We start from the raw sequence: 72,089 nt of genomic DNA, 5'->3' as shown, positions 1-72,089 counted from the left end.
CCCCGGAATGAATATCATTTAGGATCGCGCATCCTTCTTCGGGGGAGACGCATCGCTGAAAAACCCCAGAAGCGCTCCGTTTATACAACTCGCCATTAATGATGTCCATGGATTTGCTGCGCCGAACGATCTGGCGAGCCAAAACTTCGTCGGAGGGTAACCCGCCACGAGTGAGATAAGCCAGATAAGGGAGAACCCAATCCGGAATGACATGGAGAGCTGCCACGAGCTGAGACTCGGGATCGGGTATCGCCAATTCCTCCTCCGAGGGTAAGACCACGGATGGTTTATGCAAGATATCCAAAAAAACATTAGGGGGAACCGGTTTTCTCTGTGAGCCGAGTCGCGAGAGGGCGTCAGCTGCCTCGTTGAGTCGCCGGTCAATATGGTCCACCTGATAGCCATGAAAATAACCCGCCATGTCAGCCACAGCTCGTTTGTAAGCCGCCATCATGGGATCCCGAGAGTCCCAGGTCCCCGAAACTTGTTGCGCCACCAAATCAGAATCGCCAAAACACCTGACTCGTGTTAGGTTCATCTCTTTCGCGAGTCGCAAGCCATGAAGCAAAGCTTCATATTCCGCCGCATTATTAGTGCAGGGAAACATGAGTCGGAGAACGTAACAGAACTTATCTCCTTGAGGGGATACTAACACCACGCCAGCCCCCGAGCCTTCCAGCTGCCTATATCCATCAAAGTAAATAGTCCAGTAGGTAAGGTTAGGCCGGTATTCCGGAACCTGTAGCTCGGTCCAGTCGTTAACGAAATCAACCAGTGCCTGGGATTTGATAGCTGTGCGGGGAGTCTACTGTATGTGATGAGACCCAAGCCCTATCGCCCATTTGGCGATTCGCCCTGTTGCCTCCCGATTCTGGATAATGTCACCAAGGGGAGCAAAACTTACTACTGTGATCGGGTGCTCCTGGAAGTAATGCTTAAGTTTTCGACTCGCCATAAACACCCCATAGACCAGTTTTTGCCAATGCGGGTTTCGTTGTCTGGAAAGGGTTAACACCTCGCTGATAAAATATACTGGGCGTTGTACTGGGTATTCCTTCCCTTCTTCCTTTATTTCAACGACCACGGCCACACTTACTGCCTTGGAATTCGCCGCGATATACAGAAGCATAGGCTCCTTTTCAGTTGGGGCTGCCAGGACCGGCGGGTTAACCAATTGGCGTTTTAGGGCCTCAAGCGCCTGGTCTGCCTCATTTGTCCACACGAATCGATCAGACTTTCTTAATAATTGATAAAGAGGAATCGCCTTTTCCCCTAGGCGACTCACAAAACGACTTAAAGCCGCAATGCGACCTGCCAGTCATTGAACTTGATTAACATTCGTGGGCTTTCCAAGAGAGGTAACTGCTTCAATCTTGTCCGGGTTAGCCTCGATACCGCGCTCCGATACCAAGAAACCCAGCAATTTTCCTACAGGTACACCAAAAACGCATTTGGTAGGATTTAACTTCATCTGATATACCCGTAAATTATCAAAAGTCTCCTTAAGGTCTTCCAATAGTGTCTCCCCCTGGCGGGTCTTGATCACAATATCATCGACATAGGCATGGACGTTGCGACCAATTTGGTTACGAAGACAATTCTGGATATAGCGTTGATAAGTCGCCCCCGCGCTTTTGAGCCCGAAAGGCATGGACACATAGCAAAAGGCCCCGAAGGGGGTTATGAAGGCCGTCTTCTCCTGATCTTCCACGACCATCTTGATCTGGTGATATCCTGAATAGGCGTCCAGAAATCACAATCGTTCGCATCCCGCCACCGAGTCAATGATTTGATCGATGCGGGGAAGAGCGAAAGGATCTTTGGGACAAGCCCTGTTGAGATCTGTATAGTCAATGCACATACGGAAAGTGCCATTCTTCTTGAGTACCAACACCGGGTTAGCCAGCCATTTGGGGTGAAAAACTTCCACGATGAACCCGGCGGCTAAAAGACGGGCGACTTCTTCTCCAATCGCCTTGCGTCGCTCCTCGTTGAATCTGCGAAGGTATTGCTGGATAGGTTTGCATTTTGGGTCAACATTAAGATGGTGCTCAGCGAATTCTCTCGGTACACCAGGCATGTCAGAAGGTTTCCATGCGAAGATGTCCCGATTCTCACGGATGAATTCGATGAGCGCGCTTTCCTATTTGGGGTCCAGACCCGTCCCAATGGTGAACTGTTTGGATGAATCGCCAGGCACGAAATCGATTGTCTTGGTGTCATCCATCGGTTTGAACTTGAGGGGCGACTCAGAATCTGTAGTCGGCTTCTTGAGTGGTGACATGTCAGCCGGGTCGACATTGGCCCGATGGTGCTTGAGCTCTTCGGCCGCGCAGGCGACTTCCGCATAAGTCGCGTCCCCTTCTTCACATTCCTTTGCGATCCTTCTATCTCCATCAACCGTGATGGGTCCTTTAGGACCAGGCATTTTGAGCTTGAGGTAGACGTAGCACGGGCGGGCCATGAAGCGGGCGTAAGCCGGTCGTCCGAACAGCGCATGGTATGGGCTTTTCAGCTTGACCACCTCGAAGATTAGAGACTCCGACCTGTAATTCTGCGCAGTTCCAAACGCTACTGAGAGCCTGACCCGGCCTATGGGATAAGCCAACTTGCCCGGGACAATTCCGTGGAAAACCGTGGTCGAAGGCATCAAGTCTTTCTCCAATAGATTCATCCTCTGGAAGGTGTCGAAGTATAGGATATTGATACTGCTGCCACCATCCATTAATACCTTTGATAGGGTGTAACCCCCCCACTTGGGGAGCCATGACTAATGCCAGGTCGCCCGGGTTATCTATTCTTGGCGGGTGATCCTCCCTGCTCCATGTTATGGTCTGCTCGGACCAGTGGAGATATCTGGGAATCGTTGGCTCAATTACACTGCACGCCCGGTGACTTACCTTTTTATCATGCCTGCAAGCATTAGTGGTGAAAACGTGGTACTGCCCATTACTTAGCTGTTTAGGATTGCTGCGGAAGCCCCCATTGTCATCCTAGTCTTGTGGATCCCCCTGTGGGGGCAGCTGCTGGAAAACTCCTGGCAGGTTGTACCACCGCTGGTGGTGCACCGGGTATTGGCCGCCGCCTGGTTGCGGGCCTCCCTGAGCCGCCGAAGGGGTTCTGCCTTTGGTTGGACGCGGCCAGTTGGTCCTGGCGCCGGTTTGGATCTTCGTTTTGGCTCTTCTTGATTGCCTCCGCCCGAAATTCTCGCATCACGAAATAGTTTTCCCAAGAATGACTCGCCGGGCCGTCAGCCGTGGCGTGGTGCGGGCAAGGGCCCTTGAGTAACTCTTCATAGTTACGCATCCTTTTCCCACTGAAGCCTCAGTTCTTCTTTTTGCCATCATTAGCATTAGTGTTGGCGACCAAGTCCGAGGGCTCGTCCTGCGGTCTACGCTTGCCATTGGTCCCCTGATTGTGACGGTTGCGCCCCTGGAAACGGGCATGATTTTTGGACGACTCGGCCTTTTTGGGCGAGTTAACCTTGCCATCCTCGCCGGGATCCTTAGTATCATCGGCCTCGGCATACCTAGTGAGGGTGTCCATTAGCTCGCCCATGTCTTGGACCTTCCGTTTGAGTCGCCCCAACTTCTGTACTAAGGGCTCGTAATGACAATTGTGCTCGAGGATGTGCACAGCTTGAGCCGCCGTAATACCATCTGACGAATGAATAATCTCTGCCACCCGCCGCGACCAATGGTGGGCCGATTCGTCCGGGCGCTGAACACAGTGTTGTAGATCGACAATCGTCATTGGACGTTTGCAGGTTCCCCGGAAGTTTTTGATGAAAAGCTCTTTTAACTCGGCCCAGGACTGGATGGAATTGGGAGGCAAATTTTTCAACCAGGTGCGTGCCGACCCCTCGAGCATCATCGTGAAGTATCGGGCGCAAACTGCCTTGTTTACGTCGAGCATGTCCATGGCAATCTCGTAACCCTTGATCCATGACGTTGGTTCGAGGTCTGGTGTATAATTAGGCACTTTCCTTGGTCCTTTAAAGTCTTTGGGCATCCTTTCGTTCCGAAGGGCCGGGGATAAGCATGGTACCCCAACTCGCCCTCCGCTCCCTACGAGGGGGGCCGGGGCGTCTTGGACATTCGGGAGATATCGGCCCGGCGGGTTCCGCACGGGCGGGTTGTCCTGCGGGAAGTGCCGCGGCCCGCAGTTTACGGTAGGCTGGTCCTCCGGCCTGCTCCTGGTATAGCTTGCCTGAGGGGTGGAGTGCAACCTCTCGAGGCTATGCGAGAACTGGGTGTTTTGAACCACCGCTGTTTTCAACATCTCGATGGCGTTCCTTGCCTCAATCTCAGCTGGGGTGTTACCGTGAATCGGAAGGGACTCCAGGTGGCGAGTTGCGGCAAGCACGTTATCCACCGGGTTGGAGAAGTGGCCTTGAGGGGTCCGGAAACGAGCAATTTGACCCTCAGTCGGCTGAACCGGCGGGTTTGGTGGGCGGCCCGGTCCTCCTGCCGGGGCGGCTCCCATCCCGGGGGTTCGGGGAGTGTCGAACAGACGAGTCGTATTGAGGTCATGGGGCAGGCGACCCTGGTGCCTTCGCTGATGGACGGCGTCGGACGCGCGTTGCTGTCTCTCAAGCCGCCAGTTGTCAGTGTTTAAGCGCATCCTTTCGGCCGCAATTTGGGCTTGTCGAGTCTCGATCCTGGCGGATTCCATCTCAGCATCCTAGTGAGCCTTCGCCACTGCTTCCCTGAGCTTCGCTAATTCTGGGTTTACCTCCTCTTGGTTCTCTGGCGTGAGGGGGGTCGCCATTAGTCTCGTGATTTCTGCCACTAAATCCACGAGGACCGCGGCTGGACTCCTGGACGTCTCGCCGGTCCCACCGCCTCCAGTAGGGTTTTGCGCTGGCTGAGTCGCCCCCGCCATGTAGATGGCGATCTGGCGGCGGGTTCGGTCAAGGACCTCCGGATCCATGGCTAGTGACAAGCCTCCGAGTCCGTCCCCGTGAACGTACCTGGCCGGCTCGACGATGTCGGTGGAGATGTCCGGCTCAGGGACGGGTGATCCGATCATGCCGATGAAGATGTTGATCTTGCCGAAGGGAACCCTGTAGACAGATTCAATCGAATTCGCTTCAGGGCCCCATCGCTGGTTGTCGATGCAGTTGATCCCACGGCGGCTCTGAGTCATGAGCGTCGTCGCGTAGCTCCCAAACCCAGGTAGGGCTCCCTTTGAAAACTCAACTCCACCGTGCGCAGGCCCCACGGTGGGCGCCAACTGTCGTGGTTTTTTCACGGCAAATGTCCTCGTGAAAGGACTTGTTACTGGAGCCATCGCACCTTGGTGGCGACTCAAAGGGGTTAAGCAGGAGAGACGCGGCGATTTACCCAGGTTCGGCCCCTCGAGAAGAGGTAACAGCCTACGTCCTGCTTTTGTGTGTATTAATGTGGACTCGATTACAAGGAAGGCGTAACTCGCCGAAACCTAGCACTCGATGATTTCTCACCCCCCCCCCTCTGTCTCCCGGGACTCGCCTTTATATACAGGTCGATTCCCTAGGGTTTACAAGGATTCTTTTCTCTTTACAACTCGTGACCCTAGTGGTTTCTAAGTCGCCATCTTCCGAAGCTTGGAGACCTTCCAAGAGCCACAACCGTCGTACGACCTTGATCCGGCCACAACGAGGCCCACCTAAATGTTTGGGTGAATCGCCCAATGGATGACCCGACCCAACTAGGGCGGGTTATCCACAGGTAATATCCCCAACAACAAGCAAGGCTTTAAGCCTGGGGAGTTGATATGTCTCCATCGTATCTACTTTGCCAAACTCTTTTGCCCTTGTTTTGGACTCTATTTTGCATGATTTGAATGGAACTAACCCGGACTAATGTTGTTTTCAGCACAATTGCCATGGTGTTGTTTTTGCGCAGAAATAAAAGTTCTCGGAATGACCTGGAAATTTACGAGGATTTTTTGTGGAATATATAAAAAATATTGGCGCAAGAATCACCTGGAGACACGGAGCCAGGAGCCCACAAGCCCAAGAGGCCCACCCCTGGCCGGGCCTGGCAGGCTTGTGAGGCCCTCGTGGCTCCGGAGCCTCCAACTCCAACTCTATATATTCTCTCTCGTCCGGGAAAAAAATAGGAGAGAAGAGTTCAGCGCGTTTCACGACACGGAGCCACCGCCACCACCTGTTCTTCCTGTGGAGGGCAGATCTGGAGTCTGTTCTGGGCTCCCGAGAGGGGAAATCGACGTCGTCGTCATCACCAACCATCCTTCATCGCCAATTCCATGATGCTTTTCATCGTTCGTGAAAAATCTCATCATAGGCTTGCTGGACGGTGATGGGTTGGATGAGATCTATCATGCAACCGAGTTAGTTTTTATGGGGTTTGATCCCTAGTATCCACTATGTTCTAAGATTGATGTTGCTACTACTTTGCTATGCTTAATGCTTGTCACTAGGGCCCGAGTGCCATGATTTCAGATCTGGACCTATTATGTTTTCATCAATATATGTGTATTCTTGATCCTATCTTGCAAGTTGTAGTCACCTACCATGTGTTATGACTCGGCAACCCCGAAGTGACAATAACCGGAACCACTCCCGGAAATGACCATAGTGTGAGGAGTTCATGTATTCACTATGTGCTAATGCTTTGTTCCGGTTCTCTATTAAAAGGATACCTTAATATCCCTTAGTTTCCATTAGGACCCCGCTGCCACGGGAGGGATGGACAATAGATGTCATGCAAGTTCTTTTCCATAAGCACGTATGACTAAATACGGAATACATACCTGCATTACATTGATGAACTGGAGCTAGTTACATATCTCCCCATGTTATAATTGTTACATGATGAATGTCATCCGACATAATTATCCATCACCGATCCAATGCCTACGAGTTTTTCCTACTGGTCCTGGCTAAGTTACTTTACCGATATTGTTGTCACTACTGCTACTGTTACCGCTGCTACCGTTACTATCACACTACTTTGCTACTGAAACTTTGCTACAGATACTAAGTCTTTCAGGTGTGGTTGAATTGACAACTCAACTGCTAATACTCGAGAATATTCTTTGGCTTCCCCGTGTGTCGAATCAATAAATTTGGGTTGAATACTCTACCCTCGAAAACTGTTGCGATCCCCTATACTTGTGGGTTATGCTACGTCGACAGAAACCTTATGTCGTCTCTTGAGCTTGCATTGGTTTTCCCTTGAAGAGGAAAGGGTGATGCAGCACAGGAGTAGTAAGTATTTCCCTCAATTTGAGAACCAAGGTATCAATCTAGTAGGAGAATCTCGTCAAGTCCAGAGTACATGCACAAACACAAAGAGCTTGCACCCAACGCTATAAAGGGGTTGTCAATCCCTTCAAGATTGATTACAAAGTGAGATCTGAAGGCGGAAAGTGAAATGAAGAAAAAGTGTAAGGCTGAAAATATGGTGTGGAGTAGACCCGGGGGCCATAGTGTTCACTAGAGGCTTCTCTCAAAATAGCAAATATTATGGTGGGTGAACAAATTACTGTCGAGCAATTGATAGAACCGCGCAAAGTCATGACGATATCTAAGGCAATGATCATACATATAGGCATCACGTCCGAGACAAGTAGACCGATACTTTCTGCATCTTCTACTATTACTCCACACATCGACCACTATCCAACAAGCATCTAGTGTATTGAGTTCATGACGAACAGAGTAACGCCTTAAGCAAGATGACATGATGTAGAGGGATAAACTCAAACCAATGATGAAAACCCCATCTTTTTACCCTTGATGGCAACAACACGATGCGTGCCTTGCTACCCCTTCTGTCACTGGGTGAGGTCACTGCACGGTATGAACCCAAAACCAAGCACTTCTCCCATTGCAAGAATCATAGATCTAGTTCGCCAAACAAAACCCACAACTCGAAGAGAATTACAAGGATATGAAATCATGCATAAGAGAGATCAGAAGAAACTCAAATAAGATTCATAGACAATCTGATCATAAATCCACAATTCATCAGGTCTCGACAAACACACCGCAAAAGAAGATTACATCAGATAGATCTCCATGAAGATCATGGAGAACTTTGTATTGAAGAACCAAGAGAGAGAAGAAGCCATCTAGCTACTAGCTATGGACCCATAGGTCTATGGTGAACTACTCCCGCATCATCGGAGAGGTCATGGCGTTGATGAATAAGCCCTCCGTATCTGAATCCCCCTCTGGCAGGGCACCAGAACGTGCCCTAGATGGGATCTTGCGGAGACAGAAGCTTGCGGCGGCGGAAAAGTACTTTCGATGATCTCCTGATTTTTCTAGGATTTTAGGGAATTTATAGGTGAAAGACCTAGGGCAGAGGAGGCCCAGGGAGCCCACAAGCCTGGGAGGTGCGGCCCCCCTGACCGCGGCTAGGGGGCTTGTGGGGTCCCTGGTGGCCCCTGCCCTGATTCTCAGGCTTCCCGGTCTTTTTCTGTTTCGGAAAAAATCTTTTTGGCAGTTTCGTTCCGTTTGGACTCCGTTAAAATCCTCCTGTGAAAGGGGTCAAAACATGGAAAAAACAGGAACTGGCACTTGGCACTGAGTTAATAAGTTAGTCCCAAAAAATATATGAAAGGCATACAAAACATCCAAAGTTTGACAAGATAATAGCATGAAACCATCAAAAATTATAGATACATTGGAGACGTATCAAGCATCCCCAAGCTTAACTCCTGCTCGTCCTCGAGTAGGGAAGTGATAAAGACTGAATTTTTGATGTGGAATGCTACCTAGCATAGTTGTCCTTTGCAACTTCTTTCGTGTGACATGAATATTCAGATCCGTAAGATTCAACACAATAGTTTGCTATTGACATGAAAACAATAATACTTCAAGCAAACTAGCAAGGTAATCATGAACTTTCAAAATAACAAGGCCAAGGAAAGTTATCCCTATAAAATCATATAGTCCGGCTATGCTCCATCATCCTCACACAACTAATCTAAATCATGCACAACCCCGGTATTGGCCAAGTAATTGTTTTCACACTCTTACTTTCTCAAAAAATTTATAACTGTCACGCAATACATGAGCGTGAGCCATGGATATAGCACTATAGGTGGAATAGAGTGTGGAGGTGGTTGTGAGACAAAAAGGAGGAGATGGTCACATTGACTTGGCGTATCAAAGGGCTATGGAGACGCCCATTAATAGATATCAATGTGAATGAGTAGGGATTGCCATACAAAGGATGCACTAGAGCTATAAGTATGTGAAAGCTCAAAAGGAGAACTAGTGGGTGTGCATCCAACTTTCTTGCTCACGAAGACCTAGGGCAATTTTGAGGAAGCCCATCACTGGAATATACAAGCCAAGTTACATAATGAAGATTCCCACTAGCATATGGTCATGACGAAACGAGAGGCTCTCAATCATGAAGAACATGGTGCTATTATGAAGCACAAGTGTGGAAAAAGATAGTAGCATTGTCCCTTCTCTCTCTTTCTCTCTTTTTTATGGGCTCTTGGGCCTCTTTTTTCTTCTTTTTTTTATTTGGGATCTTTGGCCTCTTTTTTTCCTCACATGGGACAATGCTCTAATGATGATCGTCACACTTTTATTTACTCACAGCTCAAAGCTTAGAACAATGACGACTCTATAGGAAATGCCTTCGGCAGTGTACCAGGATGTGCAACGATCTAGCTTGGTGTATGATGTTGAAACATCTCGCTAGCTACCTTACGATCGTGCAATGGCAATGTGAGAGTGACGGCACAAGTCATGAGACAGAACGGTGGGAGTTGCATGGAAATATATCTTGGAATGGCTATGAAAATGCCATAGTAGGTAGGTATGGTGGCTCTTTTGAGGAAGGCATATGGTGGGTTTGTGCACCGGCAAGAATTGCGCGGCACTAGAGAGGCTAGCAATGGTGGAAGGTGAAAGTGCATCTATACCATGGACTCACATTATTCATGAAGAACTCACATACTTGTTGCGAAAGTTTTTATTAGTAATCGAAACAAAGTGCTAAACGCATACTCCGAGGGGAAGGGTTGGTAGGTGTTAACCATCGCGCGATCCCGACCTCAACACAAAGGATGACAATCAATAAATCAATTATGCTCTGACTTCCTAACATAGCGGTTCACCATACGTGCATGCTACAGGAATCACTAACTTCAACACAAGTATTTCTAGATTCACAACACCCTACTAACATAACTCTTAATATTACCAAATCCACGTCTCAAAACTAATTGAGAGGAATCAAAACTTCTCTTTCTACTTAATGCACATGAAGGTGGAGGTTTTTGTATCCTCTTTGGGTACCTATTACCTTTGGGACTACTTTCATAGTATAAGCCAACTACCAAGTCACGCACCGCCCTGCTCTAAAAGATCTAAGTGAAGCACAAAGAGCAAAATTATCTAGCTCAAAAGATATAAGTGAAGCACTATGAGCATTCTAGCAAAATCACGATGAGTGCATGTCTCTATCTAAAGGTGTGCAGCAAGGATGATTGTGACACAACAAAAAGAAAAGAATCCTAAGATATAAGACGCTCCAAGCAAAACACATATCATGTGGTGAATAAAAATATAGCTCAAAGTAACGTTACCTATGGATTGGAGACGAAAGAGGGGATGCCTTCCCGGGGCATCCCCAAGCTTAGGCTTTTGGTGTCCTTGAATTTGGCTTGGTATGCCTTCGGGATCCCCAAGCTTGATCTCTTTCCACTCCTTATCTCTTTGTCCATGAGAACATCACCCAAAACTTGAAAACTTCACAACACAAAACTTAAACACAAACTCATGATAACATTAGCACAAGAAAACAAACTACCACCTCTTTAGGTACTGTAGCAATCTTGATTTCTATTTATATTGGTGTTGGGCTACTGTATTCTCACTTTTCCATGGCTAGTACCCCCCGATACTAACCATAGTTTCATCAAAACAAGCAACCAACTCAACAAAAACAGAATCTGTCAAAAACAGACCAGTCTGTAGCAATTTGTATACTTTGTATAGTTCTGGTATCTCAAAATTCTGAAAAATTACAACTGCCTGGGAAAAAGGCATATCAACTAGAAGCAAAAATAATCAACTCAAAAGCTCTTTCTGAATAAAAATTAAAAATCATCTCGTGAGCAAAACTTTTCTGTCCTTTTCCAGCAGGATCAAACAACCATCACCAAGACTAGTCATAAAGGATTTACTTGGCTCAAACACAAAAAGAAACACAAAAGACACAATCATAACATAATTATGATGGTGTGGATGCAAAAAACAGAAATAAAAAGAAATAATTCATTGGGTTGCCTCCCAACAAGCGCTATTGTTTAACGCCCTTAGTTAGGCATAAGGCGATAGAATCACGTATCGTCGTCTTTGGTGCTCAAAACCATAAGTGGCCCTCATCATGGATTCATAAGGCAATCTTATTTTCTTTCTAGGAAAGTGCTCCAGGCCCTTCTTTAAAGGAAATTGAAATCTAATATTCCCTTCCTTCATATCGATGATGGCACCGATAGTCCTTAGGAAAGGTCTACCAAGAATAATAGGGCATGTAGGATTCCAATCAATGTCAAGTACAATGAAATCCACGGGTACATAGTTCCTATTTGCAATAATAAGAACAGCATTGATCCTTACCATGGGTTTCTTGACAGTAGAATCCGCAAGATGCAAATTAAGAGAACACTCTTCAATCTCATTAAAACCCAGAACATCACATAAAGACTTTGGAATCGCGGAAGCACTAGCACCCAAATCACACAAAGCGTTACATTCATAGTTTTTGATTTTGATTTTGATAGTCGGTTCCCACTCATCATGAAGCTTTCTAGGGATAGAGACATCCAATTCAAGTTTCTCTTCAAGAGATTTTATCATAGCTTCGACGATATGATCGGTAAAGGCCTTGTTTTGGCTATAAGCGTGAGGAGAGTTTAGCATGGATTGCATCAAGGAAATGCATTCAATCAAGGAGCAACTATCATAATTGAATTCCTTGAAATCCAAAGTAGTAATTTCATTACTACTCAAAGTTTTAATATCTTCAACTCCACTTTCAATGCTTTTAGCGTCAAGATAGATGGACTCCGAATCATTGGGGCGTTTTTCAACCAAAGTGGATTCATATCCAGCCCCATCATCATTGGGTTTGACACAAGAAAACAAAGATTCAATGGGAGTCACACCAAGCACTTTAAGATCTTCGTGATTCTTATCACGAGAACACGCCTTTTTAAGCCATTCATGTCTAGCACGAACTTGGGCGGTTCTTTCTTTGCTCTCAATCATGGAAACACGCATAGCTTTCAAAGTTTCATCCATATTGATATTGGGAGGAGCACATCTAACTTTCAAAGCATCAATATCACTAGACATTCTATCCACGCTCTTAGCCAAATCATCAATTTTGAGTAGTTTTTCCTCTATGGACGCATTGAAGAGTTTTTGCGAGTTGATAAACTCTTTGATATTACTATCTAGATCAGAGGGTAATCTATTGTAATTTCCATGAGTATTGTTGTAGGAGTTGCCAAAGTTATTAGAGGAGTTACTAGGAAAAGGCCTAGGAACATAGTTTCCTCTAAAAGCATTGTTGTTGTAAAAATTATTCCTACCAACAAAATTAACGTCCAAGCTAGATTTGCTACTCTCAATCAAGGAAGACAAGGGCATATCATTAGGATCTAAAGGAGCACTACTACTAGCAACCAAATTCATTAACTCGTCCATCTTAGCACTCAACGAGTTAATTTCTTCTATAGCGTGTACTTTCTTACTAGTAGGTGACCTTTCAGTGTGCCACTGAGAGTAGTTCGTCATGATATTGTCTAGGAGTTTCGTGGCTTTTCCTAACGTGATTTCCATGAACGTTCCACCTGAGGCGGAGTCCAAGATATTTCTAGAAGCGAAATTCAAGCCAGCGTAGAAGATTTGTATAATCATCCAAAGACTTAAGCCATGAGCAGGACAATTTCTAATCATCAATTTCATTCTCTCCCAAGATTGTGCAACATGTTCATGATCAAGTTGCTTAAAATTCATGATATCATTATGGATAGAGATAATCTTAGCCGGCGGAAAATACTTGGATATATAAGCATCTTTGCACTTATCCCAAGAATCGATACTATTTTTGGGCAAAGACGAAAACCAAGTTTTTGCTCGATCTCGCAACGAGAAAGGAAAAAAGCTTCAACTTAATCACATCATTATCCACATCTTTCTTCCTTTGCATATCGTAAAGCTCTATGAAGGTATTAATATGGGATGCGGCATCTTCACTAGGAAGGCCGGAAAATTGCTCTTTCATAACAAGATTCAGCAAAGCGGCATTGATTTCGTATGACTCCACACTAATGGCGGGAGCAATCGGAGTACTAATAAAATCATTATTATTAGTATTCGAGAAGTCACAAAGTTTGGTGTTTTCAGTCATGGTGACTTCGGAAAGCAAGCAAGCACACAAGCAAACAAAGAGCAATCGAGAAAAACGGCGAACGAAAAGGAAAACAAAAAAGGCAAATTGGTGAAGTGGGGGAGAGGAAAACGAGAGGCAACTAGCAAACAAAGTAAATGCAAGAGATGAGTTTGCGACACTTACTTGGATGAGTTCTTGACTTGATCCTCCCCGGCAACGACGCCAGAAATCCTTCTGCTATGTCGACTGAAACCTTCTGTCGTCTCTTGAGCTTGCGTTGGTTTTCCCTTCAAGAGGAAAGGGTGATGGAGCACAGGATTAGTAAGTATTTCCCTCAGTTTGAGAACCAAGGTATCAATCCAGTAGGAGAATCTCGTCAAGTCCAGAGTACCTGCACAAACACAAAGAGCTTGCACCCAACGCTATAAAGGGGTTGTCAATCCCTTCAAGATTGATTGCAAAGTGAGATCTGAAGGCGGAAAGTGAAATGAAGAAAAAGTGTAAGGCTGGAAATATGGTGTGGAGTAGACCCGGGGGGCCATAGTGTTCACTAGTGGCTTCTCTCAAAATAGAAAATATTACAGTGGGTGAACAAATTATTGTCGAGCAATTGATAGAACCGTGCAAAGTCATGATGATATCTAAGGCAATGATCATACATATAGGCATCACGTCCGAGACAAGTAGACCGATACTTTCTGCATCTTCTACTATTACTCCACACATCGACCGCTATCCAACATGCATCTAGTGTATTGAGTTCATGACGAACAGAGTAACGCCTTAAGCAAGATGACATGATGTAGAGGGATAAACTCAAACCAATGATGAAAACCCCATCTTTTTACCCTTGATGGTAACAACACGATGCATGCCTCGCTACCCCTTCTGTCACTGGGTGAGGTCACCACACGGTATGAACCCAAAACCAAGCACTTCTCCCATTGCAAGAATCATAGATCTAGTTGGCCAAACAAAACCCACAACTCGAAGAGAATTACAAGAATATGAAATCATGCATAAGAGAGATCAGAAGAAACTCAAATAAGATTCAAGGATAATCTGATCATAAATCCACAATTCATCGGATCTCGACAAACACACCGCAAAAGAAGATTACATCGGATAGATCTCCATGAAGATCATGGAGAACTTTGTATTGAAGATCCAAGAGAGAGAAGAAGCCATCTAGCTACTAGCTATGCACCCGTAGGTCTATGGTGAACTACTCACGCATCATCGGAGAGGTCATGGTGTTGATGACGAAGCCCTCTGTATCTGAATCTCCCCTTCGGCAGGGCACCAGGACGTGCCCCAGATGGGATCTTGCGGAGACAGAAGCTTGCGGCGGCGGAAAAGTACTTTCGATGATCTCCTGATTTTTTATGGGATTTAAGGGAATTTATAGGCAAAAGACCTAGGGCAGAGGAGGCCCAGGGAGCCCACAAGCCTGGTAGGCGCGGGCCCCCCTAATCGCGTCTAGGGGGCTTGTGGGGTCCCTGGTGGCCCCGTGCCCTGATTCTGAGGCTTCCAGTTCTTTCTCTATTTCGGAAAAAATCTTTTTGGCAGTTTCGTTCCGTTTGGACTCCATTTAAAATCCTCCTCTGAAAGGGGTCAAAAACATGGAAAAAACAGGAACTGGCACTTGGCACTCGGTTAATAAGTTAGTCCCAAAAAATATATAAAAGGCATACAAAACATCGAAAGTTTGACAAGATAATAGCATGAAACCATCAAAAATTATAGATATGTTGGAGACGTATTAGGTTATCACACGCAAAAAACAACAACTAGCACTAGGCAATGGGTAAATAGGTTATTGCTTGAAAATAATATAAATGGTAAATAAATACCCCAAAATTATTCTAGAATGATAACATATCAGCATGGAACAATAAAATATTATAGATACGTTGGAGACGTATCACACGCTTCTATCTAGATGGAAGAATTGTGGATGACTCTTGGAGTTAGATACCATTCTTCTATTGCTGAGTGGGATGAGCTGTTTGGTGCTCCAAAGGCTGATGAGAATGACATTGATGTGTTTGCCAAGCCTAATAAGGAACACGACTCCATGAGCAACATATACACTGCCATTCCCTTGACTATGTGAAGACCCACAAGCTTGGATCTGGGTACTACCTCTTGCCAGGACTTGCCACAATGAACACTATTCGGAGGCATACCTTGATGCCTAAGTCTGGAGATGAGAAGACGATTCGTGACTACTCCATCAACTTGATGCATCTTGTGGATACCATCACCAAGTTCAAGGTCATGGAAATTATTGTTCACACTATGAAAAGGACTATAGCTGATCAGAAACAATCTTGTGGATATGCACCACACATTCAAATGCTCATAAACTCCCAAGTTGATAGCAAAGTTTACCTACTTGATCGTTATCACTTTCCACTACAGTCGGAGCTAGATGATTGCACTGTTATGATGAATTGCTCTCACCCCACCTCTGTGACAGCACACGCACATGCTGAGATGACAGCTGCTCCTAGACCTCAACTACTCTTGTTCTTAAGACTAAGCCAGATCCGTATAACTATCTTCTTCGTGCTACTCAGCGGATCGAGCGGAGTCTCGGCAACCTCGTGAAAAACCAACATTACATCAAGAGGCTAATGGAATGCAAGTTCCAGGCTTTAGATTTCAAGGTAACTAAGCTTATGACCACACTATACAGTCTTGATAAGGAGGTTGATGAAGCTAAGCTAAGTTTCGATGATGATGATGGCACCAATCTTCGAGTGACCACTAGGTTCAGGACTGTGCTGATGACGAGTTGATGGATATACTTCTCGCCCCTCGTTGGTTACCCCAAGTGGAAGGTGGAGATATAGTCAGCAACAGATTTCCCTTACACGGGGACTATAAGGTTTATCGAACCAGGAGGACTCCGAGGATCAACAAGTAGGTGTCCGCTGCTCTGGCGCTAGTAGAAGACGTGTACCTGCATACACAACAAATAACTTTGCTCCCAACGATTTCAGAGAGGTTGCCAATCTCTCCGGCCTTGTAGTTTGCAAAGGATCAAAACACAAGCGGGAATAGCGATAGTGATTGCAACGGAAAAGGAAATAAAAACAGTAAATGGTGGAGGTGTAAACGATGGTGGTAATATGGACCAGGGTCCCATGATGTTCACTAGTGATGTCTCTCTCCCAAAAGACGATAAACAACTATGCTGGGTAAACAAACTACAGCTAGGTAATTGACAGAATTATAAACGCACCGCAATGCTAATCATGCTACAACAAAGTTAGAGGCTCAAAAGTAATGGGCAGTACGCGAAGACAAGTAGACCGTTTATCCATCAGCATCTACTCTCTAATCATCCACCTTGAGATATCTATCCGGAACATCTCGCTGGTATTAAGTTGTGAGCCCCACCCAAAGTGTAAACTCAAAGCAACGGACAACTGCATTAACGAACTTTGCATAAGGTAAACAATCCTTGCAACCGTGGTCACAAGCACCATTGTTTTCTCCTTGGTGGCAATAGCACATCCCCTAGTCTCATGTTTCTGTCACTCAAGCTAGACATCAGGGGGCATGAACCCACAATCATGCATAACACTCCCTCTTGGAGTTACAATCTACTACTCGGCCAAAGCAACGGCCAAAGCAATAAAAAGCAACGGAGAACATGCATGAATTACTCAAGAACATAATATAAAAGGAGAACCAAATATATAACTCATCACAATCTGAACATAATCCCATAATCCATCGGATCCCAGCAAACTCAGCGTAGCAACAACAGGTAAATTACATAGATGCCTTCATCATGTAGGGCAGCTCACAAGGGCTAAGTATTGAAGCGCAAGATTGGAGAGAAGACATCACATAGCTACTGGTCATGGACTAATGGTCCAAGGAGGACTACTCACGGCACGTCTGGGATGCATCCATGGTTGTGGAGAAGCTCCCGGAGGTCAATCCTCCCTCCGGCAGGGTGCCGGGAAGAGGTCTTCTGGCGCTCCCGATCTTGGAAGCGCTGCGACGGCCGAACAAAGGAAAAAATCGTGATTCTCGATATCTCTTTAGGGTTTTTCGTCCGAGGGGTAAATATAGGCCAAAGGAGGGTGCCAGGGGGTGGACCAGCCGCCCAGGCGGCCTGGTGGCGTGGCCAGGAGGGGGTCCGCGCAGGGTGGCCGCCTGGGCAGGGCCTGGCTCCCCTCTCACCCACCTTGATGCTTCATCAAGCTTCCATCACGCTGATTTTTATATATTTTTCTCGCAATTTTGGGGCTCTGTAAATTGGGGTAAAGTCCCTGCAATTAAAAGACATCAGCAGACAGAAACTAGCACTGGGTGCACTGAGTTAGTAGGTTAGTCCAAATATGTGTAAAAAGGTACAAAAGTTTAGCAAAACATATAACAATGTCTCACCCAAAAGAGCATGGAACAAACAGAAATTATAGATACGTTTGGGACGTATCAACATCCCCAAGCTTAATTCATGCTCGTCCTCGAGTCGGTAAATGATAACACAAAAAATTTCTGTGGTGACATGCTAACACACATATAAGAACTTCAAAGTAAAGCAAGTAAGATATGCAATTCAAGTCAAGACAATAGCAAGCAAGAGTCTATATCTAGTATTGAAATTAGCAAAGTAAGAACATAAGGGTGCAAGAGCTCTCGCTGTCCATGACTCGAATTTCTCCAAATGGTTTTTGCGTGCAAGAAGTGGGAGATGCGTTTAGAGCATAAATATATTATATAGTTTAATTGAGAACTCAATCTACTAAAACTTCACACTTGGTCTCCTTCGGAATCTTATTTTGACTCATCCCCAGACCACTAGTCAGGCACAATTCAAAATGATCCTCTCCCTTTCGACTTTGAGCACTCATGCAATGGATGAGTGCAAGCAAGATATGTTGGCACTTAGGATGGAGAAGAGAATAATGATGGGGAAGGAAGACAAAGATGGTGTGAAAGGCTCACATCAATGAGGACAACCATAGGCGAGAGAAAGCCAAATGATAGATATGATGTGAGGAGTAGGTATTGCCATGCAACGGATGCACATATGAGCTAAGGTAAGCTCTCCAATGGAACTAGTGGGGTGCATCCAACTTACTTGCTCATGAAGACCTAGAGCTCATTTGAGGAGGCTCATCATTGGAATATACAATTCAAGTTCTATAGTGTAAGGGTCCCCACATAGTTATGCATGAATGATAATCTCTATGGAGTACAAATATAACAATGGAGTACGAGTGTGGATCTTTCAAAAGTAATAGTTGTGTTGCCCCCTTCTATCTTTTTATTTATTTTATCTGTCTTTCTTTTTTTAGTTTTTTGTGGTCTTTTTGGCTCTTTCTATTTATCTCTCATTTGTCCTCTTTGGGGTCTTTTCAAGTGTCCTCTTTTGGGATCTTTTAATTTGTCCTCTTTGGGATCTTTTCCTCACTTATCGGCAACACTCTATATTTTACAAGAATAAAATGAAGATCTTCACACTTTATAAGTACTCGACATAAAGACAAATGAAGACTATCATGATGTATGCAAATGTATGCATCTGCCAGTGTAGTAGGATATGCACTGAAACTAGCGCGTCATGTAGCAATAATAAGGGCAAGGGGAAACTAGCATGCGGCTCCTCGATCAAGCAAAAGCATGTATGACATGAAGATCAAGTCATGAGATGGTGGATGTTGCATGGCAATGTATCTCAGAAAGGCTATGGAAATGCCTTAGTAGGTAGGTATGGTGGCTATTTTGAGAAAGGATATAATGAGGCTTATGATGACACAGCGTATCATGCCAAGGGTTTGGATGCACCAGCGAAGTTTGCACCAACTCTCAAGATGAGAAAGGGCAACACACTGTACCGAAGAGGCTAGCAAAATATGGATGGTGGAAGTGCCAACAATCGAATAATCGCATTAGTCTGAAGAACTCATTCACTTATTATCGGTAACTCTCTATCTAGTCAAGAGATTCACAAAGAGACAAGTATCCCGAGGAGGAGTGTTTGGGGGTTTGGTTATCCTTGTGCATCCTCGACCCATGATAACGTGAGGGTACTCTATATATTCCAACCCCTCCAGAGGTTAGCGATGCATCTAGTAGCTAGAGTTCTCAACTTTTTTTTTTTGAAAATACACACGGATTTCCCAAAATACGACACCTATCACTAATAGGATCAAGCTCTTGACACAAATAGTACAAACATTAGTCAAATTAATACCTCAAAAATATTGCAAGTTACTACTATACTTAAATAGCAACCTCAATTACCTACTCATGCAAGACACACAACTCAGTGCAACAAGCCAACTCTCTAAACAAGATAAGCATGATAACTCAAGAGAGTTCCAAAAGCAACCTAGATAAAAGCTCTTAAAAAGTTAAGGTATGAAAACTAAGAGCTAAGCATGACAGCAGCTATGAAAAGATAAAGAACACACAAAAAGATAAGCATGAAAACCTATGTTGTGTTCTAGGGTGGAGTGGAGCGTGTTTCTGTCACAAACAAAGAAGGCTAGGTTACAACTTGTTATGAACAACAAGAAATACTAAATCAAACTAAAAAGTATAGAGCGGGACGCTCCAAGCATAGGACATAACATATGAAGTGATAAAAATATAGCATGGAGAAGGGCGAACTGATGATTATTGATGGGGAAGGGGATGCACGGGGGCATCCCCAAGCTTAGACGCTTGAGTCTCCTTGAATATTTCTTGGGGTGCATGGGGCATCCCCAAGCTTCTTGACACTCATGGATCTTCTTTCATCATCTTCCATCGCATACTTGAAAACTCCCTTCATACGAAACTCATCATAAGCTGATTAGAGTGGTTAGTGCCCATAATAAAATATATTTTTCTCTACGGGAAATAAAGATTTTAAGTAAGAGCTACTGTTTCTCAAGATTTCCAAAAGGTTTTTTCAAAGAAAAAGCAAGCTTAAGATTTGCAAAACAATGAAAACATGAAACAGGGCAGAATCTGGGAAAAACAGAACAACAGGTAGTAAATAATTGTTTCGGGGCACTTCGGAAACTCAAATCAAAACACTCAGAACAGATGCCAGAAATACAATTATATATAGCATACTATCAAAAAAATAAGATCAAAAATATGATATGGTGATTTTTGGCGAATTTTTCCGTTAAGCACACACAATCTGTTTCTGGACAGCATGTCACAACTTTTGAAGTTTCTTGCAATCGGAGGCTAAAACTTGGCACAAAACTTGAAAATAAAGATACAATGATGTTGCTAGAGTAGTAACAAGCATCAATGCCACTAAAACTGAAATTAAAAACAAATTAGGTTGCCTCCCAACAAGCGCTTTCTTTTATGCCTTTGAGCTAGGCATGATGCAAAAAGATCAAGTTGTATCAATTGAACCATCACAAAGATCATCAAAAACCTCTTCAATGGTACAACTAATCTTAAGAGGACTCTCAAAGAGAGGCCTAGTGGCAACACTTCTAGGAACAAAAGCAAAGGTAGTAAGATCAATTGGAATTTCATTTCCAATTCTATTTAAGAGAGGTATCTCTTCCAAGGTCTTCACAGTTTCAACACCCTTAGCAATAGCTATACTCGTTTTGGGTTGAGGAGCCTTGGGTACGTGAACGAACTTAGGTCCCTTCCTTGCAGGGGTTTCTACCTTTTTATTCTTGATGGAGGATAGAGAAGTTCCTAAAGTTTCAATAATATCCTCGATCTTATCAATCCTAGAAGGATCCACATCATGGGATTTAAGGGTCTCCAAAGTTTTGCAAATTTTGTGCATGGAGCTATCAAGTCTATTTAAGTTCCCTTGAATCCTACGATCTACTTAATTTATTTTACTCATGCTTGGCATCTCTAGCTCTATATTCTCAAGTTTACTCATAATGTGAGCTAAAGTGATATCAGCCTTTATGTCAAGAATAGGTGGGATTCCGACAAGATTTTCCATAACGCTAAGAGCCTCCCAAACGGGAGCTTCCAAGAAATTCCCACCTATTGCTGTGTCTAGAACAAACCTATTCCAAGAAGTAATACCAACATAAAAATTTCTAAGCAAAATAGTGGTTGATTGCTTCTTGGTGGCTCTATATCTTGAGAATCTTTAATTCTATACCAAGCATCTTTCAAACTTTCTCCAACCCTTTGTTTGAAGGTAAGAATCTCTCCTTCGGGTGCAACACCAAAGGCAAAGGACTTAGACATACTGACTAAACAAAGCAAAGTAACTACTCCTTTTTTTGTAGTTTTTGGTATAAGACCATAAAGCAAAAACTAGAAAGCAAACTAATCAAGACTAGAAAGCAAACTAATCAAGACTAAAAAGCAAAGGTAAAGGATAGTGTGCAACTCCCCTTATCTTGAAGATTGGAGTCCCCGGCAACGGCGCCAGAAATTTGCTTGATGACGAGTTGATGTATATACTTCTCGCCTCTCATTGGTTACTGATGACCCACAAGTATAGGGGATCAATCGTAGTCCTTTCGATAAGTAAGAGTGTCGAACCCAACGAGGAGCAGAAGGCTCTGATAAACGGATTTCAGCAAGGTAATAACTGCAAGCACTGAAAGTAGCGGTAACAAGTGATTGTGTACCAAGGTGAAACGTAGCGAGCAAAAAGTAACAAGTAACAAGTAGTAGCAATGTTGCAGAAAGTGTCCCAATCCCTTTTGTGGCAAGGGACAAGCCTGAACAAAGTCTTATAGGAGGAAAAACGCTCCCGAGGACACACGGGAATTTCTGTCATGCTAGTTTCATCATGTTCATATGATTCGCGTTCGTTACTTTGATAGTTTGATATGTGGGTGGACCGGCGCTTGGGTACTTACCTTACTTGGAAAAGCATCCCACTTAGGATTAACCTCTCTCGCAAGCATCCGCAACTACAAAAGAAGAATTAAGACAAAGTCTAACCATAGCATTAAACTAGTGGATCCAAATCAGCCCCTCGCGAAGCAACGCATAGACTGGGGTTTAAGCTTCTGTCACTCCAGCAACCCATCATCTACTTACTACTTCCCAATGCCTTCCTCTAGGCCCAAATATGGTGAAGTATTATGTAGTCGATGTTCACATAACACCACTAGAGGAAAAACAACATACAACATATCAAAATACCGAACGAATATCAAATTCACATGACTATTATCAGCATGACTTATCCCATGTCCTCAGGAACAAAAGTAACTACTCACAAGACATAATCATAATCATGACCAGAGGTGTAATGAATAGCATCAAGGATCTGAACATAAACTCTTCCACCAAGTAATCCAACAAGCATCAACTACAAAGAGTAATCAACACTACTAGCAACCTTACAAGTACCAATCGGAGTCGCGAGACGAAGATTGGTTACAAGAGATGAACTAGGGATTGGGGAGGATATGGTGCTGATAAAGATGTTGATGAAGATGCCTCCCCTCCGACGAGAGGAGTGTTGGTGATGACGATGGCGATGATTTCCCCCTCCGGGAGGGAAGTTTCCCCGGCAGGATAGTCCTGCCGGAGCTCTAGATTGGATCTGCTCAAGTTCCGCCTCGTGGCGGCGGAGAAACTACGAAAAAGCTCCCGATTGATTTTTCAAGACCAGGATGCTTCATATAGCAAAAGAGGGGGGCTAGTGGGCCTTCAGGCAGCCCACAAGCCTGCCCCCCGCCACCAGGGGGTGGTGGCGGAGTGGGGGCTTGTGGGGCCCTGGTGGCCCCCCTCCGGTAGTTCTTTCGCCCAATATTTTTAATATATTCCAGAAAAAATCCACGTAAATTTTCAGGGCATTTGGAGATGTGCAGAATAGTGGACTAGGATTTGCTCCTTTTCGAGTCCAGAATTCCAGCTGCCTAAATTTTCCCTCTTCAAATAATCCTTGCAAAATAAGAGAGAAAAGGCATAAATATGGTACCACAAGTAATATAACAGCCCAAAAAGCAATAAATATCAACATGAAAGCATGATGCAAAATGGACGTATCAACTCCCCGAAGCTTAGACCTCCCTTGTCCTCAAGCGAAAACCAAGTTCCATAAACATGTCCACATGTTGAGGGACGAAGGTGTCGATAAAACATAATACGGACATGAGGGCATCATGATCACACATAGAACAGCAATACATCATAAAGATTCTTATGGGAAAGTAACAATTCCTTCACAAAGCAAAGCATGAAGCAAAAAATCTTACCCAAAAGTAACCAACAATAGTCCATAGTCATTGAAGCAATTGCAATTTATCACAACATCAGAAAGAGTCAAATAAGAGCTTGTAAGGCAAACCCACATACTCAATCATCTCTTTTGTTTTCCACAATTGTTACAACTCACGTGGTACTCATGGTGTCAAAGTTTCAGCTGAACACAGAGGAAGATAGGGGCTTATAGTTTTGCCTCCCAACCATTTACCTCAAGGGTAAAGTCAACAACAATAAAGCATAAGTACTCAACTCCAAGTTGATATAAGAATATAGATCTTTCCCAAGCATGTGACGGTAGCCAAGACAAAGGCAAAAAGGGAATTGGTGATGATCACCATGACTCTTACACAGGTAAAAAGTAAAGGTACAAGATAGGCCCTTCGCAGAGGGAAGCAGAGGTTGTCATGCGCTTTTGAGGTTTGAATGCGTGTCCTCTTAGTGCGGAGGAACGTCACTTTATATTGCCTCCTGTGACAAAGAATTTTATTATGCAGTCTGTCGCTTTTATGTCTTCCTCATCACAGGTTCGTACAAAGCTTATTTTCCACACACTAATAGATCATACATATTAGAGAGCAATTTTTATTGCTTGCACCGATGACAACTTACTTGAAGTATCTTATTCAATCCATAGGTAGGTATGGTGGACTCTCATGGCAAAACTGGGTTGGAGGTTTATGGATGCACAAGTTATATCTCTACTTGGTGCGGGAGTTTTGGCTAATATGAGGTGGAAGCAATCGTCACATGCTAAGGGATCTCTAATCATATAACATTGTTTGGAACCAAGCAAACACAATTCATTATGTTGTCTTCATTGTCCAACATCTACTCCTAGGCATGTAATAGTTTGGTGAGTGCTCACAATTGCAAAAAGTGTCTAAGATGATATATTTATATGTGAACCTCTCTTTCCTTATTACTTCTTATTAGTTGCAACAATGACTGAGGCCTATGTTGATTTATTCTCAACAAGTTTCAATCATCATACGTGTCATAAGTGAAGTTATCACTTTCCATAAGATCGTCTCATGATCTTTCATGCTATAGTTCTTTTCATACTATTGATCATGGCACAAAGCAAAGCCCTTGACTATGACACTCTATATTATATAGCTTGTAAGCTCGAATAGAACGGGGGAGAGACAAAAGCAAAAGACTCAAACTAAAAATTAAAGACTTATTCCTCTAAAAGAAGAAATAAAAACTGAAAAGGGAAGAACTAAAACACAGGTAAAAGCAAAAGATATAAAGGTGATACGGTACCAGGGCAACTCCCCCCAAGCTTGGCAGAAGCCAAGGGGATGGCCCATACCAATGCTTAGTTGTCTTCCTTAGGTGGTGATGGTGGTGTTGTTGTCGCCTTTGATTCCAAGAGAGCTATCAATCTTTGATTTATACCTTTGAGATCTGTGACATGGTTTTCCAGCAAAACAACTTCACGAGAAAGAGAAATATTGCGAGCACGAGTTGTTTCGCAAAACCTCAAGAGTTCAATCAAGGATGGAGACAGCACGTGGAGGAAGGGGTGGAGAAAATCTACTCCTTCAACATCTTCAATGTTGAACATAGCTTGAACTTCCTCCCTAGCTTGGGTTTTCTCCTTAGCTTGGTCCCTGGCTTCCGTGACTTCTACTCTGTTCAGATCAACATCTACTTCCTCATGAACTTGGTGAAGATCATTCTCCCCAATAGATTCCTGAGACATCTTTGCTCTAAATCTGCGGCAGCCAACAAGCTCAAAACGAAAACACAGGAAAACTGCGCGATACGGAGATCAAAACCTTCGGGCGACTATATATTGATTTTTTCTGGGCCAAAAGGAGTCTTCCGCAAGAAAACGGAGTCCGAGAGGCACACGAGGCACCCACAAGCTTGCCCACCGCCACCAGGGAGTGGTGGCGGAGTGGGCCCTTGTGGCTTCCTCGTTTGCTCTCCGGACTGCTTTTTATTTTTCTAATTTTCCAAAAATTCCAAAACTGAGGAAATTTCCTATTGGAAAAGTATCGGAGTCCAATTTCTTGCCGAAACAGATACATCTTCGTTTTCAAGGTCTGAAACAGGCTGATAGACATCCCTTATGTACTCCTCTGGAGTTATGACATTGATGATATTGGTCTCAACATTTATGGGAGTACCAGAGATGTAATGCTTGATTCTTTGCCCATTTACCACTCTAGGAAAATTTCCTTCCGTGTTATTGATTTTGATGGCACCGGAACGATATACTTCCTCGACAACATAGGGACCTTCCCATTTAGAGAGAAGCTTGCCTGCAAAGAATCTCAAACGAGAATTGTATAGCAAGACATAATCACCTATATTGAACTCTCATTTCTGTATTCGTTTGTCGTGCCATCTCTTAACCTTTTCCTTAAACAACCTGGCATTCTCATATGCCTGGGCTCTCCATTCATCTAACGAGCTGATATCAAACAACCGCTTCTCATCGGCAAGTTTGAAATCAAAGTTGAGCTCTTTGATTGCCCAATAAGCTTTGTGTTCCAGCTCAAGAGGTAAATGACAGGCCTTACCGTAATCCATTTTATACGGTGACATGCCCATGGGATTCTTATAAGCAGTCCTATAAGCCCATAGTGCATCGTCAAGTTTGCTAGACTAGTTCTTTCGAGATCTATTGACGGTCTTTTGTAGGATCAACTTGATCTCCCTATTACTCAACTCAACTTGACCACTAGACTGAGGATGATAAGGAGATGCAACTCTATGGTTGACATCATACTTAGCTAGCATCTTGCGGAAAACACCATGAATGAAGTGTGAACCGCCATCAGTTATCAAGTATCTAGGGACTCCAAATCTTGGGAATATGACTTCTTTAAGCATCTTAATAGAGGTGTGGTGATCAGCATTTTTAGTGGGGATAGCTTCTACCCACTTAGTAACGTAATCCACACAACTAAGATGTGAGTGTACCCATTGGAACTCGGGAAGGGTCCCATATAATCAAAGCCCCAGACATCAAATGGTTCAATGACAAGTAAATAGTTCATAGGCATCTCTTGACGCTTACCAATGTTCCCTATCCTTTGGCATTCGTCACAAGACAAGACAAACTTACAGGCATCCTTGAAGAGAGTGGGCCAATAGAAACCTGATTGCAATACCTTATGGGCAATTCTATCTCCAGCATGGTGTCCTCCGTAGGCTTCGGAATGACACTACTGCAGGATCTGTCCCTGTTCATGTTCAGGCACACAATGTCTAATAACACCATCTACTCCTTCCTTATAAAGGTGAGGATCATCCCAAAAGTAGTGTCTCAAATCAAAGAAGAATTTCTTCTTTTGTTGATAGGTGAAACTGGGTGGTATGTATTTGGCTACGATATAGTTTGCATAATCGGCATACCACGGTGCACTATGAGAAGTGTGGATGACATTTAATTGCTCATCAGGAAAGCTGTCATCAATAGGTAGTGGGTCATCAAGGACATTCTCTAGCCTAGACAAGTTATCTGCTACAGGGTTATCAGCACCCTTTCGGTCAATGACGTGCAAATCAAATTCCTGTAGTAGGAGAACCCATCTGATCAGCCTAGGCTTAGCGTCCTTCTTCTGCATGAGGTACTTAATAGCAGCATGATCAGAGTGAATAGTGACTTTGGAGTCAACTATGTAAGATCTGATCTTTTCACATGCAAACACGACTGCTAGAAATTCCTTCTCCGTAGTGGCATAGTTTCTTTGGGCACTGTCTAGAGTTTTACTAGCGTAGTGAATGACATTCAACTTCTTGTCAACTCTTTGTCCTAGAACAGCACCAACAACATAATCACTAGCGTCACACATGATTTCAAAGGGCAAGTTCCAGTCAGGTGGTTGAACAATAGGTGCGGTTATCAAAGCGTTCTTAAGTATTTCGAAAGCTTCCTCACAATCCTCATCAAAAACAAAAGGAACATCCTTCCGCAAGAGGTTGGTAAGAGGCCTAGTTATCTTAGAGAAGTCTTTAATGAACCTTCTATAGAAACCAGCATGACCTAAGAAACTTCGTATACCTCTGATATCTGTGGGGCAAGGCATTTTCTCAATTGCATCAACCTTAGCCTTATCAACTTCAATGCCTCTCTCAGAGATTTTGTGTCCTAAGACGGTACCTTCATTAACCATAAAGTGGCACTTCTCCCAATTCAAGACGAGGTTGGTTTCTTCGCATCTCTGTAAGACTCGATCAAGGTTGCTAAGGCAATCGTCAAAGGAAGACCCGTAAACGGAGAAGTCATCCATGAAAACCACGACAATCTTTTCACAAAAGTCAGAGAATATAGCCATCATACATCTTTGGAAGGTGGCAGGTGCAATACATAAGCCAAAAGACATACGTCTATAGGCAAAGGTACCGAAAGGGCAGGTGAAAGTGGTTTTCTCTTGATCAGATTGTGCAACAGGTATTTGCGAGAAACCTGAATAACCGTCTAGAAAGCACAAGTGTGTGTGCTTTGATAGCCTTTCTAGCATTTGGTCTATGAACGGCAAAGGATAATGATCTTTCCCGGTTGCCTTGTTCAGTTTCCGGAAGTCTTTCACCATTCTATAGCCGGTAATAATCCTTTGTGGGATTAGTTCATCCTTATCATTAGGAACGACAGTGATACCTCCCTTCTTAGGTACGCAATGTACTGGACTTACCCAATCACTATGAGCGACGGGATAAATGATTCGTGCTTCCATAAGCTTTAATATTTCTTTTCTGACGACCTCTTTCATCTTAGGATTTAATATCCTTTGATGATCAGCAACTGGTTTAAAGTCAGGATCGGTTTTAATCTTGTGTTGATATAGAGTAGGACTAATACCCTTAAGATCATCAAGAGTATATCCAATAGCAGCGCGGTGCTTCCTCAGAGTTTTTAGTAACTTCTTCTCTTTGCGCTCTAAGAGGAGAGCACTAATAATGACAGGATATATCTCCTTCTCATCAAGATAGGCATACTTAAGAGTATCAGGCAACTGTTTAAGCTCGAACACAGGATCACCCTTTGGTGGGGGAGGATCCCCAAGCAGTTCAACAGGAAGATTATTCTTGAGAATAGGATGTTGTTCTAAGAAAATTCTATCTATCTCATCTCTCTCCTCCATATGCATATCATTTTCATGCTCAAGCACATATTGCTCTAAAGGATCCGTAGGAGGTACGGCAATAGAGGCAAGAGCAATGATTTCATCTCTACCAGACGACTCTCTTTCATGGGTTTGTCTTCCAAACTTGGAGAAGTTAAATTCATGAGACACACCCTCTAAACTTACTGTGACAGTCTGCTTAATGCAATCAATCTGAGCATTGATAGTGTTGAGAAAGGGTCTACCAAATATGATGGGACAAAAGCTATCTTGTGCAGTACCAAGGACGAGGAAATCAGTAGGATACTTCATCTTACCACACAGGACTTCAACGTCTCTCACGATTCCCAAAGGGCAGATAGTGTCTCTATTAGCTAGCGTACTAGTGACATCAATGGGTTCTAACTCAGCAGGTGCAATCTCATCTTTGATTTCATCATATAGAGAACGGGGTATTGCACTAACACTAGCTCCCATATCACATAAACCATGGTAACAGTGATCTCCTATCTTAACAAAAACAACAGGCAGGCCAACTACACGTCCGTGCTTGTCTTTTGCGTGAGGTTTAGCAATTCTAGCGGAGTCCTCACATAATTTGATAACATGCCCGTCTATGTCTTCGGCTAAGAGATCTTTGATAATAGCAACACTAGGTTCATCTCTAATCTCCTCAGGGGGTCCAAGTGGTCTAATGTAACCCCTACGTATCACAGTTGGAGCTTTAGAATAATCCGTTATCCTAGCAGGGTAGGTGGTTTCTCAGTGTAAGCACAAGGAACAACAGGATCACTAAAAGCTATGATTTTCTCCTCAACTAGATTGGTTTTGACTATGTTTCTTTCTACAGGAGGATGATATTTAAACCACTTCTCTTTGGGAAGATCAACATGAGCAACAAAAGATTCACATAGAGAAGCTACTATCTCAGAGTCAAGTCCATACTTAGCGCTAAAATCTCTAGAAGTGTTTGTCTCAACAAAAGATTTAACGCAATCAAACTGGAAATTCATACGTGACTCCTTACCTTCCTCCAGCTCCCAATCTTCAGTGTTGCGTTTGATTCTCTCCAATAAATTCCACTTGTGATCAATATCCTTCTTCATAAAAGAACCGGCACAAGAAGTGTCAAGCATGGTACGATCTTCATGAGAAAGCCGAGCATAAAATTTTTGAGTGATAATTTCTCTTGAGAGCTCATGATTGGGGCATGAATATAGCATTGATTTAAGCCTCCCCCAAGCTTGAGCTATGCTTTCCCTGTCACGAGGCCAGAAGTTATAAATAAAGTTCCGATCACGATGTACTAAATGCATAGGATAGAACTTTTGATGAAATTCCAATTGCAACCGATTGTAGCCCCATGATCCAGCATCATCACATAGCCTATACCATGTCAACGCCTTATCCTTCAAAGATAAAGGAAGGAATTTCTTCTTTACCTCATCCTTGGGCAAACCTGCAAGCTTAAATAAACCACAAACTTCATCTACATAGATTAGATGAAAGTCTGGATGTGAAGATCCATCTCCTGTGAAAGGATTAGCCAGCAGTTTCTCAAGCATACCCAAAGGAATTTCATAAAAGATATTTTCAGTAGGTACCTCAGGTTGAGGAGAAACTCCTCGTGCTTCCGTTTGTGGTGAAGATACCCCGAACAAATTCCTCAAAGGAAGAGTTTCCATAGTGACAAGTGACAATAAATTTCGGCACAGTATAAAAATGTTTCCTTACCAATTTCCACTTACCAAAGGCGCTTCACTCCCCGGCAACGGCGCCATAAAAGAGTCTTGATGACCCACAAGTATAGGGGATCAATCGTAGTCCTTTCGATAAGTAAGAGTGTCGAACCCAACGAGGAGGAGAAGGCTCTGATAAACGGATTTCAGCAAGGTAATAACTGCAAGCACTGAAAGTAGCGGTACCAAGTGATTGTGTAGCGAGGTGAAACGTAGCGAGCAAAAAGTAACAAGTAACAAGTAGTAGCAATGGTGCAGCAAGTGACCCAATCCCTTTTGTAGCAAGGAACAAGCCTGAACAAAGTCTTATAGGAGGAAAAACACTCCCGAGGACACAAGGGAATTTCTGTCATGCTAGTTTCGTCATGTTCATATGATTCGCGTTTGTTACTTTGATAGTTTGATATGTGGGTGGATCGGCGCTTGGGTACTGCCCTTACTTGGACAAGCATCCCACTTATGATTAACCTCTCTCGCAAGCATCCGCAACTACAAAAGAAGAATTAAGACAAAGTCTAACCATAGCATTAAACTAGTGGATCCAAATCAGCCCCTCACGAAGCAACGCATAGACTGGGGTTTAAGCTTCTGTCACTCCAGCAACCCATCATCTGCTTACTACTTCCCAATGCCTTCCTCTAGGCCCAAATATGGTGAAGTGTTATGTAGTCACGTTCACATAACACCACTAGAGGAAAAACAACATACAACATATTAAAATACCGAACGAATATCAAATTCACATGACTATTATCAGCATGACTTATCCCATGTCCTCAGGAACAAAAGTAACTACTCACAAGACATAATCATAATCATGACCAGAGGTGTAATGAATAGCATCAAGGATCTGAACATAAACTCTTCCACCAAGTAATCCAACAAGCATCAACTACAAAGAGTAATCAACACTACTAGCAAACTTACAAGTACCAATCGGAGTCGCGAGACAAAGATTGGTTACAAGAGATGAACTAGGGATTGGAGAGGAGATGGTGCTGATGAAGATGTTGATGAAGATGCCTCCCCTCCGACGAGAGGAGTGTTGGTGATGACGATGGTGATGATTTCCCCCTCCGGGAGGGAAGTTTCCCCGGCAGGATCGTCCTGCCGGAGCTCTAGATTGGATCTGCTCAAGTTTCGCCTCGTGGCGGCGGCGAAACTACGAAAAAGCTCCCGATTGAATTTTTTTCCAGACCAGGACGCTTCATATAGCAAAAGAGGGGGGCTAGTGGGCCTTCAGGCAGCCCACAAGCTTGCCCACCGCCTCCAGGGGGTGGTGGCGGAGTGGGGGCTTGTGGGGCCCTGGTGGCCCCCTCAGTAGTTCTTTCCCCCAGTATTTTTAATATATTACATAAAATACCCACGTAAATTTTCAGGGTGTTTGGAGATGTGCAGAATAGTGGACTAGGATTTGCTCCTTTTCCAGTGCAGAATTCCAGCTGCCTGAATTCTCCCTCTTCAAATAATCCTTGCAAAATAAGAGAGAAAAGGCATAAATATGGCACCACAAGTAATATAACAGCCCAAAAAGCAATAAATATCAACATGAAATCATGATGCAAAATGGACGTATCAGTTACCCCAAGTGGAAGGTGGAGATGTAGTCAGCAACAGATTTCCCTTACACGGGGACTGTAAGGTTTATCAAACTAGGTAGATTCCGAGGAACAACAAGTAGGTGTTCGCTGCTCTGGCGCTAGCAGAAGACGTGGACCTGCACACATAACAAATAACTTTGCTCCCAACGAGTTCAGAGAGGTTGTCAATCTCTCTAGCCTTGTAGTTTGCAAAGGATCAAAACACAAGCGGGAATAACAATAGTGATTGCAACGGAAAAGGAAATAAAAACAGTAAATGGTGGAGGTGTAAAGAATGGTGGTAATATGGACCAGAGTCCCATGATGTTCACTAGTGATGTCTCTCTCCCAAAAGACGATAAACAACTATGCTGGGTAAACAAATTACAGCTGGGCAATTGACAGAATTATAAACGCACCACAATGCTAATCATGCTACAAGAAAGTTAGAGGCTCAAAAGTAATGGGCAGTACGCCAAGACAAGTAGACCGTTTATCCATCATCAGCTACTCTCTAATCATCCACCTTGAGATATCTATCTATAACATCTCGCTGGTATTAAGTTGCGAGCCCCACCCAAAGTGTAAACTCAAAGCAACGGATAACTGCATTAACGAACTTTGCGTAAGGTAAACAATCCTTGCAACCGTGTTTACAAGCATCATTGTTTTCTCCCTAGTGGAAACATCACATCCCCTAGTCTCATGTTTCTGTCACTCAAGCTAGACATCACGGGGCATGAACCCATAATCATGCATCACGCACCCTCTTGGAGTTACAATCTACGACTCGGCCAAAGCAATAAAAAGCAACGGAGAACATGCATGAATTACTCAAGAACATAATATAAAAGGAGAACCAAATATATAACTCATCACAATCTGAACATAATCTCATAATCCATCGGATCCCAGCAAACTCAACATAGTAAGAGCAGGTAAATTACATAGATGCCTTGATCATGTAGGGCAGCTCACAAGGGCTAAGCATTGAAGCACAAGATTGGAGAGAAGACATCACATAGCTACTGGTCATGGACTCATGGTCCAAGGAGGACTACTCACGGCACGTCCGGGAAGTGTCCATGGTGGTGGAGAAGCTCCCAGAGGTCAATCCTCCCTCCGGCAGGGTGCCGGGAAGAGGTCTTCGGCGCTCCCGATCTCGGAAGCGCTGCAGCGGCGGAACAGAGGAGAAATTTGCGATTCTCGATATCTCTTTAGGGTTTTCCGTCCAACGGGTAGATATAGGCCAAAGGAAGGCACCAGGGGGTGGACCAGCCGCCCAGGCGGCCTGCTGGCGCGGCCAGGAGGGGGCCCACGCAGGGTGGCCGTCTGGGCAGGGCCTGGCTCCCCTTTGGCCCACCTTGATGCTTCATGAAGCTTTTGTCACGCTAAATTTTATATATTTTTCTCGTAATTTTTGGGGATCTGTAAATTGGGGTGAAGTCCCAGCAATTAAAAGACATTAGCAGATAGAAACTGGCACTGGGTGCACTGAGTTAGTAGGTTAGTCCAAATATGTGTAAAAAGGTATAAAAGTGTAGCAAAACATATAACAATGTCACCCAAAAGAGCATGGAACAAACAGAAATTATAGATATGTTTGGGACGTATCACATACCCAAATCATCTATAGTTCCAGCTCCTCAGACTAGATCCATAGTATCTGCACCAGCTCTTCTCCGTCAATTGCACCCTCGGCACCACCAGTTTCCACACCTCCAGCCCAGCACACATCAACAGAAGTTTATGCACATGCACTTCTCTCCACCCTTTCAAAGACCACTGGAGCTACGAGTCAGAGGACTTCATCGCTCGGAGCAGGAGATCAACCCCACTGAACGAGTTTTAGCTCTATACTTCTTCGAACTTTTTGGTATCTTGTTGCCAAAGGGGGAGAATATGTATAGATCATATGGCTTCAAGAGGGATCATCTTTTTCTTTTATTGTTTTGTATTATTGATACTTTCATTTTCAATTTGTCGGTACTTTGTGAGACTATGTTCTCATGTGTTTGATCATACTGTATTTTGATGCTATGCTTGCATATCTATATATTGCTATGGTCATTCACTTATATGCTTGGTGATGCACTTATTTTATTTCATTCATATCATGTTGTGTGCTCCACCAAGATGTATGTGAAATGGAAGAGTAACTCGTTATCCTAATTGATTGTGAATTTGCATTCAAACGCAAATTATAAATATTGCACAAATTTAGGGGGAGCTCTTGCTTATCAAATACTTCTCAAAGCAACGATTTTATTCATTGATTCTATCCATTATTGTAGCTTCGATCTATATGTTGTCATCAATTACCAAAAAGGAGGGATTGAAAGTGCATCCTATCCCTTGGTGGGTTTGGTAATTAATAACAACATATATGTCATTTAACTAATGACTACTCAAATATATTTTCAGGAAAATTTCAATGATTGGCATGACTAGGATAAGTGATTGTGGACCCCTCAATATGCTGAAGAAACATATTGATAAAAGCTGCAAGACTCTACATTTATATTAAGTGGTCATTGATCACATTGAGTCCATAGGAAAGTTAATACTATTAAGAGGGGATGAGGTTTTGATGATGACTCAAATGCTCAAGTGCTTAGAGATTTGCCACCAAATGCCCTCAACCACTTTCTCAATTCCATCCGTCCAAAACCCTAAAGTCAAACTCGGTACCACCAAAAATATCTATCCGGGCCAACCTAGTCAACCAAGATAGAGCCACAAAGCAAAACCCTAGAAACTCGGTGCAACTGAGATGGCCTTCGCTCCCACCAAAGTGTAGTGACCAAGTTTTTGTAATCGATTGATTTCATCTTGAAATCTTGGATATGAACTGATCGGATTTACCAAAACATGGAAACTACTTAAGTTATCACAAAAATCGGTCTCAATGAGTGGGTTCGTTTGGTTCCACTGAAAAGCCAAAAGTTAGGACCTTTTGCACTAGTCGGTCCCACCAAGATTTTATGTTGGTGTGGCTGAGTTGAGCATAAAGTTGTAACGGTTGGATTTTTGGTGAAGGCTATATATATGCCTCCACCACCAGCTACTCTCAGAGAGACCAAACAAACGAAGCATACACATTCATATACATTTTATGAGACAGAACCACCTACGCATGTGTTGAGATTAAGGGATTCCATTTCAACCATAAGATCCTTCATTTCTAGCCTCCCCAAGTGCTTACACCCAATCCTTCTTTTCTACGAACCCATAATGTCTGAGAGAGTGACTGAGTGTTGAGGAGACTATGTCTTGAAGCACAAGAGCAACGAGTTCATCATCGACTCAACGTTTATTACCTTTTGGAGACTTGCGTCTCCTAGATTGGTTAGGTGTTGCTTGGGATCCTCCAAATCATGTGGAGTTAAACCAAGAAGTTTGGAAGGGCAAGGAGATTGCTTACTTTGTGAAGATCTACCCCGAGTGAGGCTAGTCCTTTGTGGACATAAGCCATAATGGCATAAACAAGGTTGCTTCTTCATGGACCCTTTGTGGGTGGACCCCTTCATAGTCTCGTGCATACGTTAGCCTCCGTGGGTTGAAGTATCCATCAACGTGGACGTACGATATCACCACCTATCAAAACCACACCAAAAACAATGTATCTTCATTGCGTTTGATTTCTCTGATCCCTCTCTTACATACATATGCAATGTCCCTATTTTTCGCTGCTCAACTCTTAGACTCCCATGTGTATGGTGTTGCTTGACTTCAGCTTAAATTGGGAAAATGATAAGTTTTTATTTGCTCAAGTAGTCTAATCACCCCCTTCTAGAGATTCTTTCGATCCTACACATGCACATACATACACATGTAGGGAAAATTACGATCCATGGCCTATTGCAATACCATGGCATCCAAGTCACCGTGATTATAATGAATCTCTTTCTCTTGCACATCATGATCACCAGGAGCATCGATCACCATCCTTTTTAATTACTATGGCACTAGCTTCCCTCTCAAATTCCTTTTCTTAGCTAGTTGGTGGTTGGCTAGAAGAATTGGGGGGCTACACCTTGACCCTTTTATCTTGCAATTGTAGAGGAGGCATTCCTTGAGTGATAAAAATGACCTGAATTCACTAGACATATCTCGCAAAATGAAAATAAATTTGGTGGGGGACTTGGATGGTGGAGATAGGGGAGAGGGGCTTAGTGAAGAAGATATATTGAGAATGAATTGGTAGGTGGGTGCAAAAGCACATATGCTCCCTTGGTGGTTTTGATAATTCATGACAACATACATTGTCTCTTGGACTAAGACTTTTACCTAGTACATTTCAGGTACAGTCTAGAGAGAGCATTGGCTAAAGGATTGTGTGGAGAAGCCCCAAGGAAAGGAACAGGATTGACCAAGCTTCAAGCTACAAGACTCTACATTTCATATTTGTGAGAAATCACTTTCGAGTCCATAGGAAAGTCAATATTATTAAAAGGGGTGAGGTATTTATGATGAATTGGTTGCTCAGGTGCTTAGAGATAGCCACCAAAAATATTCAATCATTCTCCCACAAATATCTTTGTCCAAAGCCTTCACATAAAAATTGGTGCTACCAAGAATTCTATTTTGTCACTACCGATTTTCCCAATGACACATCCTTTGCCAAACCCTAATCTCTCAGTACCACCAACTTTCATATCGGTGCCATTGAAAGAGAGTGACCAACTTTCTGGTATCTCTGTTTCAAGAATCAAAAATTCCGAGATTGAAATCGGTACCACCGAGAATTGGAAAGTGCCCTAGGTCATCGAGTCAGTACCACCAAGATTTATATGTCGTTCTCATCGAGAATTCAAAAGTTGCCACATTTAGTGCAACTCGATACCACCGAGATTCATTTTGGTGTCACCGAGTTGGGCAATAATGTTGTAACAGTTGGATTTTGGGAGATGCATATATACCCCTCCACCTCCTCTCACTAGCAGGGGAGGCACTCTCTGACATCCTCGACTTTTGCTACAGTGATGATTGTAATTAAGCGACAGTGATCCCGCGCTAATGATGCCACGTCACCGTGGATAATATCAATGATCTCGTGTTAGTTGAAACCGAATCAAAATTCGAAGCTTTAAGATAAAGTCACACGAGAAAAGAATTCGGTTGTTGAAATGAAAATGTCACGTGAGTTATAAAGATTACCTAGCGAAGTATAAAAATGAATGAGGCACTTTTGGAATTATTGGTAATCCCAATATATTTAAAAGTGGAGCTTTAAATAAAATAGAGAAAAGAAATATAGTAAATGAAAATAAATAAATAAAAGAAAGTATTAAACTTATATATAATAATTTGTAAAAGAAAGTAAATAATATTTAGTAATAAAAAGAATTAGAAATAATAATATTAAAAAAAAGGGAAAAAGCCCCTAGCCCAACTCGGCCAAGTTGGCCGAGCCGGCGAGGCTCCCGGGAAACCCTAGCGACCGACCCCCCCAGCCCCCCCCCCCCCCCCCGCTTCCGAGCAGCCGCCGCCACCCCACGCTCGCCTCACCCCACCAACCCCTCGAGGGGCTCCCCCACCTACCCCTCGATACCCACGTCCCTCCCCACCGACAGAACCCCCTGGTCGATCTCACCTACCACCCCCCACTTCCCCCCCCCCTCCCCGTGACCGAGGCACCGAGCCCTCACCCCTCGGTCTCTCCTCCCTCGTCCCAGACCGACCCTCCCCCGTCGGCCTCCCAGCCCCCCGCTCTCCCGCAACCAGATCACCGTCGACCCCCCCCTCCGACCAGCCCCGTCGGCCGACAGCCCCGCAGCTCCTCGGCCTGACCCACCCCGTCGCCCCACCTCGCCCCGCGAGCCCCTCCACTGGCCTCCCAGAATCGGCGGCCTCGCCTCCCCTTCCTCCACTCGCTGGCTCACCCCACCCCACCGGACCGAGCCCTCCCGGTTCCCTCGTCGGCCGAGGCCCCCCTGGTCACCCCGTCGCGCCGGCCCCTTCCTCCCGCTCGGTCGAGGAGGGACCGGGCAGGGAGACCCCTCCTCCTCGTCACGCCGGTCGGCCCCCTCCGGGAGGCCTCTCCGGCGATCGTCCTCACCGGAACCGCGTCACCACCGGCACCGCCTCGTCCTCCTCCTCGCCGTCACCTCCGCCTCCCGAGAACTCCGGCTTCACCGGGCCCTCTCGTCAACGTCGGTGAGCCCCTCCTCGGGCTCCTCCCACCATCTCCTTCCTCGCGCCGTCCCAGTTCCGTTCCGGCAAACGGCGCTCCGATCCGACGCCGTTAGGTTCGCGTAGGTGACCTTGGAGATGTGTCCCTCTCTGTGTGATGTTGAGTCTCTGTTAACACAGAGGTTGGAGTTGTGAGTTGAGACAAGAAATAAAAATAAATGATGTATTGTGTATGTCTGTATGTATAAATGTCGTACGTATTTTGTATGCACGACGTATGTATTTATGTATGTAGGTATCTGGATAATACGTGTATGTAGAAAAATGTGTATGTGGCCTAAGCCACTTACCGGTGGGGCCAACTCACCCCGCTGTCTATGACAGGGAGGCCCCACACCCTCTTGTGAGAAAAGTAAAAAATGAAAATATAAAAATAAAAATATTTTTTTTATTAAATAGATAAATAGATATATTATTTAATTAATTATTTGGGTAATAAGAATAATTAGAGTATCACACGTGGGTTCCCCACTAAATTAATCTGATTAATTACTATTTAATCTTAATTAAAAACTTGTCTCTATGACGCTCGGGACCCACTGGTCAGTTGACTAGTCAACTGCGATGTCAGCATGACATCATGCTGATGTCATAATTGTATTTTACTAAATTATTTAAATCTTTTTTTAATTCCTAATTATTGAATAAAACTTTAAAGAATAATATAAAATAATCCGTAAGTCAGATCAAAATATTTTCAACATGAAAGTTGATCAGCAGAACGAGACGAACCCGGATACACGGTCCATTCGTGTGTCACGCGTCCCTAGCATAGCAAACATGAAACATTTCCATCGTTTTCCATTTGTCCGGTAGTAGCCCGAGACCCGGAAAATATCGTCAGATATTCTTCCGATCCGTCTATGACGGATGTTGCTGCGTTAGATCATGTCTAGCGTGCATCTTGCCATGTCATGCATTGTGTTGCACTGTTGCTATTATTTATTGTTTCTTCCCCCTCTTCTTACCGGTAGACCCCGAGACTGACGCTGCTTCTGGGTACATCTACGACCCTGCCGATGAGTCCTTTGCCGCAGAGCAGCAAGGCAAGCAAACCCCCCTTGATCATTCCTATATCGCCTATGTCTTTCTTCCTACTGATTGCATTAGTATTTTGCTACCGTTGTAGTTAGCTCCTATATCTGATGCATAGCCTATTTTTGGTGAACTGCTACTTTCAGTCCTGTACTTTTAATCTGCTTAGTATAGGTGGAGCAGTCATCCCCTCTGACCCCGTAGTCTAGTTACCCCGCTTGCTTTCAAATCTCGATCCCTGATCGACGAGCCAGACCCGACACATCACATGCACCCCCTTAGTTGTATGACGCTACAGAGATACTATCGGGTACCGAGGGTGACACCTTGCTAAGTACTCCTGATGATATCTCTGTAGTATAGCTAGTCGGTCGTGGTTAACGAGGGTGATTCCTCTTTCACCATTCCCGATGACGCCTCTGTCGTGCAACCCCTCAAGTGTGGGACCCCCGAGGGTGATTCCTCTAAGCCCACCTTGACGGATACATCGTTCGGAATCCAACGAGGGTGATACCTCGGATTCCCCCCCCCCCCCGATGTTACAACCACACAGTTACTCGACCATGTTACTGGGATCATTGGTTATTAGTTGTTAAGACGGGTGGATTCCCGCGAGACTGTGTTGATGGCCTAATTAAAATGTTAATGGATTTGGGTATTTGATCTGGGTTGGTCGGAGACCTTTTCGCACTAACTGTCTGCGTGGGAAGAATTATGGGTACTCGGCGTCGCGGTATCAGCCGGAGCTTTTCAGATGTCAGCAACATAGTGGCACGCGCCCGAGTGGTCCCGAGATGCATCGCGCTTGTGATTAAGGGATGCTAGGACTGACGTCGGCCGCCCTCACATCGTGCAGGAGCGCGGAGGGGAACTGGGCCCATGAACCCTTTGCGCTTAGGATTTAGACCGGTGGGCTGGCCTCTCTGATTAGTCTTAGGTGGGGCTGCGACGTGTCGATATTCCGAGGCCAGGCAGGACCCATAAAAGTGTGTCCGGCCAGAGTGTTATTGAGCGTGACGGGACATGTGGTGCACCCCTGCAGGGATGAAAATTAACTATTCGAATAGTCGTGTCCACGGTTACAGGACGACTTGGAGTTGTGCCGTGATCTTATACAACTACAATTGTTACTTAACTGGATATTAGTTGCCTCAGGATTGCTTCCTCGCAGGGAGTCGAGGGAGGATCTCTAGGCGTGACCTCACTTTAATTTTGCTGCAACAATATGACTATTATTTGTGTTACCCCCTGTTCTACTCTCGTCTATTGCTACAAGACCCTGAAGATGCTAGTCTTCGATAGGACTAGGCCTTCTCCCTCTATTCTTGCATTGCTGCAGTCAGTCCACATATACCCCCCCCTTCTTTGATACTGATGCATACTTAGGATAGTTCTGATGTAAGACTTGCGAGTACTTTGGATGAGCACTCACCGCTGCTTTGCTCCCCCTTGTCCCCTTGATTCGTTTGTTGCGACCAGATGATGGAGCCCAGGAGATGGAGGTCCCCGCCGACGACGACTGCTACCCCGACGGTACCTACTACTACGTGGAGGTCGCTGATGATCAGGAGTAGTTAGGAGGTTCCCAGGCAGGAGACCTCGCCTCGTTCGATCGTTGTATCTTTTGTGCTAGCCTTCTCTAAGGCACCCCATGTTTTATGTATGTACTCAGATATTGTTGCTTCCGCTAACTCGTGTGTTTATTGAGCTTCCGTATTCTATCCCTCGAGGCCCCTGGCTTGTAATATGAAGTTGATGTTGTTTTATTTGTGTCTAGAGTGGTGTTGTGATATCTTCCCGTGAGTCCTTGGGTTTGATCGTACGCATTTGCGTGTATGATTAGCGTACGATTAAACCGAGGGCGTCACACACTCACAACACACACACACACACACACACTTGCCAGATTCATTTTTCTGAGAGCGAGCCACTTACTCATGTGTTGAGATTAAGATATTCCAATCCATCCATTTGAAACTTGATCTCTAGCCTCCCGAAGTTGCTTCCCACCAAATCAATCTTTCCTACCCATGCCAAATATATGACATAGTGATTGAGTATTGAGGAGACTATATTTTGAAGCACAAGAGCAAGGAGTTCATCGTTCTACCGCATCTACTACCTTTTGGAGGGTGGTGCCTCATGGAATGGTTATGTGTCACTTGGGAGCCTCCTACTTCGTGTTGTGGAGTTGAACCAAGAAGTTTGTACGGGCAAGGACATCGCCTACTTCATGAAGATCTACCCTGAGTGAGGCTAGTCCTTTGTGGACGTAAGCCATGGTGGAATAGACAAGGCCGCTTCTTCGTGGACACCTTGTGGGTGGAGCCCTCCGTGGACTCTCGCAGCTGTTACCCTTCGTGGGTTGAAGTCTCCACTAACGTGGACGTACGATAGCACCAACTATCGGAACCATGCCAAAATCATCGTGTCTTCTTTGTGTTTGATCTTCCTAATCTATTCCATACTTACATGTGCAATGTTTTTACTTTTTGCTGCCATATATGTTTACTAGCATGTGTAGGGTGCACTAGACTTGTTAGAATTGCTGAAATCTGCCAACCATTAAATTTGGGAAAATGATAGGATTTTAATTTAGGCAAGTAGTCTATTCACCCCCCCCCCCTCTAGATACCCCTTCTATCGATCCCTGAGGGTGCCTGATACTTGTGGTATGCATTGGATTTTTCCCTGAAGAGGAGGGCATGATGCAACACAGTATAGATAAGTATTTCCCTTAATGAGAACCAAGGTTATCGGACCAATAGGATGGCCATGTAATTTCTCGTCTTCGGCACCTACACACAAAAGAGAACACACTTGCACACAATACGGGCAAGAGGGTTGTCAATCCCCTTGAACTCGTTACTTGCAAGTAATATGTAGTGTAGTTGGATAGTTTGCTAAATAAAAATGGTTAATAAATATAAAGTAAATAAGAACAACAAGGTATTTTGTATTTTTGTATTTATATTTATGAATAGACCTGGGGGCCATAGTTTTGGCTATAGGCTTCTCTCTCGTAAAAAGCATACGGTGGGTAAACAAATTAATGTTTGGCAATTGATAGAAAAACTCATAGTTATGCAGTATTTATTCATGGCAGTGATCATTACATATAGGCATCACGTCCGTAAGCAAGTAGACTGACTCCTGCTTGCATGTACTACTATTACTGCATGCATCGACCATTATCCAACATGCTTCGAGAGTATCAAGTGAAAATAGAGTAATGCTTGAAGAATAATGACATTATGTAGACAAAGTAAATCCAGTTAATATGAATGAACCCCATCGTTTTGCCCTTAGTGGTAGCAATACAATACGTGTCATGTCCATTTGTGTCACTAGGATTGAGCACCGTAAGATTGAACCCACTACAACGCACCTCTCTAGCTGAGGATAAGTTAATCTAGTTGGCCAAACCAAATCAATAGATTGGAGAGAATTACGAAGCTCTCATAGTCATGCAAATATATGGGTCCAGCAAGGAACTCAATATAATCTCATGAATAATCTAAACATAAACCCACAATTGATTGCATCCTAGCAAACACACCGCATAAGAGTGATTACACAAGATAGATCATTGCAGGAATCGCGGTGATCATGGTAATGAAGAACATAGAGAGAGAGATATATAGCCATCTTGGTACTAACTACGGACTCATAGGTCTCTCGTGAACTACTCACACATCACCATTGGAGCATCAAGGATGATGTAGACGCCCTCCGTGATCGACCCTCCCTCCCGCAGGGCACCGGACGAGGGCTCCATATGGGCACACGGCGGAACAGAAGCTTGCGACGGCGAAAAAAGTGTTCCGGGAGGCTCGCTAGGGTTTTTGGAGCATATGTGTATTTATAGGACACAAAGGAGGGCCAAAGGTCAAGTGAGGTGGCCCCAATCAATCAGGGTGCAACCACCACCATGGGCGCGCCCCTGTTGGCTTGGCGCCACCTCGTGCGGCCCCCAGTCTTCCTCAAAAGTTTCTAGGTCTTTATTTTGTTGAGAAAAAACATCAAAAAGTGTCAGGAGATTTGGACTTCGTTTATTTATAAAAGGCGAAAAAACATGCAAAAAACAATAACTCGCATTTGACACTGAGTTAATAGGTAGTGCTCAAAAATAATATAAATCCGCAAGTAAATACTTAAAAAAGCACCCTAAAATGATAGTATAATAGCATCAAACAATTAAAAATTATAAATACATTAAAGACGTATGAGTGCCCCCTCCCCCACCCCAAGCCCTCACTCACTTAACTCTTTGATACCCTACCACTAGACTCGATGGTGATAGACATTTATCCGTGTGATGACGTCGGTTATGTTGAGCAGGTCACTACTGCACGGCCTATGACGGTTGACGTCAAGGTCGACGACGATAGAAAAAAGCCAAATCATGATATATTTTTTATAAAACAGGGTCAATCGTTCTAGTGTTAGGACGTGTTTGGTTTACAGCCTAATGTTGTCACGCCTAACCTTAATTACTCGTGTCACCACTGTCACATTTGTGACTTGCCCAACATGGTCCACAATTCCACATGTCATAAGCTCAATCTCTTATCAAGTCTTACCACATTTGTGACGGTCGTTTTATTAGCCATACCTTTTATGACAGCCACAAAGTTAATTAGTTATGAACCAAACATGCGTCCAAGAAGCACAAGAGTGATTTCGGCCAGGGCCTGTAGAGGCGTCCGTCTCGAGAAACAACGAACATGGGTGTTCTCCGAAGCGAAACATGGGCGCTATCACCGTCATGTTTCCCGCGCGGCCTGGCGAGTCGTACGTTGGATGCTAGCAAACGGCATCTGGCGCGCAGGCCAAACGGTATCCGGCGTACGTGTAGGCTCGCTTCCCACCGATATGCTGTACTCCCTCCGTTCCTAAATATACCTTGTAAAAATTTCATTATAGATTACATACAAAGTAAAATGAATGAATATATACATTAAAATATGTCTATATACATTCGTATATAGTTTATAGTCCAATCTCTACAAGGTCTTGTATTTAGGAACGGAGGGAGTACTATTTTATTTTCGTTGCGACACAGGTGAGAAAGCAAAAAATTAATAAAATAAATGAACAGGCGCCGTCGGTCCCTCCCACCTACTCCAGTCGCTCCCGGACAAGAGCAACCGTCCAGTCCCATGCCCAGCTTCAACATCATTCACGTGTTGAGCGAAGCGACGGGAAGCGCTTCCGGACGGACACACATGATCCTTGCAAGCTCAGCAGGGGCAGTGGCAGTGGCAGAACCACCGTAGAAAACGACACGGCGACGAGTCCCATTGTTCAGCGCACCCAACCCAAGCCCGATGAGATGGCCACCGTCCCCGGAACCGGAAGCGTCCTATGAACGCAACGCGACGACGACGACGGGGCGGCACATGAGGCATGATTTAAATTTAAACAAAAGCAAAAGGGGGCGGAGGAGACACGTTCTCCTTCACCGGAGCTCGATCGGTCCAGGTCGTTTTCTTTACTGTTTCCCCCCACTCCAACCGCGCTTGGTGTGCAGTGCACTCCACACGGTGCTCGTGAAGAGGTTCACACGGTGGTGTGGTGTGGTCTCGTCGCCGTCCGGGTCGTCCCTGCCCGGTCCGCGAGTCGCGGTTCTCACTAGCTCACATGACATGACCGGCCCGCGCTGGTAGTTTTCACGGTAATTGCCGCTCGGTTTCTCCGCCGCTTCACCGGGGGTCTGCCGAGTGATAAGAGACCGGCCAGCGTCCCGGATGATAAAGAGTAAAGAGTATCGTGTGTCCACGCCCTCTTCAGTGCCTGCCTAGTACTTACGCTGCGCCAAGATTTGGTCCCTTCCCTTCCTCCCCCTGCCTTGGTAGCATTAATTCATCTGTCCGCTCAGGCGTGGCCATGGCCGCCGTCGTCTGCGTCACCGGCGCCGGCGGCTTCATTGGCTCCTGGATCGTCAAGCTCCTCCTCGCCCGCGGCTACGCCGTCCGCGGCACCTCCCGCCGCGCAGGTACGCTTCCTCTTTCTCTCCCTCCCCCTCTCTCTCTCGCTCGCTCGCTCGCTTGACGCTTCTTGCGTCCACGAATGGACTGGGCTGACGAGCTCCGCTCTTGGTTGGACGCAGATGACCCCAAGAACGCGCACCTGTGGGCGCTCGACGGCGCGGCGGAGCGGCTCACCATGGTGCAGGTCGACCTGCTCGACCGGGCCAGCCTCCGCGCCGCCTTCCACGGCTGCGACGGCGTCATCCACACCGCATCCCCGATGCACGACACGCCCGTAAGCGGCGGCCGCTCGGCTTGGTTTGGCCACCTCGATTTCCGCCGGAATTAACAAAGCAAAGCTGACGGTGGTTGTGTTGTGTCGTTGGACAGGAGGAGATCATCGAGCCGGTGATCACGGGGACGCTCAACGTCGTGGAGATGGCCGCCGGCGCCGGGGTCCGGCGCGTGGTGCTGTCCTCCACCATCGGCACCATGTACATGAACCCCCACCGCGACCCCGACGCGCCGCTCGACGACTCGTGCTGGAGCGACCTCGACTACTGCAAGCAAACCAAGGTCCGGCATGCACCTGCGCCCCGCAGCCTCTAACTTTACTTTAACTCATCCACCCGATCTTCGCCCTCGAATCGCCATTGACGCGCGCGCGGATGACGGCAGAACTGGTACTGCTACGCCAAGACGATCGCGGAGCGGGGCGCGTGGGAGGCTGCGCGGTCGCTGGGGCTGGACCTGGCGGTGGTGATCCCGGTGGTGACGCTCGGCGAGCTGCTGCAGCCCAGTATGAACACCAGCACCAAGCACATACTCAAGTACCTCACCGGCGAGGCCAAGGCGTACGTCAACGAGTCGCACGCCTACGTGCATGTCAAGGACGCCGCCGAGGCGCACGTCAGGGTGCTCCAGGCGCCCAACGCCGGGGGTCGCCGCTACGTCTGCGCCGAGAGGACGCTGCACCGCGGCGAGCTCTGCCGGATCCTCGCCGGCCTCTTCCCGGAGTACCCCATTCCCACAAGGTACGTTAATATACCGTCCTGCATTACTCTTCAAACGAATGCTCCAAACTTCAGAATCCCCGTTCAGCCGACAGTTAGATAATTCTGACAAAATTAAAATAGCAAGTACTCCACTGTTCTTAATCGTGGTACTGAACTAAGAATAGTTCTTTCCACGAATGTGCTAACGTTTCTACACAATCTTGCTTGCAATTGTCCGTTAGTACAACAGAAGTTGTTGGTGGTGGTTGCCTGTAACTTTCTTAAAAATGAAAGTGATAGCTTTGCTTGGCCTTAAAGACAAAGCAGACTTCTTTGAGATCTCATGCATCCTTAACTTTTTAAACTTTTAAAGCTTCTCAACACGCTTAACAATGACTTAATTAGTTGGGCATCTTTGGACAGTGACAAGTCTCTAACCCTTCACAAAACCTGTACAGATGCAAGGACGAGGTGAATCCGCCAAAGAAGGGTTACAAGTACACGAACCAGCCTCTCAAGGACCTAGGCATGAAGTTCACCCCTGTGCAGGAATACCTCTATGAAGCTGTGAATTCCCTGCAAGAAAAGGGGTTCATTAAGAAGGCTTCTGGCACCAAGGTACAGACCGTAGCACCATATGAAACCATTTGAACAATTTCGAACACCTCAAGTTACTTCAGAAGGAGTTTGAAAAAAAAAAGGTTTCTTCAGAAAGGAGGATGGAAATAGAACAGCCACATGCATGGTAGCGTTGATACCTGTATCATTAGCAGAATCTGTAATATGCACTTCATCTGCTACTAATTCCTGATGTACACTTTCTGAAGATATACAGTACTAGCACGCATATTGGTCCTCACTCGATCATCGATTTTCTCGTTGCAGGTGCTTGCTAGTAGAGGGGGTTCGCCGCCTCAGAATTCACCGGCGCCCATGTTTATGTCGAAACTTTGATAGGCTTCTGCGCAAAGTAACAACGCAGTTCGCCGTCATGGGAATTGTAATTCATTTGATTAAGTGATATGTTTGTTGTTAGCCAGTTCATGTATGTAGCAGCGCCGTGTTGACCTGCACGGTTGACTGGAACAGGTACGTCGTTACAGAGCAACTTCAGTGATACATGCTAGATAATTTCCCTGGTCGACGTTCTTCCTCCCGGCACCTAGTTTTTCATCTTGTCTGACTCAGCGGGTACAAATACTGATCCACGACTTGGCCGTGCCCTCTTTGAGGTCTCGTTCGTACAGTCGTCATGCTGTTCCGGCCAGCTTCTGCTTCTTGTTCCTGGTGATCTTGTGTGTGTGTATGCCTTCTCTAACTGCCCTTCTGATCTTGCCTACTGTATATGTACCTGTGGAATCAGTTCCATTCAGCACACGGATTAATCATCATTCAGTGGCAGTAGTGCTTCCGATCTGATGAAGAATCAACCCAATCGCTTGTGAAGCACAAGTAGTAGTTTATTATTATTATTTATTATTTATTATTATTGGGGGTGAAGCACAAGTAGAATCAACACACCTACATGCACACAAAAGGTATGCAAACATGATAGTTTCGCATACTGTTGTTTATAGCTCCATACCAAACCGTGTGTGAAGCACACTCTTCCCGTTGACGCATAAAATCAACCCTCAATATGCTTAATGAGGACATATATGTATATACTCCCTCCGTTCCATAATATAAGTCTTTTTAAAAATTTCACTAGAGGACTACATACGGATATATATAGGCCCTGTTTGGATACTCTAACCTGGTTAGAGTTACAGTTAGATTCTAATCCTTGAACTAACCTGAACTAACTCTAACTCTAAAGGTGTTTGGATGAGAGGGTTAGATGGACAATAAATGCTTTTTTTTAATCATTTGGCTACTTTGGACCTCTCTCTTTTTCTGGATCCCACCTACTCTAACCCAAAAAAGCACCTTTTGGGTTAGAGTTTTTAGGTGGGTTAGATGCATCTAACCAACTCTAACCCATCTGTTTGGATCTTTGAGGGTTAGATGGTTCAAATCTAACCCACTCTAACCCTAGGATCCAAACAGGGCCATAGACACACTTTAGACTGTAGATTCATTCATTTTACTTTGTGGGTAGTCCCATAGTGAAATCGTTTAAAAAATTTATATTTAGAAACGGAGGAAGTATATACGAGGCTCTCATCATTAACACGGGTGCGTACATGCATGCATGGTGGGATCCACAGCGCAAACCTGCAAGGTTACGGCAGTAGGTGGTGTGATGCCTCATGAAGTGTGACAGGTAATAAGGCAATGGTACTGCCATGTCCTTCTTTCCGCCAGCATTGGAACATGACGGCCTGATTCTTCTTTTAAAAAAACATATATATGTCGACCACGGCTTTTTACAGTTCACACCAAGGATATGGATCGACACAATCAAAGCAAAAAAGACTGTTTATGTGGCTTGGGTGAAGTATCGATAACACATGTTGCTGTAATTTGGTGCTACTGATATGCTCCCAGCCTCGGCAAAGTTATGTAGACTGGTGTCAAGGAGAGAGCACATCCATCCCAGATTGTGCGGTCTGTACACGTACGTAGCACGGTAGCAGCCCCAGTTGAATAATACTCCTAAATATAAGTCTTTTTAAAGATTTTATTTTAGAGTGATTGCTAGGAAACGGTCCATAAGGAACATATATTTAATTACTTTCTAATGTGCACTCGATCTGCAATGCACACCATGCGCAATGAATAAGAAATTGCGCCATGAAGAAAATCTGTGATATGATCAAATTAAATACATACTCCCTCAGTTCCAAAATTGTTGTTTTAAATTTGTCTAGATATGAATGTATCTAGTCATATTTTAGCATTTAGATACATCCATTTGTAGACAAATTTAAGACAAGAATTTTTGGACGGAGGGAGTACTTTTTTTGGATTTCCTTGATAAGTTACACGAGTTGGCTCCCAGAGTTGTGGTTTTAAAATACATATAAATTGGACAAAACAAATCAGCAGTTGTTTTTAACGACTTATATGAAGCCATACATATACCCAATTCGACATAAATTCAAAATTAAATTAAAATGGAGGAATCGTTCTAACCGTAGTCACGCCTCATGACTCAAACCATATGACATGAAAATGACTGGAGATTAGATGCATGATTTTACTCAGCATGATACATGGTACTCCCTATGTTTTTAAATATAAAACCATTTAGAGATTTTACTATAGACTACATATGGAACAAAATGAATAAATCTACACGCATTTATATACATTCGTATGTAGTTCATAGTGAAATCTTTAAAAGGTCTTATATTTAGGAACGACTGGAGTATTTTATTACTAGCTAGTTGGTTCTTTGAACTTGTACACGCAACTAGCTGCTGTCACGTTGCATAATTGCAACGATTTTGTTGTGGTTTTCAAAAAGCTTGTACACACAGTATACTTGAATAGAATCATACGAAGATCTGAGTATAAAATTCCAACAAAAGTAGCTAAAGCTATTTGCTATTTGCTGCAAAGCATATCATATTTTTTCTATGGGCCGGAATGCTTTAGATATAATACATTTGCATAATTAGCTGCAATAGGGGTTCCAAAGACCTCAGAACGTCTAGTAAAGTTACATGCAAGGTTCATTTTAAGAACTTCATTTACTGATATAAAACCGCCCGAGTGAAATCGTTTTTGTTTTCCCTTTCATTTCGGATGTGACTTAGCTTGTTACATTTTTCTTAACTAGGGATTAATAATATTCCGCTACAAAAAGAATGAGCTTCGCGTATCTTTTTTCCCCATCTTATTCTTCATGTTTCTACAGTTACCAGTGTTGTTTGAATACGATTTTCATCAACCTGGAGTGAGACACCATATTTGAAGTTCAATTCCAGATTTGCTACCACATTCCTTGGGCGCCTAAAAAATCTGCCGATTTTCTTGCTAATTTTTTCAACATAAACACTTATGACATGTTTTGGCTAAATTAATCCAATTTTTGACAAAAATGGCCCGCGTGCAAGCGTTGACATGGCATAAACCGATCAACGCCATTTGTTGACCTTTAAGTTAGAGATGGGGCCCACCAGTCATCAGCTAAACTTACAAAAGGGTCCCTATAGAAATTGCACAAAACACCCAAGAAACAAAATTATGTTAGGAACGCTATTGTGCCCGCAAGCATGTCACCACCGGAAGGGACATAGGCGATAGCGGAGAAGCCCCGAAAACCAACTCCAGCGACCACACACTAGCTTCACGTGGGGAGAGCGGCGACATGGCATACTTCTTCCCAGTCGGCGCACTAGGGCAGGTTCTGTTCCCTAGTTGTGAGGGCCTGACACTAGGAACGCAGTAGCCGCAACACGGGCGCTAGCTCCTGAGTGGGCACCCCGGACTCAATCAAGAATCACAATGCGTAGGCTGCAACACACACGGTAGCTCCTCAGTGGGCACCCCGGACTCAATCAAGAATCACAATGCGTAGGCTGCAACACACACGGTAGCTCCTCAGTGGGCACCTTTGCCTCGGTCAGGAATCACAGCACCGGCACACGCCGGAGAGCTCAAAACCCACTCGCCCGTGGCCATGAGCTCTCCAATGGCACTGACCCGTGCGCCCCAAGCTAGAGAGCGGTGGCAATGACCTCGTGGACACGAAGGGGATCAACTAGCCGCATGCCAGAGCGGGGAAGGGCGAAGCTTGTTAGGTTAGGAGAAGGGGCCATGTCGCGGGATCCAGTGTGACGCTGCACGAGATGGGACATCGGGTGGTGGATATCGAGCCATAAACTAGATGACGCGGCGTGGGAGAGGGAGTGAGGTGGGTGTCGTTGGGATCGCGGGGGAGGGGATCCTAACAAGTGGGCCCTCTGTCCAATTTATGTAGTGTGAGTGTTTACAAACGGATCTAACTAGTCAGAACCATCATTAAATCAAGTAAGCGTCTATTTACTGAGAAAATTAGTAAGGGAAACGGTACATTTTTTAGGCGCCCAAGGAATGTTATCGCAAATTAGAATTGAACTTGAAATGTAGTGTTATTTTTTGCAGATCACCCCCCTCACCAACCTGTGAAAACTGCCTCATTATAGATCTTTACTTGTTGCCCTAGCCTGATCACTAGCAAATAGGAAATTTGAACTAACTCGTGTCTGCCTGATTTTCATCGGGTCTGTTCCAACCCAGGAATGAACATAATAATCCAATATGCCTAAGAGAGCGATCGGGACTACTTTTAGTTATCTCAACATGCGTGCCTTCACATCATCCAAAAGTTATACTTCCTCCATTCTTAAATATAAATCTTTTTAGAGCAATTTACTAAAAGACTACATACGGATCTATATAGACATATTTTAAAATATAAATTTATTTATTTTGCTCTGTATGTAGTACTTTAATAAAATCTCTTAAAAGACTTATATTAAGGAAAGGGGGGAGTACTCTTTAGATTGACATGCATTGAGTTTTAAATCGCATTGTACTGTATTTAATTGTGACATGCACAAATTTTCATGTTAAGATTTCTCTTTTGCTCATGCAAAAACTTCTCACATAGTTTAAAACGTAGGGGCTGAATTAGTATTCTACGCAATATTTAGAAACTACATATCCAGTTTCGCGGCAACATGCCCAAGGTATCGTGTAGTATATTACATGTTGTTTACTTCCTCTCTTGTAATTATAAGATAAATCGGATATTTAGTTTCTCACAGATATTGTCGCTTATCTATCCATTCTAACTAATATTTGTCTCAAACCTGAATTAAACAAATATTCCCAATCATAGGTCCACTGATCTTACTATTATCTACTCCCTCTATTTCTAAATATAAGACATTTTAAAGATTTTACTATATACTACATACACAGCAAAATGAGTGAATCTACAATCTAAAATATGTCTATATACATTCATATATACTCCCTCCGTTCCAAAATAAGTGTCGCATATTTAACACTAAGTTAGTAGAATTTTTATACTAGAGCAACGACACTTATTTTGAGACGGACGAAGTAGTTCATAATAAAATTTCTAAAGCGTCTTATATTTACGAATGGAACATCACAAGCCCATGCATATTGGCTGAACGGTCAACATCCAACACAAAAGGCCGGGAGATTAGTCTGCACTTTGGCAGTTTGGCTACAGCTAGCCTTGTTTGTAGATGACTTTACTTTTCTCAATGAAACATGGTTAATTTTTTTGCCTTTGTTCAAAAACAAAAAAACATATTGTACATGCAATGAAAATATTTATTACTTCCTTCATTTTTAAATATAAGTTTTTCTTAAAGATTTTACTAGGGGACTACATACAAAACAAAATGAATGAGTCTACACTCTAAAATATGTCTTTATAAATCTGTATGTAATCTTCTAATGAAACCTTTCAAAAGGCTTATGTAAACACAATGGAAAAGAACATGCATGCAACGGTATGCATTTCCCATGTTCGATGGCTTATGTAAGGTCAGTAACAAATAGTGGAACATGCATATATTCTCTTTATATGTGTACAATTATATGTCTCTCTAAATGTATGCCATTTTTATAAGGCATATTTTGAACAGCACAAAGATTATGTGATAGAGTGTCTAATATTGGAAAGGACAGGCGGGAGAATAGAATTGTCTGGTTAGCCATATATACATGCTCAAGAATGTCATGAAAAGAGAATGGACACAATAAGGGCGCAACCAAAGAATACCATTAACTTTAGGACCAATTTCATTTTTTTCTCTAACTTTGTCCCGAACTCATCTTTACCCTTAAAAAACAGTGCTTAACTTTGCTCTTCCGTTAGATGGCGTTATAAAAATACCCTTCCGTGCCGTTTTCGTCTTGTCAAAGGGGTTTGACCGTTATCAAGTTATTTCCTGAACATAGTTTTTCCTCCACGATCTAACGGTCAAACCCCTTTGATCGGGGACGGAAACGGCACGGAAGGGTATTTCCATAACGACATCTAACAAAAGAGGGGCAAAGTTGAACATTGTTTTTTTAGGGATAAAGATGAGGTCGGGTCAAAGTTAGGGAAGAAAATGTAAATGTCCCTTAACTTTATAAGATTCACAAGTTATGGTAGTTATGAATAAGATTGCAAAATAAACAGTCTTTTAAGACAATTTCCATCAATCAATGTGAGATTTGCTAGACCTTGCGATTCAAGCATCCATATCGTGGTGGCTTTTGAAACAACAATTGCTTATCTCTAAGAATTGTTAAACATTTCCCAGACTAACTGCATAACACAGAGACACAACACCAGAGAAATCATTCACACTCAAAATGCATGTAAGTTCCTCAAACATGCGTGAGACATTAGTAAATACTTACTGATTAAATTACTATCATGGTAATCTTTGTTATATACTTTCGTTTGCAATATATAAACTACGAGTTAGCTCGATGGGAAATAATATGTAGTTCAAAGAAGCTCCAACTGAATTTCAGTGGTTCCATAACTTAAAATGGTGGTATACGGAAAATCACCTTTTATAGTTCGAAAGCATGTACATTTATTTACAAGTCAAATTATAAACACAATTTGACAGTAAGACTCTAAGGACGAGCGCAGTTCAATGTCTACAAGTTCTCCCCTTCGCATCTCTTTCCTTCAGCAAGCATTGAGAAAAGGTAGATGAAAGATGAAATAAGCCACAAACCGGTTTGGAATTACTATTTTTGAAGCAATTAAAGTAAACGCTGGGATATGTATCTTGCCACATGAAATTGAGTGATAATTTTCAAGGCGGATCTAGCATCATAACTAACACACTCAGATTAGTAAACCAAATTACTTAATCCAACCATAGCTGAATCTGCCACAATTTGCACACCTTTTTTCAACTTGGACGCGTTGCACATATGCTTTCCACGGATGTAATGCTATCATATGCTTTTATATGAGGACATTTAGGGGAAGGGACGATGAAAGCAAACATATGCTGGTTGAAATTTGTGAAAAACAAGGTGAATCTGAATTAGATAGATATATGGACAACATGAAGTAACAAGGTCGCTAAAAACTAATGCACTTCCAAGTAAGGTAGCTAAAAAGATAAAATAATAAGAACTTCCATAATTAAATGAAGGAATGAGAAATAATACATCACATCAACACAATGGATCCACAGAAATAACTAAACTTTTACTGAATCACAGAAAACTAACACGTAGCTAACTAGAGAAAACTACCACCACAAACAATCTTACCAGGAGGATGTTGACAATTTAATGAGCGAATAATGATTTACCATCGATTGGAGAATGGGTCTATATATATATGCATATATGTTGACTGGCAACTAACTTGTCTGAAGCGTCCATCACCTTGAATCACATCAACCAGATCATTCAAGAGATTAGTTTTTACTACGCGTCACTTATTTTCTCCACACAAATTGATATGGTTGTGCTTAATTAGGTAGGTTACTAGACACGATTCAGATTCTTCTCGGCATGTCGCTGTGTTCAACAAGCAAGGTGGACTTCTTTTAATTTTATTCTTCTAAATATAAAGAACAGCTTCAGTTAATCAAGCACACATATCAATCACCTGGAGACTCATTCTTATCCACTCCTCACTCATAGACCAAACAACATGCATGTGAAAGCAAGGGAAACTAAATTTTATACAGATGCAACCAATAGCACATCTCAATGACACCAAAAGCAGCTGCAATTCACTCCTCACGGAAGCACCAGATAATATAAGCATGGGAATAGTACCTTGTGCAAATTGATGGTGCAGCTGTTACGTTGGCTATTAACATGATGCCCTCATCCTGGAAAAAGGAATAATGGCAGAAGGACCGGTGAGTAGCAGTGAAGATGACAACAAGGTGTAACCCAGAATATAATCAAGCAACTGGCAACATCAAAAGGAAAACGAAAACTTGAACAAATGAAAAGCAAACAGACATATGCAAGCCCCCATCAGTAAAACTGCAACAGCAGGAGTTACCCTTTTACAGCGTGTGTGTGGAACAGGAAGGAGAGAGAGAGAGAGAGAGAGAGAACCAAAGGCCAAAGTGAGAGAAAGACAAGAGGCCTAACCTAAGATGCAAACTAGATCTGGCAAAAGCAAAGTGAGGCCACCTTCCTTGCCAAAAATGGCTCATCTCTTAGCTTACTCCATGCTCCATTTTTACCCCAACAAGAACTTGATGAAGCCCCACCACCATGGCTAAAACCTGCTTCCATGAAAACAAGGCAACAGGAAAGAAGAAGGGGGGTTGTTAGGGAGAGAAAGAGAGAAGCCGCATGTTGCAGACTTGCAGTGTACCGGCAGCATCTCCATGATTCAGCTCCCAAGGCGAGTACAACTGCAAAGGGGGAAGATAAAACAATCTGGGGATGAAAAAAACAAGTAACAAATCCAATCATTTATTCCAGTACTAGCTACAAGCCTAGCTACAGCTGCCACTCCTTAAAATTACCACTAGCAGCCGTATCACTCTCCTCGGTAGTAGTTCCCAGGAGCAACTTGACTGAAAAGATCAAAACAACAGTGCAAAAAAAAAAATGCCTGCGCACACATCTAAGAGATAAGGAAGTGGCATGGTAAAGTGGGAGAAAAATCAGAGAAGAGCGGCTGTCTTCCTTTTGTGGCTGAGTTCCTCTCACAAGCAGGGTTTAACCTTCTTTTTTGTGTGGAAAATTATGAACTACTGAATTGAAATTAAATCAAATTAGTTCTACATACCCACCAGTAGATCTGAATGTAACGTAAACTCCTGAGAGAAAGAGGCTGACAGAAAGAGGAGTGAGCACGCGGCGAAGACGGCATACATGTTATGCCGGCATCACGCCGTGTGCTCACTCTCTTCTGTCAATCTCTCGAGGGCCTCTACACACCAGGAGTTAACATTACTTCACAGATTGCAAAACAGAAGAACAACTTCCGACACAAAAGTAGCAAAAAAAACCCAAAATCCAAAAGGAAACCCACATAAAACCTCAGATGCATGGGAGAGGTTTTTTCTTCTTGGATCCGGTGAGCGGCCGCCGTACTGGAATTGAAAGGAGGAGAGGTGGTGAGAGAAAGGCCTCTCTCTCTCTTTCTTGGTGTTTGGTTTTGGAGCAGGGGAGATGGATGGGATAGCTGGTCGTACCTCCAGCGCTGAGACCTCCCATGGTTTTAAGTAGTACCGGGAGTAGTACCCCGGCCCAGGCTGCTGCTGCCAAGTAGTAGTTCCAATCAGCAACAGTTGACACTACAGTATGCATCTTTAATTAATTGTCCATAATATTATATTCTTTGAGCGGTCCTACATAGTACAAATATCCCACCCAAAAAATGAATTTAACCTAGCACTGTCCATTGTACGACAATACTCTGTAGCTAGTATCTCAAACGAGGCCTTATAATTTTATGTCCTTGGTCCATTTTAAGTTTTCATAACCACTGTTTCTTTTTTTGTCTCTTGGAAATTAAACCTGGATATATTAAGCTACTTCCCACCAGCCAATTCACACAGCCACGAGTATCTGGTTTGATCTCATGATCCCCTTGCTGGCTTCGTGTATACCATAGAATAAAAGGATACTTATCTGCAACTGTCCAGCATCCATGAAACCATCCATGATGGTCCCTCCGTTGTCTATGGCTTTTGGTGCCCCCTATCTGCTATATATATTACACAGAAGAAATTAGAACCAAATGTGTAAGAAGACACGAAGGAGACTAATCAGCTATCAACACAAAATGGCAATAATACATAACAGAGACAGAGATAATTCAGATTGAATTGAGCAAGAATACCAATAATGCTAGCAAACCACATACACAGCTGAAGGGTGATGCAATGCAACTATACTGTTCAGTTATACCAAAGTTCAAGCATGCATAAGCCATATATTCTCTTTGCATATCTTGATCTTCAAGGGTACAAGCTAGTACAGCTTGATTTTTGAGTGGTCGTCGGATATTCAATATTCCACATACCCTTGTCACATAGTTCATGGGCCGATTTTGAATTAATTAAAATTGTGCTAGTGCCATTACCCGTTGCAATCACTCCCTTATACATATTAACGGTATGACTGTACATGTCATGTACGAGAAACCATTCATAAAAATCTAAGAACTTCAATCGAAAACGAGAGATTAGCCAGCATAAATATGAAGAAAGGTATAACCTTCACTGTGTACTCTCAACAACGAAATTTAAAGGAAGCAAGGTCACTTCTCACCCCCTCCCTCTCCAAGTTGACAAATACTCCCTCTCTTATAAATCCTGGCTACTAGAGGCACGGACTTTAGTGGACTCATTGGCAAACAGATAAAAATGAATCTGATAAAGAACAGAATAAAAAAACACAGCCAGCTCCCGAGTTAACATGTGCATTCTCTTTTCTTTGTAAGTAGGATTTGTACACAAACAATACAGTAAAGAATATCTTGGATTTAAGTCAAAATTTAAGGCATGTTGATCTAATTGTTATTCTTTAAATGGACCTCGTACATCAATTAAGAAGAAAATTGTCACAAAAAAACAGGCGAAAACCGATAGAGACATGACCACATTGATCTAAATTTTGCGTATCAGATAATTTTCAAGTGCCAACGTCAAGGCCCTTCGGCCTTCTGGATTGTCAACTCAAATTGATGTCGGCTTTAAATGAATGGTCATTCGTTGGATGGCGGTGGTGATAGACGGGAATTAGTCATGATTTTCAAAAATAGAACTAGAGTGGTAGCGACACATGCAAGCTGTCCGGAGATGGCACAGAGGCATGTGAAATTGTGAATCTTCAAGGACACACCTAAAGATCAGAAATCTAATTGGACAAGAAAAAGGTAGTCGGGTGTCAAAAGAGCACTTTCAAGATCTACCACTGCTCCTAGTCCATCCCATGTTTAGTCTTAGTCACTACTGACCAGTTTGATTGTGATTCATACTATTAAAGAACACAGGATTATAGAAGGCTTAGACGATTGGTCTTTCAAAAAAAATCTAGAACATTACCTTACTGTGCAGGTGTTACATCCTGAAAAGGACAGAAATTCGCTTTCATCATTTTTACAAAAAAATAATAATGCAGAGAGAGAGAGAGAGGTAGGTTAGCTTAATGCACTGCTTAGTGAGTACTAGCAGTCATGAGGGAGTGTGTGGTACCGAAGACATGTCCCCATGCGATGTGGTCGCCGGCCGTAGGCCCCAAGACGTTATCTTGTGGCGCCTTTTCCCATCAGCCAATAGGAGCAGCCATTTTCAACACCCCACGGCCGCGAAAGGTGGCATGCGTACGTCCTCGTCTCCCCCTCTTTTCCAGTAAAGAATCCGGCCGGCCAGGAAAAGTAAAAAAGAAGAGGGATCGGTGGTGGTGTGCGTGAGGGCGAGAAAAACCACCGGGAAATATATAGAAACGAAAAGGCATAAATCCCCCTTCCTCTCCTACTCACTGTTTTCTCTGCGTCTCGTTCTCGAGGTGACCCTCGGCAGTGATAATAATCGTAAACAGCGGGCCGTGTCGGAGAGATTAGGAACGCCGTTGTCGAGCCTTGATTGGCCGTGCTAACGGCGGGCCCACGGGCGTGGGTCTGACACCAGACCTTTACGTGGCTAGGCGTGAGTGGTCATGGGTGTGTGGGGCCTCGCTGTCCGGCCTCCCTGAGGGCTTGGAGCCTCGTCCTGGGCAGTGGCGGGTAGAGTGGCCGCAGTACACCATTGTCTTCTGGTAAATGTAAAACTTACAACCATACCCTTGAGAATGGATTTTATTCCCAGACAACTCCCCCAACCTACGTAACACTAACGTCTGTCTGAATGTTTCGGAGCACAAAAAGATGAATTAAAGAAATTAATTGCTCGCAGGGAAATGGAAATGTTCGGAGTTTAAACACCCCTAATAAAAATCAGCATGATTTCTGCACCTAAAACATATCTTAAGCCATGAAATATGTTTCTATACTATTTATTTGGTGTCGTAAACTTGGTCAAACTTTATAAAGTTTGACTCAGACCAGAAGTTATATGTCTATATTATGGAAAAAGGAGGGATCATATATTCTGAAGGAGCAACTATACGTCAAGTGGCTTGAAATATTTTCTAGTTTCACTCAATTATATGCCCCCGTCCATACGATTTACATCCAACGACTCAGGTGCTTTATTCAACCTCCGAATCGTCTTCCCCTCTCACCCCCAATCGATGAACCCCCCCTCAGTCACTAGGAAGACTGCTTGCCCACACCGCTCGTAGCCGGTGTCTCTCCCACGCCGCCTTGCCACCCCACCCCTTCCATAGCGCCCTGCGCCTTCCTGACAACCCCCCTTTCTATCAACCACATTATGACCATATCTACCATTTTTTATCAAGTTTTCTCAAAATTCAAGTTCCACAATTTTTGATCAAGTTTATAGAGAAAATTATCCATATCTACCATACGGAATATATGAACATACCATGGGAAAATATATTTCACAATGAATTTAATGATACTGATTTGTTATTCGAAGTGTTGATAAGTTTTTCCATAAACTTGGTCAGAGTTTACAAAGTTTGATATTGAAAAAAATCTAATATGTAGTGTAATTTGGTAGGGAGGGAGTATATGAACAAAACAGAGCCTAGATTCTAAAAGCTTCAATTTAACACTACTAAACCTGAATAATTGAGTAGTACCAAGTGTGGAGTACGACAGGTAACTTGACTTGAAGATCACACCTCATCTGAATATACTAGCTCCAAGGTACACAGATTTTCTCTTGTTCCTAGAGTACTTTCGAGGAATCTTCTCTCATGTGCATCGAAAGGAACATGTCACTTGGATACAGCAGTGATTTAGATTGGATATTTGGAAGTACAAGCACGTGTCAACTTTTCTCTGGTTTGGGTTTTGGATTTCGTTATGAACAGTAGTAGCTATAAATGACACCGACAGATCCCAGGTACTAGGATCGTATATCTTATCTGTACTCAATATCTTATACAGTATATATACTTAAGCAAACAAGTATATATAGTAGCCTGACATCTCAGCATAGTATAGCTCAGTTTACTCATCTTAGGTTCTCAGCTAACAACCCTGAGTTCGATCACATCTCGTCTGTACTGCATCTCGATTGTAAATTTTAAATAGCTAGTACTCCATCTTGATTATTTTCCTTCATACGAGGTTTTTGGTTATTGTATTTACTTTGAGAGCTTGCAGTTTTCACTTAGTCTCAACTACACTATTTTTCCATAGACAAACATGATGATAATGATGATGACAGCAGCCTTGTGTTGTAAAAAAGAGAGGGAAACTAGCCTCACCTGATTGTTTAAAATATATTCAGTTTATGCCCTTTTAAAATAGTCACTGAGCTAACATAGAAGCTCAAGCATCCAAGGTAATTCTTTCCAAAAATATATTTCGTGATTTTATTTACCACATACATTTCATGCAGAAATTTCAAAACAACATATTGTATGACAACTTTATGATAACACTGAAAAGATAATACAAAGTATATCTCAAAAGTATTTACATACCTGGGAGATGCAATTGCCAACTCAGAAAATATCCCGACTAAACCATTAAAATATCGGTGGTTGGCGATGAACCTTATAGGTCATTGAGGATAATACCAATTCGAATATCACATCTAATTATATCAAAAGAAAAAAAATCATAATTGTTTGATAAATCTAGATAGAAATTTGAAGTATGTAGTAGCAAACATATAAAAGTTTAAATAATAAATACTAAATAATTATTCCTGAAAACATGGAATTTGGAGCCCATCAACTTCGTTTGGTTTTGTTTCATATCAGCCACCTATAAGAAAAATCCAACTGGTTAACTTTCCAGCTTTTACAGGAATATTATTATTTACACTGATTCTACTCACTTAGAAGCTCTATATACAGCTCCTTTAAAATGGTAAACCATACCAAACTTCTGGAATTTCAGTACTGCAAAATATTCTTCCGGGCCCCTAAGAGAAAATTTTGCTAAGAGCCCAAAGTCTCCATAACAACCCATTTTGTCGTGAAAAGATGCTGTAATGCAATCAACAACTCCCAGCCTGCATTTCCAGCTTTACTTGGGAACGGAACTAATGCTTGACAAAAGAATGCAACAACTAAGAATTATTGGGTAGAACTGAATAAAACGTGAAGATTAAGGGCACTGTTGAGAGTTTTGATCAATTTACACGCAAAGTTGAATTTTCCTCTAAAATCACACACTGTGTAATAAATTATTTTTATTTGTGGTTCCAACTGCAGATCTCTTCCAACCACAGCAGGTATCAACAGCTTGCACCCACCAGCGCCTATGGTGCGTTCCAGAATAGTTATGACAATGCAACCATACATTAACCATTTGCACTATGAAAACCTCACAAGGTTCTGTGAAGGAAATTCTGTAACTATCCATCAACTCTGCTACAATGCCAAATGGAGCCTACTTGCTTGAACTCATTATGCAACAGTGTAATATGGACGCATCAGTAGCAAGAGTTAAACAATTAGGAAAGCAGGAAGGACGTGACAAGTCAAGCTTATATTAGACGACACGGCATGCCTTGATGCAGCTATCCTACAGCAAAACAAATCACAGTCCCATTTAATCAGAATCTATGTAACGAGCACTGTTGTGAAACAATGATGCATGCATCTCGTGTTCAGTACCAGGAACATCTTAAACCACGTATGAGGCAGTGCAAAAGCTAGTTGTGTCTATCCTCCACAATTTTTTGTATCTGGAATAGCTTTGTACTCCGGAAATAGACATATAGCTTCCTCGCACTGGTGGGTTCGCCCACTTGCGTGAGGTGTTGCAGATGTGACTGAGATGGCACTTGCAGGCCAGCCAGCGTTTAGATAGACCATTGAAGGCTATGTGGGACCAATCTACTAGTCAGGGAGCCGTTAGATCAATCCAGACTCATCCAGGCACAGTACGTTTTTCGTGCTACAGAATAACCACACATCCTTTGACACCTACGCAATCTCTTTTCCCCAGAGAATAGATGCAATGTCATGTTGTGATAACTCTTTTTTCCCATCGTAGTCACCAAAGGAAAAAGATAAGCGAACAAAGCATTATGCTGCCTGCATCTAGTAGCCTGTAAGATCGTGGCCGGCCGACTGACCAGACAGATCTTGAAAACAATGGAGCTAGCAGGATAAGTGATGTAACTGACACTGAAATATGAGGCACTGTTAAGCAAAGGAAGCCAGCATTACCTTGCCCTACCAAGGCCGCTGCTTTGGTCAGATCCCTCTTTTCCGCAGCGACACAATTTGTTGACACCTGAAACTTTTACGATTCTTCCCCCCTGCATTCAGAAGACGACCGTTTTGACATGGAACTGAACGGCTATCCGCAACAAGCTAGGACCACCGGCAAGAGGAGCATGGGAAGGACCCCTCACCAGCGATCCATAATAAAAGGTCGGCCTAAATGTCACGTGAAGATTGAATCTCGCTGAGTGCCCCATGGAACCTACATGCATGCGCCAATTGCTGCTACTGCACAGACAAGTTGTCAAAGTCAAGTTTAGTGCGCCACACCATAATTTCTAGCAGGACCTACACGAATGCCCGATCCATCCCCTCCGTGATTCTATGATATGGGTTAATTGCTGGGTTCTGGCATTCGACCAGATCAGCAGTAATTCACAAGAGGGTCTGCTGGTTAACTGGACCATGCACTGTTCTAGAATCAAGGAACAACTAATTGGAGGACGTGATGTATCAAATAAACTTACAAACTACCTTGACTTGTATGGACCCATGGGACCAACTTTACTATTACTGAGAAGTAAGTACTTCCTCCGTTTACAAATACTCCCTCCGTCCGGAAATACTTGTCATAGAAATGGATGTATCCATTTGTATCCATTTTTGTGACAAATAATTTCGGACAGAGGGAGTATGTCTTTTAAAAAATTCCACTAGAGACTATATACGAAGCAAAATAAGTGAATCTACACTCGAAAGTATGTCTATATACATCCGTATGTAGTCTGTAGTGAAATCTCTAAAAAAAACTTATACTGTATTTAGGAACGGAGGGTGTATAAAATGTTTTGGATATTTCAATATGACCAAACACATTAAAACGTGTCTAAATACATTTGATTTAGAAAAAAAGTTAGAACATCTTATATTTGTGAACGGAGGGAGTAACACATAATTAACCTTGGAGTCTACTGAACAATGCAGATACCAGCAGGACAATGTACAGTCAGATTAATTTCACAGAATAAATCTATGTCTGGTATCAGCTCCTAAGCTAAATGGTCTTGCTGACATATAAACTTGATTCGAGCAAAACCAACTTTTGTTGATATGATGAGTGCATAAGAGGTACAAGCTGACTCATCTAGACTCTAGTACAACTAGAGGACACCACAGTAGGATGAGGTTGCCACGTTCGTTTGCGGTCCACCATTTAAAGTCTCCACCGACATCGCTTTCTTTGGGTGAATCAGTGCTGGCTTTAATAAATATTACAATTAAAATTCACAATTTACAGATCGCAACATTTGAATGTGATTTATCCAATTCGAAAAGTCACATCTTATGAATGTTTGGTCATTATCGCTGATTTTCTCCCTTTTTGACACAACCCACCCATGGTAAAATCTACCCCAACACGCTTAGATTTTCCAAACCATCATTCCATCTTGCAGTGTTAATGTCACATTGCAGGCTTGTTTCTCCAACCATAGGCTAGCTTGTAACAATAACAACAACATGGCAGCTTCTGAATTTCGGATCATTTTGTATGACTTAATATTTTATCATTATGTGATTACCATCCTATATTAGCAAATAGCAAGTGCCAACTGCCAAATAGGCAACCTAAATATGACAGAGGGTCCAATGAAAATACCTATACCCACAAGTGGAAACAAGATCATATATATAACCTATGAAGTAGATAACAAACAGGAGATGATAGTGGCATAGATCAGTGCAGCATAAATCCTACGTCAAACAAACAGGATTCAAATAAATACACGGGGATCTACAGAATTATTAAGGGGTAAAAGAAAAATTAGAGTCATCAAATCCCGTACCTTGATTTCTCATCTTCCCGCACATAGTGGCCGAAACTGTACCTCCGCAGCTTTTACTTCATAACAGGCTACAGCTTAAACTGTAAGCGATGTTTGGCCCAGCTGCACTGCGGCCTGGACAGACAGCCCCCACCTCTCGCCCCAGGCTCCAGTGAAGCTACAATTATCCTCCAGTATCCCCATTTCCAACCGTCCTTCATCTCCTACCTTTGGCATCTCCAACAAACCACATTACATCTCCATTCCTATCTCATCGTCTTGATTTCCTTTAGGAAGATCTTCGCCACATCATTTTTCTTTGTTAACTAATCTGTATGTTCCAAGAAACGTGTGAAATAATGTCCAGATTTCAGTAACTATTTCTGAATCAAATAGAATGAAACATTCCTGATGTAAGACAGAAAAACAGAAATAGAATTATTCGTTTTCTTCCATCAAACAGTTGTTTGTTTTCTGGAAGAATCAAATGTTCCTACACTATTAAAAATGATAATTAAAACTATAGTTGGGTGAACAAGCTAGTCGATGTCCATGTCTTTCAATATCATGGATCGCACACACATTGACAACATTTCTTATTAAGCATTTTAAGTTTTTAACAGAGTAGTTACATTCCCTGGAAATCAATGCTATAATTTCTAGATCATCATAACAACTATTGGTGGCTACTATCAGCGCAAGAACTCTTCACCGATTGCGTATTTGGCATCAAATGAATTCACCGATTCAAGGCAAAATGGAAGGCTGTTGATGTATTCAGTAGAAAAAAAAAACTAACCACAAAAACTTAGCGACATAAACATAGTGCAAGAGCTATGCAATCAGGATTTCTTGTGAGGCAACTGCAATAGAGATCCACATGTGTACATTCCAAAAATTTGATCAGAGCCGTTTGTAGTAAGATATTGCAATTGACTCAGGAATCTACAGAGCACGGCATGAACAGGTAACCGCTCACATTGTAGATGATGATCAGGCACTTGATTCTCAGATTGCAGAAACAGACTCCAACGTAATGCAGAACAGGTAACTGCTCCCGCACATGCGTATAAGTTCGAAATAAAACTCATTTCGTATCAAACGATGATGAACAAACCCCAACTCGGGAGAATGACTAATCAAAGCTTATCGATCAAATGATCATAACGAAGCCGCACGCGACTCTGCAGCCTCACTTCATAGGCAGAGGCGCACACAGATGCCGCGACGGAACCACAAAGGTAGCGTAAACAGCGCCCAATCACCGGCTCTCTCACGAACCCAAGCCGTGCGAAGCGCCGCCTCAATTCGCCTCTGCCTTTGCACGGTGTAAGCGGGACGAATCGACTAGAGCTCGGAGGGAGAGGCTGGGGCGGAGCCGAGGGGGTGGGGGCGTCTCGAACCTGCTAGGGGTCGCGCGATGCCGGAGAAGGACGAGGCGGCCGCGCGAGGCTGTGGCAGTGGAATTTGCGGTGCTCTGCCCCTCTTCCTCCCTCCATCGTCGCAGAGCCCGGAGACGAAACCAATTTACTGGGGCTTTTGGTGTGGAAATGCTGGGTCGGTGGATGGCTCTGTGAGCCGACGCCTTTCCCTCTCGACGGCGGTGGGCGGTGAGCGGTGGTGGATTGGCGGCAGCGAAGTGCGGGGAGGGAAGGAAACAGGGAGAAGCGGCCGTCATGTCATGGATTTGTGATGGGCTTCAAAGTCTCGCCCTATCGGGCCTCAATATGTCTTGGACTCAAATAATATAAGGTCTATCCCTACAAAGAAGAGCATATATGGGCTATGGGCTACCCCTAAAAAAACAAATCTGGGCTTGGAGCAGATTGGACTGTTTGTTAACATACTTATTACTGTAGGAGGCAACTAGTTAGCGAGCGCTCCATTGCGAGCCTTCCAGCGATCGCTCTCGCGCGTCGCCACTTGGGCGTTTTCAGTCGCCGTGTCGCGCTCTGAGCGTTCCCTTCGGATTTTTTTTTTATTTTTGCGAGAGGCACGGGTTTTCAGCAAGAGGCACGGGTTTGCCTTCGCGAGTGCCTCTCGGAAAGGAAAAAAACGCGTTTTTTTTATGAGAGGCACGGTTTGTTTTTATGAAAGGCACGATTTTGCCTTCGCGAGAGGCACGCCCGTGCCTTTCGAAAAGGAAAAAAACGTGTTTTCTGTTTTTTTTACGAGAGGTACAGTTTTGCTTCCGCGAAAGGCACGGTTTTGCCTTTGCGAGGAAAAAAACACGTTTTTGTTTTGTTTTGTTTTTGCGAGAGGCACAATTTTGCTTCCGCGAAAGGCACATTTTTACCTTTGCGAGGGCACGCCCGTGCCTCTCCGAAAAAGGAAAAAACATATATTTTCCTCTCTCTTTTTTTCGCGAGAGGCACGTCCGTGCCTCTTCTGAAAAGAAAAAAAAAGCATTTTTTGCTCTCTCTTTTTTCACGAGAGGCACGGTTTTGCTTTGACGAGAGGTACGGTTTTGCCCTCGCAAAAGGCACGACCCATGCCTCTCGGAAAGGAAAAAAACGCAATTTTTTTTCTGTCGCGTGAGGCATGGTTTTTTGGTCCATTTTTTCTCTTCCGGTTTTTTTCATGAAAAAAAAGTTCGTGAAAACCTATCAACATGGGATCTAGTTTTAAAAATCTCGACGCGAGAAAGCCAACGGTGAAAATGGTTCGAGATTTGAACGCATGGTTTAGGAGATAAAACGTTTTAAAAAAATGGATCTACGAAAAAAGGGAAAACTTCAAGGTTGCGACAAGTGGCACGCATGCAGTGCGCCATTTATCGCAATCTGTAGAGGTGAGAGTAATCGTTGGAAGGTGTACTCGCTAATTAGTGATTTCGCTTACTCTATCTTGTATCTTCGTGACAAACCAAAGGGGACCTCCTATGTGGCGCCTTCAGCGTCGGTTAGGAGAACCGACGCTTGCAGCGCTCCTCCTCATGAGTCGGCCCATGTAGGATGCGTTGGTTATTAAAAAATAAAAAAATTTATAGAATTTTAAAAAAAAATAGATTTGCGAAAAAATTTCAGTGATTATCAAAAAATATGTTCATGCTTTTCAAAAAGTTCACAAAATTCGAAAAAAATCAACGATTTTCAAAAAAAGTTCATCACTTTTTAAAAATAGTTCATTGATTTTGAAAAAAGTTCACGAATTTTAAATTATATTCACTGATTTTCAAAAAAGTTCACCAATTCCAAAAAAAAGTTCATCGATTTTAAAAAAAGTTCGCCGATTTAAAAAAAGTTCATCGATTTGGAAAAGAAATCACAGACTAAAACACACACAGGATCTTTAGACGGCCCGGCCCATTGCGGAGCGCTGCACGCGCTGGTTAGCAAAATTTGTGCGTAACCGGCGCGTGTGACGCTAAATTGGGTTTGCCAAACCAACAAGCGGGATGCTAAAAACTGAATCTTTTCACTTTTTTTTTAGAATGTGCACAAGTGTGCATATCATATTTTATAGAAGAAAAATGTGAAGAGACCCTCAAGAAAGTTTACATCTTTACAAGGCTTTCAACAACCTCCACCACCACTCACGCTACACCGCAAGAAAGTGAATTACTCACCATTAGCCCGTCTATATCCGCTAAAGAGGGACTCTAGGTCATCTTTGAGCAGTCCTGTCGACTTCCACGCGCGACTTGCACGATCAATGTTGCGTAGTGTTGTTTGAAGTGATGGTGTTTCACCGTAAAAAAATAACTGCATTGTGATGTTTCCACAGCTCCCATAAGCATAAAGTGATGATCGCCTTGAAGTCTCTAGGTGTGCAATGGGCCACCAATCGTGTGGAGCACCATTCCACCAAGTCATCTTCCGCCTCTGGTGCCTGTCCGGGAGCCCCCATGGCAGTCCAAACCCAGAGCCATAATGGTCATGCAAAAAACGCACGTTAGGAGTATGTAGTTTATGGTCTCCACATGCTGGTTGCAGAAGGGGCATGCGGCATGGTGAGGTAGCCCTCGACGTGCCAAGCGGTCTGAGGTCCAACAGCGGTTTCACATCGCTAGCCACACGAAGAAGCGGCATTGTAAGGGTGCTTTCTGTTTTCATACAAAATTTGCATATGGTGCCACTTCTCTCCCAATGAACTTTGTCGCGTATGTCGATCGGATTGAGTAGTTTCCATTTGCCTCTTGGGCCCAGCGGATGAAGTCTTCCCTCTCCTCATGCAACTCCACCTCGGCTACTCTGTTCCATAGCATCGGGTATTCCTCAATGTTCTTGAGGTTAGGTCCAACATCCCTCGCCCAAGTCTTGTCCTAAAAGGCTTGTCGCACTATTCGTGAGGCCATCTTTCTTGGGGCAGTCACCTCATATATGTTGGGTGCCATGTCTTGAACCCGGTTGACATGAAGCCATTTGTCTTCCCAGAAGAGTATTGTGTCACCATTTCCAATGATTGTCGTTGTTGCTGCCTGGAAAATTACTCGTGCTTCACTTGTGACATTTATGTCGAACTCCGCCCATGGCATGTCTACATCCGTACGTTGCAGCCAAAGTCACCGTGCCTGAAGCGCGGCGTTCAGCCAATGCGGGTTTAGAATGCCAAGACCACCAGCCCAGTGTGGGGTACAAACCTGCTCCCAAGCCACTCAGCATTTACCATCATGGGCCTCCCGCTTCGCGCACCATAGGAAACCGATACGTCTCCAACGTATCTATAATTTTTTATTGTTCCATGCTATTATATTATATGTTTTGGATGTTTTATATGCATTAATATGTTGTTTTATATTATTTTTGGGACTAACCTATTAACCTAGAGCCTAGTGCCAGTTTATGTTTTCCACGTTTTTTAATATTGCAGATAAGGAATATAAAACGGAGTCCAAACGGAATAAAAACTCCAGAAATATTTTTTCTAGACTAGAAGACACGCAACAGACTTGGAGTAGGGGGCAAGGAAGTTGCCGGGAGGCCACAAGCCTGCAGGGAGCGCCCTGGCGGTGGCCACACCCCCTGGCTTGTGGGCCTCGTGCAGGTCTCTTAACCCTAATTCTTGGCCTATAAAATCCCAAATATTTCAGAAACGTCGAAAAGAGCCACGAGAATACTTCTACGCCATCGGGAGCCTCTGTTCCCGAGAGATCCAATCTGGGAGCCATTTTCGGTAATCTACCGGAGAGGGAGTAGATCACGGAGGGCATATACATCAACTCCATTGCCCCTCCGATGATGTGTGAGTAGTTCACCACATACCTACGGGTCCATAACTAGTAGCTAGATGGCTTCTTCTCTCTCTTTGATCTTCAATATCATGTTCTTCATGATCTTCATGGAGATGTATCCGATGTAATACTCTTTTGCGGTGTGTCCATGTGTGGATACATAGACAAAACAATGTCCCTAGCAAGCCTCTAGTTGGCTAGCCAGTTGATCAAGGATAGTCAAGGTTTTCTGACTATATGCAAGTGTTGTCACTTGATAACTGGATCACATCATTAGGAGAATCATGTGATGGACTAGACCCAAACTATAAACGTAGCATGTGATCGTGTCATTTTGTTGCCATTGTTTTTTGCGTGTCAAGTATTTATTCTGATGACCATGAGATCATATAACTCACTGACACCGGAGGAATACCTTGTGTGTATCAAACGTCGCAACGTAACTGGGTGACTATAAAGGTGTGATACGTCCATTTTGCATCATGTTTTCATGTTGATATTTATCGCTTCTTTGGCTGTTATTTCACTTCGCGGTACAATTATTATGCCTTTTCTCTCTTATTTTACAAGGTTTACATGAAGAGGGAGAATGCCGACAACTGGAATTCTGGCCTGAAAGTGGAGCAAAGTTGAGATACCTATTATGCGCAACTCCAAATGCCGTAAAAATCAACGAGGATTTTTTTCTTGATTTAACAAAAATACTGGGCCGAAGAAGCGCCACAGGGGGGCGTGCAGGTGGCCACAAGCCTGCACGGCGCGGCCACCCCCCAGGCCGCGCCATGAGGGCTTGTAGGCAACCTGCTGGCCCACTTGCCCCCCCTCTTTTGCTATATGAAGGGTTTCGTCTAGGAAAAAAAATCAAGGAGGAGTTTTTTCGTGGTTTCGCCGCTGCCACAAGGCGGAACTTGAGCAGAACCAATCTAGAGCTCCGGCAGGACGATCCTGCCGGGGAAACTTCCCTCCGGAAGGGGGAAATCGTCGCCATCCTCATCACCAACACTCCTTTCATCGGAGGGGACTCATCACCATCAACATCTTCATCAGCACCGTCTCATCTCCAAACCCTAGTTCATCACTTGTAACCAATCTCCGTCTCGCGACTTCGATTGGTACTTGTAAGGTTGCTAGTAGTGTTGATTACTCTTTGTAGTTGATGCTAGTTAGATTATTTGGTGGAAGAGTTTATGTTCAGATCCTTGATGCTACTCATTACCCCTCTGGTCATGAATATGATTATGCTTTGTGAGTAGTTACTTTTGTTCCTGAGGACATGGGATAAGTCATGCTAATAGTAGTCATGTGAATTTGGTATTCGTTCGGTAATTTGACATGTTGTATGTTTTTTTCCTCTAGTGGTGTTATGTGAACGTCGACTACATAACACTTCACCATTATTTGGGCCTAGAGAAGGGCATTGGGAAGTAGTAAGTAGATGATGGGTTGCTAGAGTGATAGAAGCTTAAACCCTAGTTTATGCGTTACTTCGTAAGGGGCTGATTTGGATCCACTAGTTTAATGCTATGGTTAGACTTTGTCTTCTTCTTTCGTAGTTGCGGATGCTTGCGAGAGGGGTTAATCATAAGTGGGATGCTTGTCCAAGTAAGGGCAGTACCCAAGCGCCGGTCCACCCACATATCAAACTATCAAAGTAACGAGCGCGAATCATATGAACATGATGAAACTAGCATGACAGAAATTCCCGTGTGTCCTCGGGAGCGTTTTTTCCTCCTATAATACTTTGTCCAAGCTTGTCCCTTGCTACAAAAGGGATTGGGCCACTTTGCTGCACCGTTGCTACTTTTGTTACTTGTTGCTCGCTACGAATCATCTCACCACACAATCACTTGTTACCGACAATTTTAGTGCGTGCAGATTTTACCTTGCTGAAAACCACTTGTCAGATCCTTCTGCTCCTCGTTGGGTTCGACACTCTTACTTATCAAAAGGACTACGATTGATACCCTATACTTGTGGGTCATCAAGACTCTTTTCTGGCGCCGTTGACGGGGAGTGAAGCGCCTTTGGTAAGTGGAACTTGGTAAGGAAACATTCATATAGTGTGCTGAAATTTATTGTCACTTGTCACTATGGATACTAATCCTTTGAGGGGCTTGTTCGGGGTATCTTCACCTCGAACGGAAGCACAAATAGTTTCTCCTCAACCTGCTGCACCTACTGAAAATATTTTCTTTGAATTTCCTTCGGGTATGCTTGAGAAACTGCTGGCTAATCCTTTTATAGGGATGGAACATCACATCCAGACCTGCATCTAATCTATGTACATGAAGTTTGTGGTTTGTTTAAGCTTGCGGGTTTGCCCGAGGATGAGGTCAAGAAGAGGGTCTTTCCTTTATCTTTGAAGGATAAGGCGTTGACATGGTATAGGCTATGTGATGATACTGGATCATGGGACTACAATCGGATGAAATTGGAATTTCATCAAAAGTTTTATCCTATGCATTTAGTACATCGTGATCGAAATTATATTTACAATTTTTGGCCTCGTGACAGAGAAAGCATCGAGCTTGGGGGAGGCTTAAATCAATGCTATATTCATGCCTCAATCATGAGCTCTCGAGAGAAATTATCATTCAGAACTTCTATGCTCGGCTTTCTCATGATGATCGCACCATGCTTGACACTTCTTGTACCGGTTCTTTTATGAAGAGAGATATTGAATTCAAATGAAATTTATTGGAGAGAATTAAACGCAACTCTGAAGATTGGGAGCTTGAAGAATGTAAGGAGTGAGGTAT

The 72,089-nt window shown here is 43.6% G+C and overlaps 1 protein-coding gene and 1 long non-coding RNA gene across 9 annotated transcripts; one reads left to right on the top strand and one right to left on the bottom strand.

Moving 5' to 3' along the window:
* The first annotated feature begins 44,668 nt into the window (after nucleotides 1–44,668).
* LOC123401265 (cinnamoyl-CoA reductase 1-like) lies at nucleotides 44,669–47,308 on the top strand. Its single transcript, XM_045095024.1, has 6 exons — nucleotides 44,669–45,195; nucleotides 45,310–45,464; nucleotides 45,560–45,745; nucleotides 45,848–46,203; nucleotides 46,623–46,782; nucleotides 47,050–47,308. Exons 1-6 carry the CDS (start codon nucleotides 45,087–45,089, stop codon nucleotides 47,116–47,118), a joined length of 1,035 nt encoding a protein of 344 aa, XP_044950959.1. The 5' UTR covers nucleotides 44,669–45,086; the 3' UTR covers nucleotides 47,119–47,308.
* On the bottom strand, nucleotides 46,494–65,745 carry LOC123401266. Of its 8 annotated transcripts, none has more exons than XR_006611063.1 (11): nucleotides 65,561–65,745; nucleotides 64,179–64,488; nucleotides 62,526–62,622; nucleotides 62,338–62,429; nucleotides 60,637–60,749; nucleotides 56,268–56,782; nucleotides 55,593–55,643; nucleotides 55,210–55,478; nucleotides 54,883–54,938; nucleotides 46,923–47,515; nucleotides 46,494–46,740 (listed from the first exon to the last, which is right to left on the bottom strand). It is a non-coding gene; the product is annotated as an uncharacterized LOC123401266 (long non-coding RNA). The 8 variants fall into 8 exon arrangements; XR_006611062.1 differs by having other exon boundaries at nucleotides 56,268–56,779; XR_006611064.1 differs by lacking the exon at nucleotides 62,526–62,622 and having other exon boundaries at nucleotides 56,268–56,779; nucleotides 65,561–65,740.
* Between the last annotated feature and the right edge of the window lie 6,344 nt (nucleotides 65,746–72,089).

This window comes from Hordeum vulgare, chromosome 6H (genome assembly GCF_904849725.1).
Source record: "Hordeum vulgare subsp. vulgare chromosome 6H, MorexV3_pseudomolecules_assembly, whole genome shotgun sequence".
Lineage (NCBI taxonomy): Eukaryota > Viridiplantae > Streptophyta > Magnoliopsida > Poales > Poaceae > Hordeum > Hordeum vulgare.
This window is presented reverse-complemented; position numbering and strand designations above follow the sequence as displayed.

What these genes read in the sequence shown, in the direction of transcription:
- LOC123401265 (XM_045095024.1), top strand. Translation starts at nt 45,087, where the DNA reads ATGGCCGCCGTCGTCTGCGTCACCGGCGCCGGCGGCTTCATTGGCTCC. An exon ending in CCCCGATGCACGACACGCCC is followed by an intron (nt 45,465 to 45,559) that starts GTAAGCGGCGGC and finishes GTCGTTGGACAG; the next exon opens with GAGGAGATCATCGAGCCGGT. An exon ending in AGAAGGCTTCTGGCACCAAG is followed by an intron (nt 46,783 to 47,049) that starts GTACAGACCGTA and finishes TTCTCGTTGCAG; the next exon opens with GTGCTTGCTAGTAGAGGGGG.